The sequence below is a fragment of the Rhamphochromis longiceps genome, linkage group LG3, assembly GCF_057381845.1.
Source record: "Rhamphochromis longiceps isolate RC_006_pf linkage group LG3, R_longiceps_female_GT1.1, whole genome shotgun sequence".
In the NCBI taxonomy this organism is placed as follows: Eukaryota; Metazoa; Chordata; class Actinopteri; order Cichliformes; family Cichlidae; genus Rhamphochromis; species Rhamphochromis longiceps.
In genome coordinates, this window is record NC_140559.1 from 25,268,417 (window position 1) to 25,340,505 (window position 72,089).

The window sequence follows — 72,089 nt, forward strand, 5'->3', positions numbered from 1 at the left end:
AGTTGTTACTTCTGTCTCTTGGACTGTAAACTCAGAATTCCCAGTAAAGGTGCCATTGGACAGAATTGGATAAACAGGAGTCAGCAGCTGCAGCCAGCCCTCACAAGCAAATCTGTCCATTTCACTTCAGTCACCTCTTCCTCGATGAACAGAACAAAAAGGCAAGTGTGGGTGTATCCCTCTACAGGTGGCAAACTTTAAGCGACTGTTCGAAGGCACCCGCATCACTGAATCTTCTGCTCTGACAAAAATAGATCCACTGAAGCACAGAAAAGGCTAATAAGGTGTCAGCAGCACATCACGATGAGAAGACACATCAGTGAAGACTATCTCTCAATTACTGCTGGTATCTGTTCCAAGCCGAGGCACAAACACACACAAAGTTGGAGAGCACACAAATACAATGAAACACAGACTCACAACAGAAACACAAACATCTCCCAAAGCCCCTCACTGCAACAAAACAGCTTCTCATTCAATCCACGGATAAGTATAAGCTCTTTATCTGCCTCATTTTCTTACACACACACACACACACACACACACACACACACACACACACACACACACACACACACACACACACACACACACACACACACACACACACATGTGCACACACACACGTGCACACGAAAACAGACCCACACAGACAAAACGCACAAGACACAGCTCAAGGTTTGACACAAACAGCCGGAGGAGCTGTGCGGGGGCTGCTGAATGAATACCAAAAGAGCTCAGAGCCTGACTCTTAACTTTACTTGACAACTCACAAGTACAAAATAATGACCAGACCTCCTGCTGGAGCTGCACGGGAAGCTGTCAAAATAAAGATGCAAAATGAGGGCTAGATGTGTGAAGTGATTTTTTCCACAAGACAAGAGGGAGTGTCTGGGTAATAAGAGAGTTAATCTCCCATCGAATTTAAGGTGCCACGATGCGCCACAGCAGTCAGCTCGCTCACGTGGAAAAAGAAAACCGTGTTAACTCCTCAGTTGCCCATGAAAATTATTATTATTGTTACTTTATTATTGCCTCATGTTTTAGATAGTCTGGGGATCTTATGGGAACCTTACATTGCCATAACTGAGTAATCAAAGGTGGTCTAAAAAGAAAAAATATATCTCTCCTACAAAATTCTTAAATACTGGAAAGTTAGTTTAGAGCTCAGTTATTTTCTTCCTATGTGATTTTTTTAAATGTTTACATGAAGCAGGGTAAAAGATTAAAAAACCCTAACACATCATGCCACAATTTAAAGAAACAAAATCATTGACATATATCAGTTGGGAATTCTTTAGGATTCCAGTGAACCACAGAGACAGCCATAATTTACAAATGGAGAAAACGTTGATCAGTAGTGAACCTTTCCAGGAGTTGCTGACCTACCAAATCACTCCAAGAGTGCATCAATGACTTTAACAGGAACTCAGAACAACATCTAAAGAGCCGCAGGCCTCATTTGGTCAGTGTTCAGATTCAACAATAGGAAAGAGACGGGACAAAAATGGCATCCGTGGGCCAAAACATTTGTTACAGCTCATTGCACACATTTCCAATAACATCCTTAATGATCCCCATGACTTTATAACACGGTATTTTGGAAAAAGAACATCAACAGCCAAACATGGTGGTGGTAGAGTGATGGTCTGGGAATACTTTGCAGCTTCAAGACCTGGGCGACTTTACGTTGGTGATGAATTCATGAATTTTGCATCTTCACCAGAAAATCCTGAAGGAGGATGCCCAGCCATACCCTTCGGTTCATGCTCTGAAGCTCAAGCACACCTGGGTTATGCAGCAGGACAATCACCCAAAATACCTAACAAAACAAAAACAGAATGAAGGTTTAGAAAATTTCTAGTTGAAGTTAGGACTTAAATTAGACTGAGATGGTGACCAATGGTCAAGATTTAAGGCCTGGAGAAGTTTGAAACCTTTTATCATCCACACAGAAAAATGGCTGAAAATAAAAACAGGTGTTACTTTAGCCAGCTCCTAATTTTATAAATCCTGCACTTACCTTTGTAGTCTCGAATATCATTGAAATGCAGACAGATGCTGCTCATACTGCGTTTCTTCACCTTATCCTGACACACTTGCATTTAAATCCGGCTCCCCTTCCCTCTGTGTACCTGGCCTGTAACACTACACTTGTTGTCTTGGAACGTCTGCACCCTTTCTTCTTTTACGTAATGGTATGTTCCCAGTCTGTCTTTGCATTTGATTGGCTGCATGGTGTGCCCATGAAAATAAAGTTCCACCCCTGCCTGCGTAGATTCTCAGCAGGGATGAAGATTCAGCTCTCATATACTGATGGGCCATTAAAATACTGACATATGAAATCTCTGATATAATTGTGTTGTGAGCCAGATGGCTCACAACACAATTGGGGTACAGTGCAACGTGATGAAAAACTCAGTGCAGAAAATGTCATGATGCCTACAGCTGTTCTGTGCAGAGAAGCAGAAACACTGAATGGTGGACTGACGTGAGACATCACTGCTGTGTTTCAAAGTGAAAGGCATGATTTTACAGGCAGCGCATTATGAAATCGTTGATGTAATCTTCCAAACGTGACTGCAGATTAACCAAAGAAAGGGATATTAACTCCAGAAGATTCAGTGTTCAAGTAACACCTGTTTCTTATAGTCACTTTGCATTAATTGTTGCCTCTTTGTGGTCGTTTTGTTTTTGTTTTTCATCGTTTTGTAATCACTATGACTTTGTGCCTATTTTGTGTGTTGGTCATCACTGTGATTCTTGTTAGGATTTGTGAGCTTCTTTGGCATCATGTCGTTTTGGATCAGTTTCCCTCTGTTATATTATATCTAATTTGAGCACCCATCCATCTATCTTCTTTAGCTTATCTGGGGCCGGGTCGCGGGGGCAGCAGCCAAAACAATTTTGAACATTTTAGACTTATTTTTGGTTGGTTTTTTTTGTCTTCTTCTGGTTATGCTACAGTTTTTTGTGGCTGTGTTTAAATTTGGTTGCTTTTTGTGCTTTTGTTGGTTATTTTTGTAATTTATAGTTTTTTTGTGTGGCAATTTTATGTCATTGTAGCTGCTATATATAGTTTTTGTAATAATTCTGCATTGCATTGCAGTCATTTTATGGCCAATTTGTGAAGCTTTTGGTTGTCATGTCCACTATTATTTAATGGATTTTTGGGGTTATTTTGTTATTTTCTCCCGTTGTGGGCATTTTGCACCTCATTTAACTTGTTTTATATCTTTTTCTGGTCAATTTATTTCTCTTTGTCATCAATTTCAGTCACATTTTCATCATTTTGCGGCCAGTTTGCACCACTAGATGATTGTGCAATCAGTTAGGGTGATTGCATATTTTGGGTGATAATAATTTTTTTGGCAGATGTTTTTTTTTGTTTACACCTTGAGTGTATGTATGTCTTCTAATCATATTTAGATTTTTTAAAATTAATTATGCTATCTGTTGGCTGATTGGAATAATAATGGGTTTACATATTATTTTATATAACCTTATTTCCATTTTACTCCTTGTTTTGGCCATTTTGTGTTTTATTTTGATCAGTGTGTTTCTTGTTGGGACATACTGTATTGAATTCCCACCTTTTGGATGCCTATGTGACTACATTTTGTCAGTTTTCTTTTTTCAATTTGTCTCTCAGTGGTTTCGGGGGGTTATTCTGTATCATTGTGGGCATTTTGCACCTCATTTTTGTGCAATTTGCTTATCTTTTTTGCCATCTAATATTACACTTTAGTGGCTTTGTATCCCACTGCTGGTGGTTTTGCGCTTTATTTATTTATTGTTATGGCATTTCATTTGTTCACTATGGTGGATCACATATGTTGAATTGCTTGTCTTTTTGTCAGTTTTGTTGCTTTGTGTGCTTTGCCAGTCTTTTGCGTTACATGATAGCCAGTTTGTGACACAGTTTGATTCTGGATCCTTTTTAGGTCGTATCCTATTCCTTTGTGGGCATATTTTTCGGGTTTGCTTGCAGCATAGATCAATCATGGATCTTTGTTTGCTCTGCTTGCATCTCTTCATGGAAAGCCACTGTGTTCTTTATAAATCATAGTTTAGCTGTTTTGAATCTAATTTTACTAATTCTGTGTACACAACTGAATTTTGGCTGTTTTGTCTTTGTTTGGTTGCTTTGTGTGTTTTTGATTTTTTTCTGCCTCACATTTTGTGTCACTGCAGTCGTTGTCCTTTTCACTGTGGCCAGTTTTTGCCACTTGTTGGTTATTTATGTCATCATGTGTAGCTCTTTATCATTTTATGACGGTTCTTTTTTCAATTGAATTTTTGTCACGGTTCACTGGGGGTTGCTTTGTGACTCTCTGTAATGTTTTGCAGGTAAAGACCACAGCCTACTGTGTTTCCTCATTATGATTCATGCTTTTGAGCCTACCACATTCAGAACTGCAACAGCACATTTGCAGTGGAAACACCATCTACAGACACAGAGTGCAGTTCAAAATCCTGAATGGAAACAGGAAACTTCAAGGATATTTCCTTCCTTGATGTAAGGGTATTATTTGGTCCTTTCATGGACTAAACAATATCACATTAATATTCACAGATGGACCGTGGAAATGTCTGGTTTAAGCTCCCATTTGCAAGACTAACTGTCCCAGAGTTTTAGAGAAATAAATAATGAATTTGAATAATAATGAGGAACTTTCCCTCTGGGAGAATCGTTGAATGAGTCCTTGACACATTCTTGACACACAAGGATTAAGACAATATTAAAAAATAACAGCAGAAGTCGTTTATAAGACCATCTTCATGTGGTGGATATTGGGATGTAATTAGAAGTTTTCTCTGGAACGCTGATCCCTCAGAGGCGCAGCTGTAATCGTAACTTATCTAATGACACGTTGTACTCATACATTCAGGCACAGGCAATTTGTGCAGTGGAGCTGAAGAAAAAGCAGGTTTGATTGCTTCGAATGACAGCTCAAACCTTACTGCTTCAGTCTGAGTCACCCCAGATGAGACGCCACAGCGGCGCCGTGACTCAGCGGACTGATCCCTCAGCCGCGATAATCAGCTCAATTGTGACATTTCTCAGATGTCAGACGCTCATCTTTTAATTGTTTTTCCTCACAAAAAAAATATGATGCTGGAACAGAAAGCAAGAGCACATAATTTAAGTGTGGATTTCTGCATTTGAATTAATTTAAACTTTACTTTTTGAATACAATAAGGAGTTTTTGCATTTTACTGTTTTTAAAGCACAGTTTCTTTATGAGGCAAGACTGTAGCTCCTACATGAAACCACTCACAGCAAGGATTGTTCAGGTTTTTTCAGTTAACATGATTTCTGAAAAGAGACATTGCTGCTGAGTATATTTTTTGACCAGGATGGCAGGAAGGCACTGCACTAGCAGGATGAACTGTACAATCCAAACAGATGACAAAACAAAATAAATTGAAATAACTGAGGCCCAAAGAAACAGAAAGGAAAAGGCAGGACACAAGGTTTGAAAAACAGGCAGGATAATGAGGGTGAACAACAAATAACTACAAAGGGGAACACGGGAACATTTATACACTCTGAGGTAACTGGAGACATGTGGGAAATAAGATGTTGGTGAGAGTGATCAAGACAATCGGACAAGGAGGAAACAAAACTTGAAGTATTAAACAAGGGAAACGATTAAAAACAACCATAAGTGAAACAATGTCTATGCTCCAAAAGTTAGGATGGTGGCTTACTGAGTATCTGCATGGCGGCCATAATAAAAACAGAATATTTGAGCCTCCTGTGTACAGATGCCACTACACCTTATGTTAACTTTTTATTTTTACCATGTCCAGATGCTAATATCAGATTTTGACTTACAAATTCATCTAAGATGTTTTCCTTGTATTGCTTGTGTACATTTTTTAAACTGTGAAGGGTCATGAAGTAACTTTCTATTTGATTTTCTGCCCCAGTCCCTCCTCTAACTCTTCCTGCTGCAGCCTAAACTGACGGTGAAATAACTGCACATTATTCAGTCTGAGCAGCTGCCTCTTCAGCACTCTGCCATCTCCAGAGACATCACTTTGCGAAGCCAAACGATACAAGCCATAAAACCAAAGGGACGGGGAGGCCAGGCGACGCTGTCAGTAAATGTTCTGCACGATTTCCCTCCGGGCGTCCTGCAACTGCATAGCGGTGAATCAGTGAAATGACCAGTTTCTATGGTAATTCTTCGACATTTGTCTCTGATGGAATGGGGCTGTGGTGTTTTCTGTCACAGAGGTCCATTTACACAGGTGCCTGATTGCACTTCACATGGGCCTGAGCCATTTTATACAGAGAACATAGGATTGTTTCTCAGCTGGGAAGTTTTCCAAACTTTCTTGGACTGAAATCAACAGCGTAAGCAGTCAGACCTGTTGCCACGCTTATACTTGCTTGTCCTGTTTATTTCTTCAGTTTGACTTCTGAAGTCAGGTCCAATATCAAGCACTAAATGCATAACCTGACCATATTCTGTACCATTGTTTATTGTTTTTCTTAGTTCCCCCCCCCCCCGGCATAGATGGCCCTTTTTATGTGATGGCATGCCACATCTGGCCCGATTGTGGTTTGGGTTATGTGGCCCAGGCTCATAGAAAACAGGTCTGGACCAGATCCAGCATCAAGCTGGCACTTCTGACTGACTGGTGTCATAGTAGGGTGAATATCAACCAGATGTGGGCCAGGTCTGGCATTGAGGCAACATTTATGTTCCTATTTTCGTACTTTAGTTAGAAGATCCAAATATCATGTTGCAATACTATACTGCTATGGTAGCCAACATTTCAAATGCAGGTTTGCCAGGTTTTTGAGTGTACATTTTATCCAAAACCTAGTGAAAGTTTACTCATGTTTACTACCGGATGGCTGTAGCTCAGGAGGTAGAGCAGGTCACCTACTGATTGCAAGGTTAGTGGTTCGATCCCTGGCTCCTCCAGTCTGCATGTTGTGAATGTGTATGAATGTAGTTAGGAAGCACTCAGTTTAGAGAAAGTGTGTGATGTGGCCGTCATTCTTTGTGGTATCTGCGCAATACCAATTTTGCTATGTGGGTAGCTTGGGAGTGATGTCACTCCCAAGTTCTCAATCCCAACTTCCATTGGATATTACTAAACATGCAGCATTAATTGCAAAGAGGCCGCCATGCAAAAAACCTCCTTGTGATCACTCTGGCCAGATTGCCGTGGTTTCCACGTGGAAGAAACAACTTGTCCCTCAATAGTCACTAACTAGCTGAGTGGTAGTAAATCGTGAAAAAAGCTTGATGCAAACTGGTAAAGGGAGCCATTCACCTTAAAGTAAAAGTTGTGTTTCACTGTTGCAGCCAACACATTTTAAAAGGCAGAGCTTTTACTTTGAAGGTGAACAGTATCCTTTTCCAGTTTATATTGCACTTTTTACACCTCAGCTGTAAAAGACTGATGGGGTACTGTCGTCACCCCATTTAGTGCCTTCATTGCAATCTACACGCAACTGTAGTAACTGGTAATCTGCTAGTGATTTTTGGTATATACCTCTTTCTGACAAATTTCACCTTGCAACCTCCAGTAACGACTTTGTAACTGGTCGGGGGACACATGTATTCCCTTTGTAACTGGTGTTTAGCAAACACACTTGTTGCTCCAGTCAGGAGGTTTCTACATCAAAGTACTGCAGAATCTGCTGGCTTGTGTATGTGGTATTCACATCAATGTGTATCTAATTTATGTATTTTTTTTAGCTTGTGTTTATTTACTTTTTTGTTTTTCTATTTTATTCCTCCATAAAATCTTTATTTATATATTTCTGAAAACATATTTAGAGGGATTTTGAGGTTTTGCAAGGTTAGGTGTAATCGATTGCCTGCAGATTGATATACCTCCAAGATCAAGTCCTGTTTTGTAGTGATGACCTTTAAAGACATTTCTCCGTCCTTCAGAACTTTTTCTGTCGCTCGCCGCATTCGGTCCGCGTTTTCTGACTCAGCCTGAGATCCTATCGTCAGTTTCTCATGGCTGATCGGATCAAAATTGCTCAGACAGCTGCTGCTGCTATGCGTGTATCCAGATAACACATGCTGATACAAATTACTTCTTAATAGCTCCCACAAATGGTCTGTGTAATGTGTATCCCAGGAACATGGTCATTATCTGATTAAATCTAACAGATCATCGGGCTACATTAAATAGAGCTGAGTTAAAAAAAATGAAACTGGAAGTGGATGAGAAATTTCTTCAAGGTCATCCAGTCTGATTAGAAAAAAAACTTAGTTTAAATTACACAAGAATTACCTGCTGAATCCAGTGTGTCCTGTGCTGTTGTGCTGAAGACCCAGAAACATTTATCTGACATTATCTTCTTGGCATTTCTTATTAGGAACCGATACAACACAAAGCCTGGCAGGACAGTAATGATGGATGACACATGACAAAGTGTGTGTCAAAGGTCACAGGTCAAGTCTGTGACGTCAGGGCAGCGTTCACCTCACCCCCACCCCCAAGAAAAGATGAATACACATCTGTATGTTTCCTTCTTCATTTATCTCCTTGGCATGACCTTTGTTGAGTCAGACTTTCTATGACTGCTTGCAGAGATCACATCGAGAAAAAATGCCACTGTGTGATGTAAAGATACAAGACTGTGCCGTTTGTTTGGTGTATGACTTTCTGTAGGTATTCATCACATCTGCCCCTGAAGATCGTTTGGTCAATAACTAGATCCATATCCCTTTCATTTTGTGAAAAATCTGCACCATGGATCTTTTATTTAAGCTTCTGCGAGCCGGGTATTAAAGAAAAATAACAACATTGGTTCAAAGCAAAAGAAGAAAAACATCTCTTTCTCATTCCCAGTGCAACACACAGGTTTATTTCACCAGCAGCACTCAACAAATGTGTTCTTAAGCTTGGATGCTGTGACGTATCAGGTGAGACGCCCAAGTTACCAAGATACCAACACATTTGCTACAGTATGTTAAGGCGTAATGGTGGAAAGACTGAAGTGTTTTTATACCCATTCTCAGTCCCAGAACATAACATAAAATGTGTCCTTTGACATTGATGCCATTGAACATCAGACATAACCAGAATGAGCTCCATCACACTCCTAAATTGCTTTGTAAGGGCCCCTTGGAGCCTTGTGGTTATTTTGTGTCGTGAGGTGGCATATTTGAATGTTTTCTGTGTGTCAGCTTTTATCTGCTGCTCCATAAACAGTGTTCGTCTTTAACTTTGATCAATGTGAAGATACATGATAAATACTCGGCTCTTAACTGGCTCTTCTCGTGTCAACAAGAAAGACATTAATATTGATGCTGATGAAGATGTGTGTGCGTGTGTTCGATCGCCTTGTCCTTGATGTTCCCTCTTCAAACACTAATACATTTTGTGTGCGTGATAGTGGGTTAATCTCTTGTGTGTTTGAGTCATGTGTGTGTGTGAGTGTGTGAACAGCCCATCAACCAAAGGTCGTCTGAAAGTGAATGCTGATTAGTGACAGACCGTTGCTGAGGACATGGCAACCACAAGTTTGCGATGTGGGTGGACTGTAAAACACACACACGGACACACACAGGGCTGTGACCAGGTCAGTGTCCTGTTTTTGTCTTGTTACATGTAAATTAGTCAAAGGGCTTCTATATGTGAACGATTCAGCTATAGGAGGAAAATTATTACAAATAGTCTAATTAAAATTGGCTACAACCATAAGGTCTCACTTTTGTCTACTCTTCTCGTCCCAACTGCAACAAAAGTAGAATTAAATTTGTCACTGATGATGTTTTTAGTAAGATTTTGAGGTTTTAGTGTCTAAATCAAAGTGACAAACCCAATGTTTTGCATTTTTATACGAATGCAACAGACTGGCAACTAGTCTAGGGTGTAACTTGCCTCCTGCCCTATGATAGATGGGATAGGCTTCCCTAGCCCCCTCCCCCACGACTCTGATAAGGATAAGCGAAAGAGAACGGATGTGCACATGGATACTACACTATTCATTTCCACAGCACCACATCTTCCCATCCCCCTCATCTCAATAGAAACCAATAAGCTCATTCCAAATACCTCCTCTTCTTTTGCTTGTCTTGTTTTGATCCCTGTAGTTTATATTGTGGAATGACGTAGGTTCATTTGTGATCTTCAAAAGAAAGCTGAGGGTTACATATAAGAATATTGTTGCCTGTCTGTCTGTTGGTGTTATTTCCCTTTTGCTTGTAAGGTAGGGAACCTTTAATGATAAAGGCATAAATATAAGCATTGCTTCAGTCTGAGCTTCTCTGCTACCCCAGACAGGCAATAGAAAATGGATAAGACTAATGACTGGAGGGATGAGTCCCTGTTAAAAGGTCCCTATTATAAATTCTAGTGTTTAAAAACAGCATAAAACCCTGTTGCATCTTGCTTCTCCTCTCTTGGACATTTTTTAGGTCCTTATTGTAAATCAACTAAAGCGACAACAGAGTGTAAAAAAATCAGTAGCTACGACTTTATGCTCAAAATGTATTGTGTTGCAGAGTTATCAACTCAAGCTGAAGCAGGGTCAAGCTTTGTGTAATACCTCTTTAAACCACATGGTGGCAGTGAGTAAATATATCCTTATGTCAAAATCAGAAAACTGAGAAAATTTAAACACATCAAGTGGTATTTTTGGTAAAATTTAAAGAGGGTAATTGCTAATACATTCGACTGAAGGTTGCTCACTGAAGCAGACAGACTGTGAAAACAAAAGATGACATGAAGTTAAAAGGACAGTTGTGACCTTGCAGGACACGGTAGGTGGATTGTCATCATTTTGTGCTGCACGGTTTTCAAAGGAGAATCAACAGCAGGCTGATTGATTTTTACAAGCAGCAACTAGCGATCAGTAACAACAAAACAATAATGAATCAATCCAGAATGAAACCCTTCCACAGCTATCAACAAATATTGACTGTGTGATTGATTTAAAAAACAAAATCAGCAAACAGTATGTGTTCTGGGTTATGTTCTCTGCATTAAAGCTGGCCAGTCATGTGTAAGCTTTGTTAAATTTTATGTGTGCATCTTACTGTAAGTATTAGAAATAACTAAGTAAAAAAATCTAACTGGAATCCTTAACTTTCCTGAACCAAATAAAACTAAGTGAATAGCGTTACCTTAGAGACAGAGATTTAGATCTGTCTCCTTGACCTCCTTGCTGCTGTTGGTAACAAAAATGGTACATTACAAATTTTGGTACATTTCTCTCCTCAGAAATACAATCTTGTCATCTACATCAGCTGCATAAAGATAGCAAAGAGCCCATCATGTTGCTTGAAGTTAAGAAGTCATGTGTTAAATAATGGAAATCACTTTTAATCAATAGTAGGAAAGGAAACGTTATCATCATGAGCAAATGAACCTCCTCTGAGGGCCTGGCTCAAAAATTCATTGATGTGCTTTGACCTTAACTATAAATTACATTTCATTGTGTTAACAAGCAACCAGAGTGCTGTTTCTGACGATTCTGACATTTTGTAAAACTAATATCATTTTGTGAAAAGAGCCAGTCCCCATCACCTTAAACTGAGCAATTCAGTTGTTTCACACGCCAACATAAGAAGTGAACACCACCATGGAGGATTCCACAGTGGAAGTGATCAATGCACACCGCACATCAATGGTTGATTGCTAGTGGACATTTTAGGCTAGGGAACTGGAGCCTAAAATGTCCACTAGCAATCAACCATCAATCAATCAACACTGCCCTCTGGTCTGACTGGCAGCCTCTTTGAGAAAGGTTTGAACTGCATTGCTTGCTTTGCATTGCCAGTGGTTTCTGCAGTAGCTAAATCTCATTGACTTTCTAAGCTATCTGATTGCTTCTATTTATTTCCTGTTGGAGTTGGAACCTCTGAATCTCTCCTGAGTGACCATTCTCACACTATTTCAGAGTTTGAGCCAATAAAATCTCAGGAAACTCATTTCTACTTTTTGTATCTGTCAATACAGAATCAAAAATACACGTTTCCTACACCCCTTCAATACACAACTTAAAGGCCCATAAATTTATGATTATTATTTACAATTTGAGGTCCAAGTATCTCTAACCCCAAACCTTAAGGACCACAGAACGTGGGACTGTACAAACCTAAACCAGAACCCCATCACCCTAACACTGTGTCCCAAATCTTTCATCATTTACCTTATCACTAAACCCAGCGGTTAACCTTAATTGCTCCACGGACCGGTTTAATGTCAGACAATAATTTCATGGACCGGCCTTTAAGGTGTCGTGGATAAATACAACAAAATAAAATGATACGACCAAGACAAAAACTGGTATTTTGTAAATATAATAAAAAACGCAAATTCACTGTGTGATTGTGTAACTTTATTAGCAGCGTCCTCCTGAAATGCACCAACAACATTGAGAGTAACATCCTCCTCTCTGCCCCTTAATGCTCTCTGGTCGCTAGTGTAACCCAGTGTTAAAAACGGGATTAAAAGTATAAATATTCATACTCTCACGATGGGAATAAATATTGATAAAAACAAAATTAATTATAATAAATACTGATAAAAAGCATGTAAACATAAGTTTAATATGTACATATGTATATGTGGTATATAGATGGTGTGGGGGCAGGACTTAGTCCTTTAGAGTGTGTTTGTCAGATCCACTGAGCGACCAATCATTGGCCGGTCTGACCCTCCCCCCAGTCTGTGCGCTGCTGAGACACCTGTGCGTGCCTTCGTGTGCCAGTAAGATACGCCAGAGACACAGACGGTGAAAGATCAGTTTACCCGTGCGGCGAAGAAGCTAGCTGGATAGTGAAAGTCCTTTTTTCGGCGAGAATAATAAGAGTGATACTGTATTCCAGAGGCCGTGAGCCAACGTGAGCACTGTGAAGCCCCGTGTAGCATTTGTTGCTTTGCATGGTAAGTCCCAGGCAGTACACGTGCGCTAGCATAGCATGCTACTTGCCGCTAGCTCCGATGCTAACTTCTGTTAGCCATTTTGCAATGAAAGTGCCTTTTCTGAGGCTAAAGCAATTAGCACTGAGTCTGCTGCACTGCATACGAGATGTTCTTTAAAGGTTTATGTCACATTACTGTGGTATTGATGTATAATGTATGGTTTTGTGCGACGTTATGTTAGCACATGTTCACTTTTCTCATGGTGCTAATTATAGTTCTGCACAATTAAGTATTAGCAACGTGAAATTAAGTGCCTTCACCTGCACTGTACTTAGCTGAAACTTGATAAGTCTCAAGCCAATGTGTATTTTTAATGCACTGCTGAGCTATTTTGTATTGTTTTAAATGTGTGTTTCCTATGCACTTTTTCCCTTTTGAAATGAGAATAATTTGTTGTACAACATAGAAATTTAGAAGCACTACAAGCAACCAGTAGTAATAAGTTACAGGCATGATAGCTTAAATGTTGAACTACTGTGTTCTGGCCTGGTCCCCAGGTCAGGTTTTTTCCTTTGCTTATTTGGATTGGATTGGTTTTGAGGACCTGAGAAGAATCGAGGATCCCTTTTCCAGTACTGGATGGCGAGCCCAGCCCAAAGAGCCGGATGAACTGGTAGATTGTAACCCGACTGGTTACAAACACACTGAATGACTACTGAACATTGAAAGACTGAAATTGACTTTAAAAAAGACACAAAAGACAATATATCCTTAGGTCGACCATTTGTGGGGTTTATTTTATTTTGTTTTCAAGAAGCGCGCTCTACTTTTGTTAAATGTGCACAACTTTAATAATTGCTAATAAATGCAATTGTGTTTTCTACACCTACTGTGTACAAGTCCTCTGTTGTCATACACCCTTGGCTCCTACGAATCTAGAACCTGTCTGATCTGGTCCATATTTCCCTTCTGTCCGCGTACTGTGGTTAAAGGTAACTATACTGCCCGCACTACATGCAAAGAAGGCAAGAAGTAGCACTAACAGGTCTAGTATTGCACCACCAGTGTTACATAAGTAAAAGTGGCGAGCCAGCCAGGAGCCTAGAGTGTTGTGTGACAACATTGGAATCCTCTTTGACCTTTGATCAAATGCTCACATACTGTGAAAATGGATTTTGTCGAGAAGTATGCCGTTAAAGTACCAAATGCCATTATTGTTAGCGGTGTTACAGATAGAGAGAAAGACAAAGAGGTATTTGAGTTTCTGGAGCAGCATGGTACTATTCGTAGAGTACTCGCTGTCGATGATGACTCTTCTGCATTCCACAAAAGCCAGATTGTAGAGTTCGAGTCCGGTGCAGCCGTTGAAATATTAGCACCTAAGCTGCCTTACCTCTTACAGTCCACTGACAATCCAGATGTCAGTTACCGCATTCGAGCCTTAACTGACGTCTATACTAAGACCGTAGGGGGCAGTGTTACTGAGGCTTACATTAGCAACCTGAAGGGTTTAGCCAAGTTAAGTGGGAAGGATTTCGAAGAAGTGTTGCGGGAGGCCCTATCCACAATAGGGAACACCATTGAAGCTGCTGAGACAGCTGAGAGAAACCCTGAAAATGATGCTGCTGATCAGACTTGCCCTGTGGTAGGATCCACACAACTTGGAGCCTCACCTTCAGTCTTAACTGAACTGCCTCACCCTCCTGAACCCATTCAGGGCACATTCCAACGCCCCATGAGACCAAACTTGACACCTCAAATGTTGAGTCCAACTGACCTCAACCCACCAGAGGTTCAGAAAGTAGTAGTCGAGCATGTTGTCAAGAGTGTTGAAAAGACATCACATGCTCACTCTACATTAAGACTCAGAGCTTTCTCTGGCAAGATGCCCAGACCTTACAGCGAAGCTGACTATGAAACATGGCGTTCTCATGTTGACTTGTTGATGGAAGATGCTTCTTTGTCTGAGTTGGGAAAAACTCGTAAGATTCTTGAAAGTCTCCTTGCTCCCGCTTCTGATGTCATCCGCCCTCTTGGGCCAGAAGCCACTCCTGCAGACTATCTTAAACTTCTGGATTCAGCTTTTGGCACCGTCGAAGATGGTGAGGAACTGTTTGTACGCTTCATGAACACCCTCCAAGATCATGGTGAAAAGCCCTCTGCTTATCTGCTTCGTTTGCAGGTGGCAGTCAATCACACCGTGCGCAGAGGTGGGCTTGAACCACATGAAGTAAATAAGCAGCTTCTTAAACAGTTTTACAGAGGCTGCTGGGATGATAACTTGCTAACGGAGTTGCAATTGGAGCTAAAGCATAAGGAGCCGCCCACTTATGCAGAGCTATTGCTTCTCCTGCGTACTGCAGAAAACCGACAAGAAGTTAAAAACACGCGAATGAAGAAACACTTTAGCGCCACGAAACCAAAAGCAGTGTCTCATGAACAGACGGTCACTGAAACAAATGCAGATGTTCGCCAAGCACAGTCAGATAGTCTAGAAGAGCTGAAAAAACAAGTTGCCGATCTAAAAAGCCAATTAGCTGCCGTTGTGAAGCCCAGGAAACAAGCAACACTGAAGACAGTTCGAACAAGGAAACCTGAAAATAAAAAACCTGACCATGCCAAACCTGAAGACTCACCTCCACCCAGCCGCCGCAGTACTAGGCCCAAGCCCTGGTATTGCTTCCGCTGTGGGGAAGATGGACATATAGTAGCCACTTGTGAGTCAGAGCCCAATCCTGCCCTTGTAGTTGCAAAACGAAAGGAATTAAGAGTGAGAAGGCAGATATGGGACAGGCAGAATGACCAGCTTTCTTTAAACTAAATTCTGCCTCCGTTGCGGGACAAATGGAGGCTGATGCTTTGTTAACCCGTCCCACCCAGGTTAAACAAAAAGCTTCACCTAAAAAGCGTGCCAGCCTAAAGTCACACACAAGATCAGATTCCTTCGACTTTCCTAAAGGTCTAATTGGTACGAAGAGTACTGCACAAGTGAAAGTTAATGGTCACACAGTGAGTTGTTTGCTAGATACTGGTTCCCAGGTGACTACAGTCCCCGAGTCCTACTATCGTCAGCATTTGTCCTCTCATGAGATTAAGCCATTGTTTGAACTTTTAGAAGTTGAGGGTGCCAACGGTCAGTCTGTGCCTTACTTAGGCTACATTGAACTGCATGTCACTTTCCCAAAGGACTTCCTTGGCATTGAAGCTGAAGTGCCGACACTTGCCTTAGTTGTCCCCGATGTGCGCACAGCTTCTCAGTCCTTAGTGCTAATTGGGACAAACACATTAGATGTACTTTATGAGCTGTACTCTAACACATGCCATGAACTGCAGCTGAACCTGCCATATGGCTATAGGGCAGTTCTAAAAGTTCTTGAGTCACGACACAAACAGTCCAAAGACAGTAGTCTTGGTTTAGTGACGATGCACAACAAAGAGCCACAGTTGATTCCAGCAGGCCAAACTGTTGTTCTAGATGGTGCTGTAGCTGTGTCAGCCGGTAACGGTGAAAAGTCTGTCTTGTTAGAGTATCCACGAATGTCAGCCTTACCTGGTGACATCCTTGTGAAACCTTGTCTCATAGACCTACCTGAACGAGCACCTTACCTTGTACCAGTTATACTCACCAATGAATCCGAACATGATGTGACAATCCCTCTAAATTGTGTCATCGGAGAAGTCAGTGCATATCAAAGAGTTCTATCTCACGAACACTCAGTGAGAACTCCAAGATCCCGAACTGAGCAGAAGTCAAATGTAACATATAACTTTGACTCTTCCCCTATTAGCGCTGAATGGAAGGAGCGCATAACCGAAAAACTAAGCCAAATGCCCGAAGTGTTTGCACAGAATGATCTTGACTTTGGAAAGACGGATCAAGTGAAACACACAATCAGATTGTCAGATGAAACACCGTTCAAGCATAGAGCGCGCCCCATACATCCGAACGACCTGGAGGCAGTCCGTAAGCACCTCAAAGAACTGCAAGAAGCTGGCGTGATCAGGGAATCTACCTCCCCTTTCTCTTCACCCATTGTAGTCGTGCGGAAGAAAAATGGTGAAGTCCGCCTCTGTATCGACTACAGAAAGCTTAACGCGCAGACTATAAAAGATGCTTACGCTCTCCCCAATTTGGAGGAAACGTTTTCCACCTTGATCGGGTCGCAATGGTTCTCTGTCCTGGATTTAAAATCTGGGTACTACCAAATTGAGATGGAGGAGCTGGACAAACCAAAGACGGCGTTCGTATGTCCCATCGGCTTTTGGGAATTTAATAGAATGCCCCAAGGCATTACAAATGCCCCCAGCACATTCCAGCGGCTCATGGAGAAATGTATGGGCGACATGAACCTGCGCGAAGTGATCGTGTTTCTCGATGACATCATTGTATTCTCCAAGACACTTGAAGAACATGAGGCTCGCTTAATGAAAGTTCTTGATCGCCTGAAAGAATATGGGCTCAAACTCTCACCCGAAAAATGCAAATTTTTCCAAACTTCTGTCAGATATCTTGGGCATATTGTGTCCAGCAAGGGAGTGGAGACTGACCCTGAAAAGGTGGAAGCCTTAAGTACCTGGCCTGTGCCCCGTGATCTTAAACAGCTCCGCTCATTCTTAGGCTTTTCAGGGTACTACAGGCGGTTCATTAAGAACTTTTCGAGTATCGTTAAGCCCCTCACTGACTTAACATCAGGCTACCCTCCTTTGCGCAAAAGCACAAAGCCTAAAGCTAAGTCTGTCCAGTACCATGACCCCAAGACACCTTTCGGCGAGCGATGGACTCCCTCTTGTGATTTTGCTTTCAAAACCATCATTGAAAAGCTCAGTACTGCGCCTGTATTGGGTTTTGCTGACCCTAAACTGCCATATACGCTCCATACGGACGCCAGCACTACAGGGCTTGGCGCCGCGCTCTATCAAGAGCAGAATGGCCAGACTAGGGTGATAGCTTATGCAAGCCGTGGGTTGTCTAGGAGTGAATCTCGTTATCCCGCCCATAAGTTAGAGTTCTTAGCTTTGAAGTGGGCAGTAACGGAAAAGTTTGCAGATTACTTATATGGAAATCAGTTTACTGTCGTAACAGACAATAATCCTCTGACGTACATATTAACTACTGCTAAGATGGATGCCATGAGTTACAGATGGCTAGCTGCCCTGTCAACGTTTAGCTTTAAGCTCCAGTACAGAGCAGGCAAGCTTAACTCAGATGCAGATGGCCTTTCTAGACGGCCACATGGCGAGTTGCTTAACGACGCAGTGTCCCAAAAAGAGCTCGACCGCATACAGCAGTTCACACAGACTCACCTGTCCCTACCTGACAGCAGTTTAAGTCCTGAAGTAGTGTCTGCTATTTGTGAGAAACACCTTGTATGCAGCTCTCAAAATGACACCATCCCTTTGGTTCACTCGCTAGCCATTTCTGCAGCTGCCATTCCAGGTGACTTTGTCAATGAAAATGACTGTGGTGGTCTTCCTGTTATGCCCCATATGTCCCCTGAACAGATCACAAACGAACAAAGAACAGACCCTTGTCTGAGGGAAGTTATTGCACAAATTGAAACTGGAGAAAAGGTCCCACCAACTGTGCGAGCTGAACTTCCTGACATCAACCTTCTACTCCGAGAGCTCAATCGATTGGAGATGCACAATAACATCCTGTATCGAACTCGCCAAGATGGAGGAGATGTTACCTACCAGCTTGTCTTACCTGAACAGCTCCGTGACTCAGTCTTCCAAAGCCTCCACTGTGACATGGGCCACTTAGGCACTGAACGTACCTTAGATCTTGCCCGAACAAGGTTCTATTGGCCTCGCATGGCAGCATATATAGAACATAAGATCAAAACATGCAACCGCTGTGTAAGACGTAAAACTCCTCCAGAAAAAGCAGCTCCACTTGTGAATATCAAATCCACCAGACCCCTCGAATTAGTCTGCATGGACTTCCTGTCCATTGAGCCTGATCGAAGTAATGTAAAGGATGTGCTTGTATTAACCGATCATTTCACGAAATATTCATTAGCCATCCCTACCAGCAATCAGAAAGCTCAGACCGTTGCAAAAGCCCTTTGGGACAACTTCATAGTCCACTACGGGATACCCGAACGATTGCATAGCGATCAAGGTCCCGACTTTGAGTCCCACATTATCCAAGAGCTTTGCAAGATCATGGGCATTCGCAAAATCCGGACAACACCCTATCACCCCAGAGGAAACCCGGTAGAACGTTTCAATAGGACGTTACTAAGTATGCTAGGTACTCTTGAGGAAAAGGACAAAACTCAGTGGCACAACTATGTCAAACCACTCGTTCATGCGTACAATTGTACGAAAAATGATACAACCGGTTTTGCCCCATATGAGTTAATGTTTGGCCGTCAGCCAAGATTGCCAGTCGATCTAGCATTTGGGCTGCCCTTTAACAACAAAAGTTTCAAGTCGCATTCTCAGTACATAACAAAACTAAAGGCAACTCTACAAGAGACCTACAAACTAGCAACAGACCATGCTAACAAAATGGCAGAAAGAAACAAAACAAGATTTGATATGCGAGTGAAACCCTCAAAACTAGAGCCAGGTGACAGAGTTTTGGTGCGTGCAGTCCGTCTCAGAGGCAAGCACAAGCTAGCCGACAAGTGGGAGACTGATATTCACGTTGTGGTGAACCAAGCAGGTGACTTGCCCGTCTACAGTATAAAACCCCTAACAAAAGAGGGCCCAGTCCGCACAGTCCACCGCGATCTCTTGCTCCCTTGTGGTTTTCTTGCCCCTGTTGAAGAGAAACCTGTCCAACCAACTCATGTACGCAAACCAAAAACAAGGCAATCACCTAAACAACATGAGGAATGTGATCATTCAGAACTGGAAGATGAGGATATCTGTTGGTTCAGAGAGGAACCTCTTCAAGAGCCCGTAAAGGTCACTCGAGTCTATGAGATTCCCCAGCCAAAGACACACCCTAATGATGACGATCATACTGAAACTCATTTGCCTGGAGGAGACAACTTACATGAACATGACAACCTGCCTGGAGGAGACAACTTACATGAACATGACAACTTGATTGGAGCTGACAATTTAACCGGATGTGACAACTTACCTGAATGTGGAAATCCACTTGGATATGGAAGCCTAGAGGAGAGTGAAACCATGGTGGAACACTCAACCACTGACAATGAAAGCGAGAGTGATGCCAACTTACCCGATGGATCTACCTGTGATGGGCCAGTGGAAGAAGACAACTCAAATGATAATCAAGCAAACTCAAGTCAGTCAAATACTGAGAGTGAAGCCACAGCGACTGTAAGGCGCTCAGAGAGAACAAGAACCCAACCAGAACGACTGCAATATAGTCGGTTGGGAAATCCTCTCGTTTCCATTGCCCAGTCCCTGTTTCAAGGTCTAAGCCTGGCTTTTACCAGTGCCTTGACAGAACAAGATTCTGTGGTCATCCCCATGAAGGCTGGTTCCCCTGTCATTACCGTTTAGCTATCCCATGCAAAGGGACTTGCATGATTCTAAGAGGGGATAGTGTAACCCAGTGTTAAAAACGGGATTAAAAGTATAAATATTCATACTCTCACGATGGGAATAAATATTGATAAAAACAAAATTAATTATAATAAATACTGATAAAAAGCATGTAAACATAAGTTTAATATGTACATATGTATATGTGGTATATAGATGGTGTGGGGGCAGGACTTAGTCCTTTAGAGTGTGTTTGTCAGATCCACTGAGCGACCAATCATTGGCCGGTCTGACCCTCCCCCCAGTCTGTGCGCTGCTGAGACACCTGTGCGTGCCTTCGTGTGCCAGTAAGATACGCCAGAGACACAGACGGTGAAAGATCAGTTTACCCGTGCGGCGAAGAAGCTAGCTGGATAGTGAAAGTCCTTTTTTCGGCGAGAATAATAAGAGTGATACTGTATTCCAGAGGCCGTGAGCCAACGTGAGCACTGTGAAGCCCCGTGTAGCATTTGTTGCTTTGCATGGTAAGTCCCAGGCAGTACACGTGCGCTAGCATAGCATGCTACTTGCCGCTAGCTCCGATGCTAACTTCTGTTAGCCATTTTGCAATGAAAGTGCCTTTTCTGAGGCTAAAGCAATTAGCACTGAGTCTGCTGCACTGCATACGAGATGTTCTTTAAAGGTTTATGTCACATTACTGTGGTATTGATGTATAATGTATGGTTTTGTGCGACGTTATGTTAGCACATGTTCACTTTTCTCATGGTGCTAATTATAGTTCTGCACAATTAAGTATTAGCAACGTGAAATTAAGTGCCTTCACCTGCACTGTACTTAGCTGAAACTTGATAAGTCTCAAGCCAATGTGTATTTTTAATGCACTGCTGAGCTATTTTGTATTGTTTTAAATGTGTGTTTCCTATGCACTTTTTCCCTTTTGAAATGAGAATAATTTGTTGTACAACATAGAAATTTAGAAGCACTACAAGCAACCAGTAGTAATAAGTTACAGGCATGATAGCTTAAATGTTGAACTACTGTGTTCTGGCCTGGTCCCCAGGTCAGGTTTTTTCCTTTGCTTATTTGGATTGGATTGGTTTTGAGGACCTGAGAAGAATCGAGGATCCCTTTTCCAGTACTGGATGGCGAGCCCAGCCCAAAGAGCCGGATGAACTGGTAGATTGTAACCCGACTGGTTACAAACACACTGAATGACTACTGAACATTGAAAGACTGAAATTGACTTTAAAAAAGACACAAAAGACAATATATCCTTAGGTCGACCATTTGTGGGGTTTATTTTATTTTGTTTTCAAGAAGCGCGCTCTACTTTTGTTAAATGTGCACAACTTTAATAATTGCTAATAAATGCAATTGTGTTTTCTACACCTACTGTGTACAAGTCCTCTGTTGTCATACACCCTTGGCTCCTACGAATCTAGAACCTGTCTGATCTGGTCCATATTTCCCTTCTGTCCGCGTACTGTGGTTAAAGGTAACTATACTGCCCGCACTACATGCAAAGAAGGCAAGAAGTAGCACTAACAGGTCTAGTATTGCACCACCAGTGTTACACTATGGTAACACATAAATATTTCTTTCAAAATAAGACACACAGCTACAACACAGGAAAAGACCCAGGGAAACAGAGTTAACAATAAAAACCCTGAAAACCATAAATTGCACACCCGAGCTTCAACTCTCGCAGCCCGGTACCAAACAACTCACGGACCGGTCCATGGCCCGGGGGTTGGGGACCGCTGACTTAACCCATCTTTCATTAGGTAATATATTTTTATTATTTAATATTGGTACTTTGACTTGTTTGTTACTGGAGACACAGTTGCTCTGTGACCACTCAGTTTCCTTTGGGATTCAAAAAGTTATCTGATTCTGACTCTGCTGATGGAAGAAGACAAAGATGCAGGGAGTTGTGTTACAGTTGTAGTTGTCAGTGCAGATGAATTACCCAGTTCTGATCATTGCAACCTCTCTCTCTATGTTTTATTATTTCTTTCCCATTTCTCTCTCTCTCCTCTCATCCCCTTTGGTGCAGCAACAAACAGTGTAGAGATCTTAGAAAGAGACATGAACTGACCCGTGTGTTGACTTTGGACCTCTGCTCTAAACTGAATTCGTCAATGGACCATTTCAGGGAAGGTCACTTAGATAACTCCACAATCATAAAACTCACCCTGCGCACTCTGAATTTCTGGCTTTTGATAACTTTTCTCCCCAGATTTGGCAGTCAGGAAACAAAACAAAGAAACTACTAAAAGATGTAAAAAGGGTCAGAGTTACTTCTTGGTTCTTAACATTCACTGATGATGACTTAGACCTGTAGTCTTAAAGCAGTCCCTCACTGTGACTCTTTGAATTTAAGGCACTAATGAATCTTTAAACTCACAATTTATGTTGGAAATTAATAGTGCTGTACTCTTTGTATTTATTGCATTTAAATGTGCAAATGTTAACCTTTAATCTGGACTTTCACATTATGACCATGTACTTGATGAGTGCTCATTTCATAATGGCCTGACTCACCTCTCGTTAAGGCTCTTTTTGAGAGAGGACGATGATGATGATGATGGACTAAAGACCTTCTCTCTATCCCGGAGGTTTGTGTACTGCTGATGGGAAGCAGTACGGATTTATTGGCTTTTAACCTCCAAATTGCCTCCTTTGTTTTCTCAGCAGTAATAGCTGATGGAAGGATTTCACTGACGCCAGGTCTGATGAAATCAAATACTTCTTTTCGCCCACAAGCAGCAGGGGCCTATATGACTCACCAAAATGCACCTGAAAAATAGTCTATAGCTTCCTTTGCTAGTCTGACTGACCATTTCTAACATTAGGCTGCGGGTTGTGTTGTCGTAATAGTACAGTCACATCACTTCATTAAGCTCAAAGGCTTTATTTTCTCATTTTCTCACATCTTATTTCTTCACCTCCTTTCTTTTAAACTGTTGACTCTTTGGCTCATGTTGTGTGAAGCACGAGTCTGTGTATTGTGAATTATTTTCATATTGAATTGAGAATTTTTTCTCCATGTCAAAAACAGGAAATGAGAACAGGGACTGATCTGTTGGACTGTTCTGCTTCATCCCATTGAGAGGAACTAGTTTTCACCTGGCATTAGCATGCAACTTGGGCAATCCAGTCAACATCCACAGAGGTATAATAGTATGTCAACTGGTGTCAATCAAGCCTAGGTATATAAAGATAGATGTAGCTACTGTGATGTCACCAGCTGGTTTGTGAGCATTTTTGTCTTAGAAGTAAAAGAAAAAGAGGATTTAATTGGTGTCCCTGAATTCGCTTGTGGATGGGAACGATAGAAAAAATAAAAATGAAAAGGTAAACAGACTGGTCCTTATATTGTCATTTTCCACACTATCCGAGCACTCAAAGCACTTTCTTACTATAAGCCTTATTCCAACAGGTACAGTGACGACCATTACGAGTACAGACATGTTGTTCTGCCTCGGGAGATGACTAAATATATCCCAAAATCCCACCTGATGTCTGAAGACGAGTGGAGACAGCTGGGAGTGCAACAGTCCCAGGGATGGATCCACTATATGATACATGAACCAGAGCCACACATCCTTCTGTTCAGAAGACCTCTACCTCCGAAGCAATGACACAAGACCCCACCCTCGCACTACTGGAAGAGTCCTCCTGTGATCTTTTATTTAAGATTATTAAGTGTATACTGTCTGGCTGCTCACTGCAGCATGTGAATTTCTCAGCTTTTTGATGTAATCCCTCTGATTTGTTTGCCTTTTTTTGTTTTTTTGCGGAGAAAGGAGGAAGAAATCTTCTTTGACTTCAAACCGAATTTATAAATTAATTAGAGATGGTCAAATCTGGTGTCAGTCTCTCTGTGTGTTCAGTTACATTTGTTTAATTGTCATGCTCTGACCTTTACAGTAATAAACAACCTGCTAACCAAAAAAAAAAAAAAAAAAAAAAAAAAACTATAAGCCTTATTCACCCATTCAATAAAGTGCTTTATGTCCGATTGTGGTTTGGGTTATGGGGCCCAGGCTCATAGAAAACAGGTCTGGCCCGGATTCGGCATTAAGCTGGCACTTCTGACTGGGTGTCATGGCAGGCTGTATGTCAACCAGATGTGGGCCTATTCTGGCAATGATGGCACCATTTATGTTCCTATTTTCCTATTTTAGTTAGAAGACCCAAATGCCATGTTGCAATACTATACTGCTATGGTAGCTAACATTTCAAATGCAGGGTGGGGCCAGGTTTCACAATGAACTCACCCGAAACCCTGGCTGATTGTGACCTACACCTGTTTTCACACCTTGGCTCATGTGATTAGGTAGAGGATCATCAGGGGGTCCTTTTGTCCCTCTTTGGGGAGGCACTCCCACTAGGTTTAAATCTGGGACTCTCCACCATTTGACCTTAGAACTGAAGAAGCTTCTCGGATGAGAGGTGAAACGTCTTCAAGCAACTTAAAGAAGTCCAGACGCTTTTCTTTCCAAGCTCCTTTGACTACGATGACCTGGAAGACTGAGAACTTTCACAGATATGCCACCCATCCATCCTTTTAGTGAGACCTACATAGAAACAACCCTTGCATTAAAATCGACATGAGTAGTGTTACAACTTATTAAACTGTTTTTGGGAACCTGCACTTATAAACTACACAGAGGCAATGCACATGCACACATGTGCTAATTAGTGTTAAGAGGCTAATAAAGTAATAGAACTTTGACTTAAACAATACGGCACAGTAAGCCATGTGATTTTTTTAAAATCAAATAATTGAATCAAAAATATTACAAAATGCTCCAACAATATGAACTCGGTCCAGAGGTCCAGTTAGGGACTCTAATTAACTGAGGTGAGGCCTAGCAGATAGGTGTCATCATCATCCATCTTTCAATCAGAGCTGTCTCTGCCCCACCTCAAACTAGTTGTGGTAAATGATTGCCCTGCCCTTCGCTTGGTTTTATTGGAGGTCACTTCCTTTTAAAAAGGAATTCTTCCTCCCCACAGTTGTCAGGTGTGCTCTATTATTCTAGGGTCTTTTCCTTACAACCTAAAGCACCTTAAAGTTGCTTTAAGTCAAAACATCACAAAAATTAACTGAATGTGCTTTGAAGAAACAGAGTTTTAGGTTGTCAAAGTGTGAGAATGTTGACACTATGGACTGTAAAATAATACACCCGACAGACACTGAATTCAGTGTGTCGCATGTGAGCAAGGATGTAATTTTGCATCCTTCACCTGTCAGTTTAAGAACATTTTCAAATCTGATTGATGGGGTTGAGGTGATAAAGCAGTTTTCTAAGAAAAAACAGACCAGAACGGCCTTCAAATTCAGTCAAAACTTGAGGCAAAACTTTCGCCGGACTTTGGCACCTCCTCTGTGTCACTATCTAAGAGGTGAACGAATATGAAGCAGGACAAGGCTGACAAAAAGATGTTCACGCTTACTGAATTCTGCCTCTTTAAATAAAGGTTTGATATGAAAATCCACCCTGCTCTGGGCAGATGGACACTGTGTAGCTCTGATATCAGGCTCAGGCAGCAGGATTAATTTTCAGACTGTCCTTTAAGACATATGGACATGTTGTGAGTACAAATCATCAGAGGAAGATACAGTTTGTGGAAGAAGAGAGAAAAGGTGCTGATAGAGACAAGGGAAAACCCAGTCTTCTAGATTTTTCTATTTAGCTAAGTTGTTCCTCTATTTAAATGTAGATGTGTCAATCACATTCATATAATGGGATAGCCCCCACATCAGGTGCATGCCCCTAAATTAACCAGGTTCACGTTACTAAAGGATTTTGGGCAGTTTACCATTGTAACTTGGATCAGCGAGTGACTGTTCCATTCTGTGCCCATTTCCAGTCCGTCAGCCTATTTAAACCTGCCTTTTAAAAGGCCTTCTAAAGATTTTACGTCAGCACCCCCAAACCTGGAAGATGTTCAGTTGTTGAATCCTGTACACTGCTTCTGTTTTGAACAGGAGGTAACATCACAGTATCAGCACAACAGAGAATTCTTCAGCCTTCTGCTCTGAGAACTGTTATTAATGGTGTAATATAATGTTTGACTTTGTAAATACACATTGACCTCTGTAATTGAATCAACACACTGTCTTTTGTGTTGTGTGCTGTTGTTTTGTTTACTGTGAGCTTGTCTTCATTTGTTGGGTGGCTATTTAAAGAAAGAAAAACCTGAATATTTCTCTGTGCTTTGCATGTGTCTATTGTTGCAAACCTGCTGACAGCAATTTGTTTTATGTTGTGTAATTGTTAGAAGGATTATGAAAGGGCACACTTTTATTTCACTAAACAAAGCATTAAAAATGATACCAAAGTGCAAATGCCAAAAACTGCAGTTCATCTAAAATCAAATTGAGGCTGGCTCCAAAAGTGAGTCAGTTCCCATAGGATCCAATGTTAAAATGTCCAGCTCTTAGTATAAATAAATATGTTTTAACCTCAAGATCCTAAAAAAGAAGAGGAAGTAACTAAAGGTACAAGCAAGACTTTGAATATGGAAGAATTTTGTACAGACTTCAGGGAGAAGCTGAGATAGGCTCTTGGTGGTAGGGATATTAACAGGGGACTGAGAAAGTACAGTTTGAAGTGGTGAGGGATATTACCAAGAAGGTGGTTGATGTTTCCTATACACGGAAGAACATCTATGGTATGACAGATGAGTATGACAGTATGACAGGTGGCGGTAAGGATGGTTGCAGATGACATTGTTATCTATTGTGAGAATTAGAGAGCAGTTGGATGAGAGCCTGGTGAGGTAGATGTATGCTCTGGAGAGAAGAGAAATAAAATTCAGAGGAAGTAAGACAGAATACATGTGTGTGAATGTGAAGGAGACAGGGGGGAAGATGAAGATGCAAGGAGCAGAGGTAGTGGAGACAGATGAGTTGAAGTATCTGGGGTAAACAATCCGAAGCAACAAAGAGTGCACAACATAGGTGAAGAAGGGTGAAGTTGTTGGAGATGGCTTACAAAATGGTTGTGACACCTGCTATCATGTCTGGTTTGGAGGCAATAGTATTGACAAAGATAGAGACGAACAAGCTGAATGTTACAGAGCTGAAGATGTTAAGATTTCACCTGGAGTGACCAGAATGGATGAGATTAAAATTGAGCATATCAGAGGGACAGCAGTTTTTGGGATGGGACAGGATCTTTGGACCTGACCAGTCCCATTTGAGGAAGACTTTGGTTGCATGCATAATATATCATGTCATAAATAGTGGCTTTTTACTTGTCAAGTTAAACATCTGAACAGAAGTAAAATATTCTTTCAGTTTTATATTCTCCTTTTGTTTTTCCCAGTTCTTCTTTTAATCCTCGTTAAGACGTCTTCCACCAGTGTTTTGATCCTCCTTTTATAATTTGTCGTACTGACTTTCATTTGTTTAGTCAAAGTAAAAATGGTGAGTTCTAAAACTACTCAGAATTTGTATGAACTCTGGTCCTGGGACCATGCCAGCATCAGCAGTGTTTTAGCAGAGCAGCTGAAGGATAAAACCAGACCTCCTACTGCTAAACTTAGACCAGAAATAATACTTGAATAATCCAAACTCTTCAGCCTTGGACCTCCTTTTGGGTTCCCAGGCCTTGCAAAAATCCCTTAAGGTTTGTGAATCTGAAAAAAAGAAGAAGAAACAAATGGCCTCAGAAGGTGTTTATTTTTGGATGTAAGGTCTTAGAGGAGTTTAACTATTCCTCAGGAACTTTAATAATTCTCAGGCTCTTTGGTATTTGTGATACATTTCTTCCATTTCCCTCGAGGTGAGGATTATAAAGAGAAAAAAGAGCTGTTGTCACTGAAAAGATGTCCTCATGTCTTTATTACATAATTTATTATACATATTTGTTAAGCTTCTTTATGAGCTGCATGGTGTGTTTTAGCCACATCAGTATCACTGCAAATGAGCTGTATTTGTACAGCCTTTACTGGGGAAACCTTAAGTCCTGACAGTTATTTGGATGTTGTTTGGGTCTATGTGGTTACATGTACCACTAACCTCAATATTGCTGCCAACCACACGTCTCCTGCAGGCAACAACCCAATAGCAGGAGGAGAGTGCATTTCTCAGGAAGAGTTTAAGACACTAACTGGAGGCTCCACCTCATAAACAACAAGAATCCAAGGACAGTGTCAAAATAATGGTGCTGGAGACCATAGGAGTCCCTCATTGATGAATTGTTCTTGTAATCAATGTTCTCTTCTAGCAGAATGATCTGTCTGCCACACTGCAAACATTAGGCCATTTCAGAAGCTATCAGGCAGTTTTTGAGCACCTAAACCTCTTTGTGGAACCTCCCCTGTAGGAGTGTCACACTGTCTTCGAGGAAGTCCTGGCCTACTGTTGAAGATGACTGGCTGCCAGCAGATGCAGCACACCTAGGCCTTCAAGGGTAAAGACATTATGTAGCATTCAAACGTGGCCTATCTTGAGATTCTTGCTCACAAGAAGCTGTAAGCAAGATGAATTCTCATGGACTTAAGGGGTCATAATGAACCTAAGAAGGTGGTGAGTATAAAGTGTGAGGATTTGAATATGACGAAATTTTAAGCATTCCGATTAACCCGGGAGCAATTTATACACAAAAAGAAGGGGGAAAAGCACAATAGTAGCTTTTAAAAACGTTGCTGAAGGTGAAAATGTCTGCTGCTGGAAATGAAAACCTGAACTTGTCACCTCAGACTATTACAATGCTGCTATGAAGACCAGTTATCTTCAGCTGCAGCTGTGAGCAGAACAGAAATTACATCCTGCTGCAGCCGAGGGTTTATTGACAGATATAGCAGAATATATTACACACACATTACATAACACATATTCCATGTATCCTCTGTGAATGTGGGGGTCTGAATTCATAGCAGTAGGGTTGTACAGCGCTGTTGTTATTAGATGATTTGCATGCATCTAATGTTGTGGACTTGTGGTATTAATGTTGTGGAGCCGGGAATCTGTCACATTATAGGGACCACTTTTGTGGGTGACAAAGAATAGTGAAATCATCGTGTTTATTATTCAATTTTAGTGTGAAGACATGGAGAAAGTTTGTACACCAATGTAAGTATTATTTACTCTTATACTGTCAGTCTAATATACATGATACTATTGAGAGATTTTATGTTTACAGAGAAATTTGTGAGAATATTAGTGTTATAGTGAGTTATTTTGCTTTTATAAACAATGAACTGTTGCTTATAAATCAGTTTTCTACTCTGTTTTAGCAATCAACACACATTCTTTCCATGTCTAAACACTGTAAACCTAGCCTTCACATACTCACACTTTGATGGATGCGTTCAGGAAAATGCGGCGGTTCAGTATTTTGCCCAAGGATATTGGAACATATAGCCTAGAGGAGTCAAACATCAGACTACCAACCTCAAAATTAGATCTTATCATTTCCAACCTACTTTACTTTACTTCCTGAGCCACAGGTGACTATAACTGCCTTAATTCTACATGACATAGATTCAGCAAAGTTGTAGTAACATTTCTCAGACATCGTGGCCCATATTGGCATGATAGTATTACGCAGTTGCTGTAGATTTGTCAGATTCACATCTATAATATGACCACATTACAAAGGAGCTCTATTAGATTGAAATTTGGTGTCGGTGGAGGCAGTTTGGCTAACCTGAACTCATGTTCAAGAAACCAGTTTGAGGTGATCTCAGCTTTGTGACGTGTATTATCCATCTTCTGATGCCTTCTGATGGCTGCTTCCAACCATTTTGGCCATAAAAACATGGACATGGTCAGCAAAAGGGCTGCAGTTGTAAACGATGCTCAGTTGGTTCAAAGGGGCCCAAAGTGTTCCAAGAAAAATATCCCCCACAGGATTACATCAACAGCTGCCACAACTGTTCATACAAAGCAGGATGGATTCATACTTTCCAAATTCTGATCCTAGATCTGAATGCCATAGCAGAAATTGACACTCATCACACTAATGTTTTTCTTCTGCTGTCCAATTTAGGCCTACTTAGCCTTAGTTGTCCTGCTCATAGCTGACAGGAATGGGACCTGGTGTGGTCTGCTGCTGTAGAGCCCTTGTTGTTCCTCATGCATCTTGGAAACAGGTGAAGTTGTGCCAGAAACCTTTATTCTTTGTCCATCTGGCACCAACAACCATGCACAGTCAAACTGAAGTATGACTGTGCATGTTCTTGACTAATGTCTACATGCCTGAATGAACTGAATTTCTGCAATGTGATTGGCTGATTAAATATTTGTGTTAATGACCTTTGCTAGTTAAACTAATTCAACTGCTCATTAATGGGAATCCTTTATCATTGAATCTAATACATTCTGAAAAAGAAATTCTCAAAGTCCCCTTAAGGCCTGGGTTGACAATGCTGGTTTTGGTGAAAAGGATTCAGAACAGTGTTTCAGAGTTTGTTGTGCATGGGCTTGTCTTCAAACGTTTTGGCTGAACCTCCTTATAGTGAGAAAATGGCTGTTGGAACTGGACCATGATGCAACGGAAGAGGATTCAAGAGTTGCCTCAAGTTGCTTTATATTGTAAGGTTAAGACCGTACAATAATACAAGATGAATCATGTTGTTTCCAGCAGCAGGTTTTGTCCTTGCAAACTGTGAACATTGTTTGTGAATGAAGAGTTCAAGCTTGTGACTCAACCTCCGTATTACCTAAGTCTCAATTTAACCGAGTATTTAGGAAAGAAAGAATCTGATCCATGTAGAGCCTACAACGTAACTCCCAGGGCTCAAAGGATCTGCTGCTAACACCTTCACAACACCCTTTCTTCTGCTGTCCACAGATTGACAGTTCATAGCGCTTCCTTACAAAGATGTCTGTGAACTTTGGGCTTCTGTCTGAAAACTTCTTTGAAAGTTAATTTCCTTGCTACTGACCATTTGGTACATCTTAATTAATCATTGTCATTATCTCGCCGCCATATGTCCTAATTGTCTGCTCCACTTCTTGCATCAGAGACTATCACTCTCCACACCTCTCTGCACTTTTTACGGGTGTCAGAACATGAGGCGATCGATAGATAGGGGTGATCTGTGGGTTAATCGATAGTTCATCATACTATGGAGAGGAGATGTGGAGAAAGGCTGTCCATTAATCATGTGGTCTTTAACATGTTTCAGAGAACTGACGATGAACGGAGAAGTCAGAAAGTCACATTGTAGACATGAAACACAGAGAAAGAAAAGCCATTCCAGCACAGGTCATGTGGTTCCTGATGTCCTTTGTAATCAGTGATTACTGGGTATTTTAATTCTACGTAACATCATACTCTGTTACAGTATTTTTAACATTTGCTTGGTTTGAAATCTCAACTGCAAATGTCAGACTTCAGTGTCAGATCCTTTGAGATCAAACAATGAGCACCTCTTTTTCAGTAAGCCTTGATTAATATTTCTGTCTAATTTTACACAGCTGTGGGATTGCTTTCTTACATTGCCAACAATGTTAATCAAATATAATCAAACCACACATTCACGGCCCTAACAAAGTCACAATTTCTCTGTCTTTTGGGTAATATTAATGAAATAATGAATTTCTTCCTTTTTTAAGCATTTGAATTCAGAGTGCAGACAAATAAATATGGAAAACAAAAGGAAACAAAACTTAAAAAACTAAAAAAATTTTTAAAGAAAGCTTTCACTTATTAAATTATTCGTAGCGTTTAACATTTAAAGGTGCAGTTAAAGTCCTGAATATTAGCCTCATGGCACAATGTGACGTATTCTATGATTATTGGTGTCGTTACTGTCAGTACAACTTTGAAAGGAATATATTAGAGTAGGAAGATTATTTCAAGTTTGTGCACACACATTGTCAGAAGAACTTTCCTGAATGTAACAGTTTTAGTACATAACCTTGATCAAGTAGTTACTTTATTGCCTTAACCTAACAGAACATTTTGCTTCTACCTGTTATGATTGCTATTGTTACTGCTGTTGTTGTCTTCACCATGTTGAACTGAGAATATGATCCCTGGTATGAGTTGTAAAGTGATTCCAGTGGTGTGTAAAATGTCCCCCACTGCCTAATATTGGTTCCTGTGACTGAGAATGACTTTGTAAGTGAGCAGCCTGCACTATTCTCACTGTGTTTTGTTTATCGCTTTAATTTCATGAGTGTTATAGTGTTGCTACAGAAGAAATTCAGTTGTGGCATTTGCTGTACTGGAGGTCACATACCAATTTTTGTTGTTACTCGCTCAGGGTTGGGAGTGCAGTTAGTGTCAACATTATGCTGTCGTATCTCTGGACAAGCTGCTGTGTTTGTGCCTCTCCACCTATACGTGAAAATCTGCAGCTGAATGCACACAGACTGCAAACAGAAAGAGAATCAGACGAAACCAAACAGCTGGAGGTGATGGAAACATCCTAGAATGAAATGACTGCTGGAGAAAATAAATCTATGCAAATTAATTGGTAATGCTCAGTTAAAATGAATAAATCAATTAATATTCCTATTATTTATTCAGTTAAATGGATCACATCTCCTCTTACTTTTTCCTTTTTTTGACCAGTGAATTTGAATTAATGTAAATATATTGAAGGTAAAAGAACTGAGCAATGGAAAAACAGGCTTAGATGCCAGCAGTGTTTTTAAGAAATTAATACAGATGCGTTTTATTCATTTATTCCACATTCAAAAGAAATAAAAAAAAACAAACATACATTTTACATCTATATTTAAATCACATAGTCCCGGGGCAATTTTTTAAAGCATTGAGTGCTTCTTCACAGACAGTGCAGAGCTGATAATGCCATCTGTAGTAATGTGGAAAAAAATAAAGATGAAAAGATGACTGTGTTGTGGAAGGTTGTGGGAAGGTCAGACTGAGAGAACTCTCATTGTTTTATGTTTACACACACACACACACACACACACACACACACACACACACACACACACACACACACACACACACACACACGCTGCTGTTTTGTCTGTGTGATGCATTTAAATCACAGACTGTATGTAAAGGATAGACTAGCATGCAATGCGTTGGTTACACAAGCTTCAGCATTAGCAGTTTGTTTCATAGCAAGAAGTCACCATGTTTTCATAAGAGGACAGAGTGCTAAGTTATCAGCCTACTGTAGCTAGCTTGGTTAGCAAGCTGCATCCATTTGCTGTATAGCTTCGGCACTCAGATACAGAAAATGCTGTTTCAAAGTACTGCATATATTGTTATCTTCTATCTATTAATTGATAATAAAGTGATCTAAACCACCTGATGGTGATCATGGGTGTGAATGACACACACACACACACACACACACACACACACACACACACACACACACACACACACACACGGTTAGATGTTCAGAAACAAACCAGCAACTACCAAGACTCAAGAGTGCCATGAACCAGAAGCTGCTGGAAAACGAGTGTCACTGTCCACAGTGAAGACAGTTTTACATTGCTATGGACTGAGAAGAAAGAAGCCCCTGTTCTGAAATCAACCCATTCAAGCTTGACTGAAATTTGAAATTCTAATGGTCTGATTAGATGGAAATTTAGCTCTTTGGGCATTGGGGCAAGTGACATGTTTGGAGGAGTAAAGTTGAATGTTCCAAACCTAAAAACACTGTACCAACTGTAAAGCATGGTGATGGTAGCATCATGCTCTGGGGCTGTTTTGGTGCCAGTGGTACACTGCATTAAAACAAAATGGAATAATAAAGAAAGAGGACCTCCAAATTGTTCAACTTCACTCTAAATCAGCAGCCAGATGGTTGAAACTTGGATACAACTTGTCCATTGATACCAAATCAAAAATGATTTTGGAATGGATAAAGCATGCTAAGATTAACTAACAGTAACATTAAACTTCTGGAATGACCCTCCCAAAGCCCAAAGCACAACCTTCCTGAAAATTTGTGGACTGCGCTTAAAAGCTAGGTCTATGTCACGAAATCAACCAGCTTCAATGAACTCTACCAATTCCGTCAGGAGTAGTCAAATAATAGAAGTCAAAAAACCTTGCTCATGACTACCAAAAACAAAGTGTAACTTGCTAAGGGACATTTAACCAAATGTAAGTGGGGTGTATGTGTATATTTGATCCTGCATGAATACTTTAGACCCTGTTCCCATGAGTGAAAATCCAAAATGCAACAAATTACAAAGTACACTTAAGCCCCACGCCCCCGGTATCAGGGGCAAAAAGGAGGAGATCACGTTTAATCGGTTATAACATGGGTTGAGAAATATAAGTCCAGACATGTGTGATATCCACAGAAACCTCTGAATCTCAGCTAAAATCTCATATAAACCATTTCTACAACCACCAAACACACCGAAAAAAAGCCATGATTAAACGAGCAGTTATGTAAATGCGCAGAAGTCCGCTAAACAAACAAAACCGAACCAGAAATTCTTCAGACTTCATATAACCGGCTAAAGACAGGCTGGTTAGCTTCCAGAGCTATTACTGACTCCACACACCAAGTTTCACCACACTCTGACCAAAATTCAGTGAATGAGCCGCAAAAGAAGACCACAAAAACACACAGCGGCGCAAATGCGCTAAGACAGAAATTGGCTTCCCGATTCCTTCCGTTATTTTCGCCGGTAGCCGGTAGCCACGTGATTATCAGTAGTTACCATGCCTACCTAGCCATATCAGAGCCGTTTTCCATCAACATGCTCCATTTTAGACCCGCCTACAGACACGTGACTGGACAGACGCCACATGCAGTAAATATGGGCCCACGTGGGTTTTTGGCATTACAACGTCTGATTGGTTGAAATGACGTGAACGTTGCATTGTTACTGTGAATCTATTGGCTCAAACGATTAAAAAGAGGTGTCAATCACGCAAATTGACCAAAAAAAAACAAAGTTACAGCCCCTTGGAGTTTAAAGGGCCAGAGGCCAATCAAACGCTCCATGCGCACGGCAGAAAAGGGCCATTACCATGTAAATGTGTGGTTAATTCTTCAAAAATATACTTTAAAAAAATGCATTTTTAGGCCTGTTAATAAAATTTATTAATTTCTCCTCTTTAATACCTAAAAAATTCAACTGGCATGGTGTCCAATTGTGTGCCAAAATTGGACATATTTGTACAACGTCTGGATATTCATGTATTGACAGGGCTGTAATTTTTCACTGTTTCACTTTAGAAACATAAATCCTTGCACAGATGATGTTTATATGTTAGTTACTGAATTTCTGGAATGAAATGTGATCTGAGGCATATTTTTAAAAGGGTTATATGCTAAAAATTAAAAATAAAATTAGGCGAGGATAAAATCTACTTACTTTTTCTGTGTTCCAATCTCAGTAACTTTGACACAGTAATATCTGCTTCAATATTTACATCTCTGATGAAATTTCCCAAGTTTTAGCTTTATTTTGATACCAAGATTGTAAGGACAGAGTTTGTAATTGCAGAGAAATAATCAATTAAATTTGGGCATTACATTTTCAAGCAGGAAGCTCAGAAATCAGAAAGGCTCAAAGAAGAAGATGTTGTTCTGATGTCTGTTCACTACAGTGAACTGACCAGATTAGTTGCTGTTAAATAAAAAACGGCAACAAAGACAGTTGGGTCTCATTCCTTCATTGCAATAATCTGATCTGAACTCCAACTGTATCCTCCTGTATTCTATGTGGAAGCAACATCAACATTCATTCAGGTTTTTTAATCTCCTACCGGTTTTGAGCAGGGAAAGGAGATTAGGGCTTCATCAGGAATGAAACACTGCAAATCTATTCACCAAAAGCTGGAGCACGAAGGACTTGGGTGGTCAACTACAATTAACCACACAGCAAGCTGTATCTTTGTTAGATAACTGCATGAAGTGCAACCAATTAAAGCATCTGCATATCCACTCCTCAGCCCTGATAAAATCTAAAAGAATAACCCTGTACAGCTGTTATGAAGAAGGAAACTATCCATAAAGACCGCAACCATTTCGTTTGATAGCAGGACGTTTATTACTGCTGTAAACACTGACATTTTAATGATGTGAGTTTATGGGAAATGACTCGTTTTGGAGCCCCAAGTGGACATTAGAGGAACTGCAGTTGTTGGCGTTTAAGCATTGGCTTTGCTTCTAAGCCTCCAAGGCTGATGCTCGGTTTAAGTATCTGCTACCTCTTTAAAATGAAGAGTACACTGTTGAAAAATAAGACTCACTGATAGATCTGGAATCTGAGCAGATGTGATTTGTTAGAAAGCAACAACTTTTTTCTTTCCTGCAAATTAAGATATTTCTCAAATGTAATAAAATGTTAGGATCCTGCCCTCCTCTTTAAATAGCTGTAAAGTGTGTCATAGTGAGGTTAGGATCACTAAGGGGCCTTACAAAATATAAAAAGGCACCAGCAGAAGTGTGTGAGAGCCAATTTTCGTGTCTCTGGGCTTAGATGGAGCTTGTGTCTGAATAAATGTCTGCTCCAAATTTTCAGAGCTAATAAATGCTGCAGCGCTGCAGACATTTCTGTGCACGACTGAGGACACATCTGTCTGTGCTTTATCTTTTTTTCCATCTGTCAATTTGAAACTGTTGTTTTCCTTCTTTGTTGGCTCTCATTTTTCCATTTGTTCCACTGCGCTGTCACATATCACATACTTGTTTTCTTTTCCTCTTACATTTCTGTCTGCTCTTTCTTCATTTGTCTCTCTGTGTTGGCCCTGTTTCACCTGTTCGGCTGTCTGTGACGCGTCTCCTCACAGTGGGCAAGCGAAACAACCACTTTCTTCACAAATGTCCTGCAGGAGTCAAACAGTGAAGCTGCATAAGAATAGCCCTGCTGCTGTGTCCTCATTTAATGTTCATCTTTCAAGCATAGTTTGACATTTCCCGGTTCCCTTCACCATCCCCTTGTTTCCTTCTCACATTTTCTTAGCTAAATGTATGTTTTCTTATTTTTCTTGTTTCCTCTTCTTCCTCATTTTTTGCTTCTCTAACCCCTTGTTTACTTATTTGCTTACTTCTGGGGCCTGTTCTTCGTACCTTGCTAAGTAAGTTAGCTGGATTAGATTGTTGACGATTTCGCGTGATCCCGGATCGTTCGGTTCCCCGAAGCTCATCCGGGACTTGTCATAGCAACAGAGCCGTAAGCGTAAACCTGCTCGGGAGCAGGTTTACTTTATGTAAACAGGATTAGATCGCGGCCACGCAGGTATGTCCGCTTCATTTATACGAAAGCAACAGCGATATTCCACCACTGTTTCACCATAAATAAATAACATCAATGTAACTAAAGATAATGCAGCACTTGATCCTTTTATTGATGTCACACAGATACATACAGGTCATTTCCTAAAAAAGGGAAATGAACTATTAACATTCTATTACATGTATGTGATTATTACAGATGTAATTCATATTTCAGAGTAGTAATTGCAAATTACTTCGTGTAATCAAGATGAGAGACCACGGCTATAAAAGTGAAGGTGGATTTGGGAAGCCTGTCGCAGCCATGTCCTGTCCGTATACGCGAGCAGCCCATTGCGGAAGGTGCAAGATTGATAAGGAGAGTCCTCAGAATTCAGCGTATATTGTGGGACAGACAGGATCCTTTAGCTCAGCGCGACAGTGTGCTCATTGAGAGATATCGATATTCCCGTGAGGGTATTATTCACTTAACCAACTTGTTGACGAGGGGGTGCAGGACCACCACCTGTCTTTTTTTCCTCTGCCCTTTTCTTGGTTGCTGTTATGAACAAACTAACAGAGTATTACAGGCCAGTATTACCTTGCCAAGAGACGAAAAGCAATCTAAGAGATAAATATTACCATTCTGTAGAATACTCCTGTATTCCACTTTTACTTGTTCCCATGTTCTTGTGGGTCCTGTTGTGGCTCTAATGTGAAAGGGGATATAATATAACATATTATAATATAATATAATGCCATATGATATTGGACAATATAGTGTCATATGATAGATCTACCCTACCGCCTACTGGTGTTGGCCAGAGGGGCCGATGGCGCGATATGGCAGCCTGGCTACAACCGTAGCTGCCTCCACCAGTGTGTGAATGTGGGAGTGAATGAATAGTGGTATCGTAAAGCGCTTTGGGTGCCTTGGAAAGCGCTATATAAACCCAATCCATTATTATTAGTATTATTAAATTACCTACAAGTTTGATTTGTCAGCAACTTTCTGCCAGCCCTCTCTCCTTGCTTCTGCAGCCTTTGCAGTGTTCTCTTGCGTTTTAATTAAACTCTGAAACTCCTGAAATCCCTCACTCATGAGTTCTTGCTCTGCTGCCGGAAAATACCGAGCACGCCCCTTCGACATTTTCGCCGACCAATCAGCGGGTTGCCGATCAATGTTTCTACTATCGATGCGTAGCCCCTTTTACGACACCCAGTGATGTCACATTACTGCGTCCAGCTGTACTAATCGTCAACAGCAGGCGTGTTCGGGGAACCGGATTAGCGAGCTCACGGTTAGCGCGATGGTTTGGTCTTGGATGTGTCATTTGATCTTGGATGTAGTAAGCGACGTACGAAGAACAGGCCCCTTATCTTCTCTATTGCCTTGTTTTCTTAACCACCATTCACTGTTCTACGTCCTTTTTATCTTCTCTATCTCCTATTTTGCATCTTTACGTACCCTTTTGTTTCCCTAACTCCTTATTTGAATCTTTACCTCCTTGTTTCATTTCCTGCCTCTTTGTTTCCTTCCTCACTTCATTGTTTCCTTTTCTATACATTGCTTCTCTACCCCCTTTTTCTCCTTCAGTATTACCTTTCTGCCTCCTTTTTTAAAACTTTCTTTCTCCGTGTCCTTGTTGGTGTATCATCTTGTAACTAAATGTTATTTTCGTTTAATCTCAGTTAAACTACTTTTAATCTTTAAGATTTCCTTTCTTGCTGCTTTTATGAGTTTGATGTTTTAGTTCTGTCGGCTTTTCACTGCATCATCCTGACGTCTGTATCTGCTGTTCACTGTTTACTGACATCTGTTGTTGCTTTGTTGGCTGACACTCTCTTTTATTTCCAGCTGTTAATTTCCTCTATTTGAAGTGTTGCAAAAGCTTCCAAGATGTTAGAGCTTTTAATATATGCAAAGATTCATAAGACTCATCAAACAACCTGAATATATTTGGATGCTGTATAATAACATTTTTACTGCAAATTAAGAAGTCTGATTGTAAGTTTAGGCTCTAAAAATACTTTGTCAGGTTTAGGACCAGAAAAATACTTAGCATGGATTAAAATACACTATGCAAGTTGGAAGTGACAGCACCTGTTATGTGTGCCATGTGTGATCCCAGCTGATTTTCAATAACACTTACGGATTATTTTACACCACAGGAATGAGAATGTTTGCAGTGGATTCCTGCTTCACAGGAGTTCAGCTGTAATATCTGCAGCTCCTGAATGTCAGGTTTAGTGCAGAATAGCATTTCCTTTGACACTGGAAAGCTTTGATGGCAACAATAGATGAAGGTGTTTGTGACAGACACAAAGCTACAAACAGCAGACGCTTGTGCCTTTGTGAAAAAGATAACTTGAAGTGCATATAGAGAACTTTTTTTTTTATCCCTCAACCACACCGGTGTTTCTTTTGCCAGAGTTTCCACAGTTCAGTTGTTCACAAAAAATGTTTTTCTTTCTGTTACAGTCAAGTTTTTTCCTAGAACATTTCTTAACGAGTCTCCAATAACTTGTTAAGAAAGTAGCTATTTAATGATGAATATGACGCCTGTGTTGATATGACTGCTTAGGTTAAAACAGCACATAATACGGAGACACCATGAAAAGTAAAGTAAACATCTTCAAATGTCTTTTCTAAAACCTCTGGAAGAACTCAAGAACAGTAGACATCAGACTAAAAGTACTGTTAAATATTTTATTTCAGATGTGTTCTTGCCTTTGCTCCATAGCCAAGAGCACATTTGAAATAAAATAGAAGAGAAATCAACCTGGAAAATAGTGTTTTACTAAATGACTATTTAATATTTAGTATTTGCCTTACCTGATGGTCTTACCACCTGCACTCATGTATATATCATGTATATATCTATCCACTTAGCACTTTTAATTCTTATTCTTATTTTTATATTTTTATGACAGTATGTTTGCACTGAAGCACCGCAGCAATTTCCTAATGTTGTAAACCTGCTCAACATTTGGCAATAAAACCCTTTCTGATTCTGATTCTGATTAAATTACTTTGGAAAGTGTATATAAGGGGCGATCGTGGCTCAAGAGTTGGGAGTTCACCTTGTAATCGGAAGGTTTCCAGTTCGAGCCCCGGCAGTCTCGGTCGTTGTGTCCTTGGGCAAGACACTTCACCCGTTGCCTACTGGTGGTGGTCAGAGGGCCCGGTGGCGCCAGTGTCTGGCAGCCTCGCCTCTGTCAGTGCGCCCCAGGGTGGCTGTGGCTACAATGTAGCTTGCCGTGAATATGTGTGGGTGGATGACTGGATATGTAAAGCGCTTTGGGGTCCTTAGGGACTAGTAAAGTGCTATATAAATACAGGCCATTTACCATATGAGTGCTAATTATTACTGTCTTTAAATCTATGGATGACAGGAACCCAACATATGAAATCCTTAACATTATCGGAGTAATTTCACTGCCCTATGCACAGCCAAGAAAACTGTCCTCATGAACTGGAAAAATAAAAACAATCTTAATTCTAACATATATAGAATTTATCTATTAGATTACATTAGTCTTGATACAGCCTCTGCCACCACATCAGATCAATTGCTCTGGGCTCCTTTGATCAGCTCCATCACCTAGTGGGGATGGGGGGGTCATTGTTTGGTCCCGTCTTCACTGTTGTGATTGGTGTGGGGGTAGGGACAGGCTTAGGGCGTCGGGGGGTTCCCCGGAGGCATCTTCCTTGGGGGGCTCAACCCGGGGTAGCGGTCATGTCCGGTTGGGGGCTCTTTTGGCTCTCGGGTGACTGTTCTCTGCGGCCTGCTGGAGCGGGGGGGCTAGGAGGAGTTGGCCGTCCGACTGCGGTCTGGAGTGTGGGGCCTCCCTGCTGCTGCGGAGTCGGGGCGGTCTGCCTCTCCCCACCGCAGGGAAAAGGGTAACACCACCTGGGTCTGGGTGCAGTTCCCCCCTCCAGGGGCAAGGGTACCAATCATTTTATTTTTTTGACATTTTACATTTTTATGCTGATTTTCTTTCTTGCTAATTCAGATTAAATGCTTCTGACAGCTTTATTAGTTAAAGGTGTGCAGTAATGGCACTCACCTCTATTTATCATTATGTTTTCACAGATGCTAGACCCGGTTCGTAGAGTACGCTTGGGGAGTGTGATCGTGTGTACAGCGTCTCTTTATGTCTGTCTCCACGTTGGTTGAGTGTGGAGTAAGTGCATATGAGAGCATGAGGGTGGGAATGGATGTTTGTGTCTGTGTGTGCCTGTATGTTTGTGTCTATATGTCAGGTTGGGTATCAGACGCCACCTCTCTGGGGACATCTCAGGCCCTCCAAGGTTTGGAGGCCTATCTCCACCCACCACCACTTCCCCTGCCAGTGGCGGACTCCCTCAGACATCGGTGCGTTGGTGGTTCTTTGTGTCTGAGGGTGGGCGTCCGGGTACACACCGGCTCACTCCTTGGCGGCCGCTTATCGGGGCCTGGAGCCTGGGGTTCGCTCGGGCCACTTCGGAGGTGGGGTGCCCCCGGCCTCTCGGCCTGGGGCTCGGTCACTCAGGCACAGCTGGCTGCCGGCGGAGCTCACGGGCGCGTCACTGCAACTCCTCCTGGCTTCTGCTCCGCGGCTGCTGAGTGAGCCCTCATCTGGGACTCTCCTCGGCTCTAACTGGGACAGTGGCGTGGCTGCCCCTCTGTTGGTCTTCCTTGGTCTCTTGTGTTCTGGGGGCCTCTGGATGTCTGGAGTTTTGATCTCCTCCATACCTGCTTCATACCCTGGAGGACGGGGCTGTGGCCCCCCCACACACTCCCTAGCAGATCGTTACATGGAGAAACCTTTGGAATGCAAGCATGCTGATCCACACAGGTATGCACACAGGTGTACACACGGGTATTCACAGACGCGGACTACAGCTTTCTTGGCTGCTGCCTCAAAGCACATTGTGCGCTGTCTATCTTGCATGCTGCACAATATCGTTTATTATTTAGTATCTACTGATATATACTGCTAGCTAGTTTATTGTGATGGTGCCTTTTTTTTTTTTACTATGTTGCTCTTTGTTGTTTGCTTTCTCTTCTGTTTTATTTCTCCATACAGGTGACCCAGGTGTTTTGTTTTGTCTTTTGTTTATTTTTTTTTCCTTTCTTCCTCCCCTTCTCACCGTCTCTTCTCCCCTTTGGTTTTCTTTCTCTCCCTCTCTTTCTTTCATTCTTTCTCCCTGTCCTATCCGCCAGTCATGTCTGTCCCGTTTGTAGCAACTGAAAATAAAATAAATTCATAATTATAATAAAGGTCAATCAAATGGACCAATATGGCAAGGCCATGATGATCCACTTGGTGAAATAAATCTGCTTGGCATCTTTCTTGGCCTTAAGACAACAATTCTGATGGCTAAAGATCCAAACGGGACACAACCCCCCCCCCCCCCAAAAAAAAACAAGAAAAACAAAACATTATCGGAGTTCAAGAAAATAACAAAAACAAGAACTTCCAAAGATTGAACAGAAAGAAGGAAAGAAGACTACTGTATTTTCTGCGCTATACGGCGCACTTAAAATCTGTCAAAAATCTTCTCAAAAATTGACAGTGCGCCTTATACTCTGGTCACCTTGTGTATGAAGTCTGGTTGTGCTTACTGACCTAGCTTCCACCTAAATGTAAAATATCATGTTCTGACTGAGAGATTTCTGAGAAAATTAAAATTTACAGCTCTGCTGTCACTTCCAACAGAAATGAAGACAGAAAACTAAACAGCAGTGACGTTTGTAGGGTTACTGAAGTTGGGCTAGCTGGTATATAATGATGTGCTACGTGGTCACTAGCAGCACAGCTACAGGTATGTTAGCATAACAACATAAACACAGTGAAGCTGGAGGATGAACGCTAACTTTTTTTCCACTCGATAAAAGTTAACGTGAAAGTTCCTGATGGTTAGGAACAAATGCAATCGCATGTCAGGATGCTATACACGGACCAAACTTCAGTCAGGAGAACAACTGAGAGAATTCATCCACAATACGAGGTTAGTTATTAATATACTGCAACAACATGGGAATAGAGCAGCTGCCAGAGAATTCAACATTAATGAATCAATGGTACAGAAGTGGAGGAAGCAAGAACAGTTCACTGAGTAAAGTTTGATTTATCTGACTGTTTTGTTTCGCTTATAATTCGGTGAGCCTTATGGTCCAAAAAATACGATACCATAATAACAAACAAAGAGTGTGAGCTGACCATAAAATAAGTCACTCAATTCAGGACTCCCAACTCCACTAATTAAGGAGAGAAACGCAGCACTCCATTATAACTGACTGCAATCACTCTCAGACAAACTGGTGAAGGTTTGCTGTGTGACTAATAAAAGCAGACAGATTACCAACATGTTGAAATCCATCCAAGTCGGTTTACGCAGATCAGTGCATTAGTTCGTTTGGAATTATTCTCTTTAGAATTGGTGGCAAGATTCAGTTGGAGAGCATCTGGTTGTATCCCGGTCATATTGCAAAGGCTTTTTCATCTCTGTTCGCAAGTTTCTGGATTTCTTTTTTTTTTAAATAAAACAGACTGAACTTGATTTTTCCATGTTTGGCAATGTTCACATTCTGTTTTAACTTGTTGCTTTTTTGAAGAAGTGCTGCAGACTAATGAAGACGACTAGTGACAAATATTACAAATATTGCAGTTGTTTGAAATGAAAGTTGTCTGAAAACTACTGAAGGATTCATTGTGAATGAGTTTATTATCTAAATAAAGTCACAGATTTAGATGGGGCGTGAAAATATTTCTTCCTGCCATGTGGGGAATGATGTAAAACGTTTGAGAACCACTGGCTTATTATGATCTACCAAACTTAACATTTGTTACCTATTCTACAGTAAATCTGTATTGCCTAATATTGCTTTTCCTTTTATTAGAAAAAACAACAAAACATTGAAAAAATGCTGGCATTTTATATTGAGCAGGTTGGAGTTCATAGTAAGGCCCTGTGAGTAAGTCTGGATAAGGTAGATGTATGTGTATAAATTCTCTTTGGGAGTCATCAATCTATCTCTGCTACAAAACAAGCTCAAAAATGAAGAGTTGTCAAATATTTAGTTTAGAATTTTATAGCCTGAGGCTTAACTTGGAGATAACAACAAAGACATCTGTATTCCAACCCCTGACAAGTCATTTATGAATTGGTGTTGGTGGTGAAATCATGAGTCCGTTGAACCTGCATTTTATTTTCATCGAGGAAGGGCTCTGATGACTTCCTCTTGTGGGAATCATCCAAGAGTTTAACAAATTAAAAGAATGTTTGCAGTTTCATGGTTTCAAAGAAGAGATTTCATGTTGTTTGCTGTTTCAGGATAAGGCTATTTAACAAGCATTTGTTCTGCTCTACGTACTTTGAGCAAGACACTGAGTCATTCTGTCTGCTAGCTCAGAAATTAGCTTTCATTTTATGGCCGTCTTTGCTGTTTTAATCAGGTTTTATGGATAGTTTGCTCCTCTGTTTCATATTTTTATTGAGTCATGAAATAAGTTTTTTTTCCGTGCCTTGTGGCAAACACAAAAGCCAGTTTTATTTGGAATCATAATAAGCCACTCATGTGAACAGGAGCCATTTTATTCAGCTTCAGGCTGTGAAACTCAAGCAGATTTTAAAGACAGGGAAGAGACTCGTGGAGCAAATATGAAGTTGAAAATAGTGTTAGAGCCTCACATGGATTCGGTTTTGGTAGATTTTGGCAGAGATAATATTTCTCTAACGCCTTTGCTGTGTTTGCCATCCAAGAACTATGATAAGATGAACTTAAAATTGCAGTGATATGGTTTTGTGAGGTCTTTATGATTAGCCAAGAGCTTGTATATAAGGATTTTAAATTTGATTCTAGAGTTACAAAGAGAAGCCAATGAGGGAGAAATATATACTCTCTTTATAACCCCTGTTACATCTCTTGTTGTAGCAATGTGGATGAACTGAAGGCTCTTCAGAGAACTTTTAGAAATCCATGATAATATTCAGTGGCGGTCCTAGCCTTTTTGGCGCCCTGGGTGAACACTCCCTCTGGCGGGCGCCCACCACCCCCCACCCACACACACAAAACATATTAAAGATTTTACATTAATATAAAACTGTTGTCAGAACCATACTGAATTTCGCCAGAGAAACACACACACACATATGAAGAGAGGGAGAGTACGCATTGTATGCAAACAGCTACCAAACAGCCATTATAATTTATCATACATTGAGAACAGGAAGAATCAACAACTGACAATGACTAATTAATATTAAAATCTGTAACATAATGTATTGTTTGGAGTTTAGTCTGTTATTGTTACTATTTTTTACCATTTCTTCTTGGAGTAACTGTAATCCACATTATTTCCTTAGTAATAAAGTATTCTGATTCTGATCGTTTCAGGATGACCTGCCATTATCCAATGACACATCTGCTTACCTGTATCTTTTGCTCGTCTCTCCTCCTCTTCTTTTCTATTTTTTCTAAACTGAGCACCTGATGGCTTTGAACTTTTCTTGTCCATCTTCCATTGGTTTTAATTTTGGACTGCAGTATGAACACCCATCCCCCAACCCGAGGATCACCACAACATAACCTAATAGACCTACACCTTAGTTCACAGATTTGCTTTGTCTAGGGTTTATTTTTGGGATTTCACACAACCCAGGATTCAAATCATGAATACATAATGGGCTTGGATTTACAACATTATGAATGAAATGTGCTCTATTTGGAAGCAGCCGTCCCCCTCCCCTTTCGACGGTTTGTGTGTGAGACTTTAAATCATCAAACTGTAAATTATAAATTTTAAATTGTTACTGATCCCTTTACCCCTGGTCCTAAAGTATATATTTATTTTCTTACTCTTCTTATATTTATTGTTTGTTTATTTGCACTGCTGTAACTGGAGCCTCGTCGTCTCGTCTCTCTATATACTGGACTGTATGTAGCGGAGATGACAATAAAGTTTACTTTGACTTCAGCAGCGAGCAGGCGCACCTCGCAAACAGAGGGCATCCTTACTCCCAGCAAATGGGTGATAGAAAACCGATCGGTGCCTATGCCATTCCCAATATTCGCCGGCTGATGTCGGGGCAGCATGAGTACGAGCAATTTTTTTTTGCCGATGCCCGTGATGCCGCCCCGGGCAACCGCCTGTATAAAAAACACCTACTGATAATATTGAATTCTGACAGTAGACGTTCTAATACATGAACTAGTTTTTTAGAATCACTCTGAGATGTGATGTTTCTAGTGTTGGAAATATTATGCAAATGTATGAAGGCACCCCTAATTGTTCTTTGATGTGCTCACTGAAGGACATATGTTGGCTTGAAGTGACTCCAAGATTCATCACAGTGTTACCGGAGACAAGATTAGAGTACAATAACCTCAGTTTTTTTCTCAATTTAGAAGCAGGAAATTAGAGGTCATCCAGGTCTTTATGCCTTTAAGACATTCCTGCAATTTAACCAGTGGGTGTGTGATGGTTATCTGGTTTCATTGACAGACAGAGGTATTCCATGGGGGGCTGTTCCAGGATAGAAATGAAAATGCATACTATGACTTCAAATGCGGCTTAAGGAAGCATGTATAATATAAAAAGAATTGGTCCTAGCAGAGAACCTTGTGGAACTCCATATTTGATCTTGGTCTGTGAAGAAGACTCCCCATTTACACGAACAAATTGGAGTCTATTTAGCATAAGTGACTTAAAAATTTAACCAATGGGGAAGAGCCAAAAAACTGAAATTCTACAGACAGTTTCCCCCTTCATAACAATAGATGAGTGCTAGGCTTCATTTCATCAGATTGGACTCACTGAGCTGGACCTCTCAACCTTATTTGTTCTTTTGTTGTCACATGTAGGATTTTTAATGGTAAAAAATGGCTTGAGGTTTGAAAATGTGCAGTCAAACCCAAAAGGTGACACCATCTTTTATATACTACCTGTGGTTGTTCCACAAAATAGCTCAGTTAGTGTACACAGCCACCATTAATGGGTTTTTGTGATGAACATTTAGCAGGCTGTTATGTCTCTTTCACAGTCATTGCTCAGGCTTGTTTGAAAGTCTTTCTGAACTTCACATTAAATGCCAGCGGCAGAGCTCAGAGTAAGTCTGTTTACTCTTACTGTCTGACATGAAACTGTGCTTGTTTGTACTGTTTGTGGTTTGAGTGACTGTTCGCTGAGTGTCCAGCTCATTACTGATGCTCAGAGGCTTTAATTTACCCCATTTCAGTCTGACTAACCTCCCCCCGTCTGCACACCCAGTCCGGAGCATCTGTCTGAGTGCCATCATTAGCTCCGTCTCCATTTACTCTGTGGTGGTTCTCAACCTGACGATTCAAAAAATAAGAAAAACTTAAAAACCACATACAGAGCAGTGATTTCTTTTTTTCATCACCCCACGCTACCACCTTTTATTGTTTTTTCTTTTTCCCTTCATGGGAACATTCAGATGGGAAATAACATTTTGCTCCGCACCAAAATGGAAAGGTGACACCTGGGGTTACATAATGATTGGTGACAGGAAATTGAAGTCAGACTGGTGTAGACGATTTTTATTTTATTTTTTATTTTTTAAATTATTAAGATAAACACAGCTGGCATTTTTAAACTCTTATTTACTGGAAAAACAGAAAGTATATTTCATTAAAAGTTAGTTCCTGTTTTTGTGATCGATAATTAGCTCCAGAAAACAAGCCTTCAGTTATAAAGTCTGACAAATATCCTGCATTAGAGTATATTTATTCATCCATCCATTTTCTTAACCACTGAACCAATTCAGGGTGCTCCCCCACAGTGGGGCTGGAGCCTATCTCAGGTCATCAGACCATCACAGGACTAACAACAAGAGACAATCAGTCTCAGTCAGAGTCAAAACTACAGCCAGTTTTGAAAGACCAAGCATGTCTTTGGACCTCATACTCACAAAAAAGGGAATCATTCTCACAACACATAACCTATCTATATATCTGCGTTTGTATATATATATATATATATATATATATATATATATATAGCAGCACAGGAACAAGCTCTGAGCACAAGATCCATAGAGGCAGGAGTCTATCACACCAGGCAAGACCCCAGGTGCAGTCTGTGGTGAAGGTGGTGGTAAAGATACACTTTTCATTTTTCTGTGTGACTTTGTCTTACACATCATTGTGGAGGAATTCTAACCAACTCTTCTTTGGAGGTTTTAAACCCAGAACTTTCCAAAGAGATTATATATCTCATGTGGCCTGCGAGTGTTTCTTGATTGCCCAGGAGAACAGAAAAATATTTTTTGGGAAAAAGGTCATTTTGACTGCACTGTTACAACCAAAGTGACCCACCTTTACATGAGTGGGAAAAAAGGATGATTTTATTCAATCAGGTTAAAAGATTAGGATAAAAAAATGAGGAAGGACTTAATATTTACCAACTTTTTCATATAAAGTTCTATTGTAAGATGCGTTCCAAACAAATTAGTCGAAAAATGTTTTGTTGAAGGTAAAAATAATGAGCCTCACGAAAAAGGATCAATAACATTATATTTGTGTTGGGATGAGGGTTTTTTCTGGAGAAAAATCAGTGCCACTATAGATATGTGAGTTTTAAGAATCAAAGCAGAAGATCTAAAATGTAGATAATTGTCAAAAACCAACAGATGATATCACACTGGATACATCCATGTTTGCTATATAGTCACTGTTTTTGACTCATTTTGCTTGGAGCCTAGAGCCTTGCATATATGGTGTGTGTGCATATGCTTGAGTCTTACTGCCATCTCTTAAAAAAAAAGTGTGTTTGTGTGTAGCTGATTTCCATTAAAAGTGCTTCTTCTTCTCTTAAGGGAAAGTCCATCTTTCAGAAACAAAAGGTCACACACCTTAAAAACCTTGGCAATAAAAACAAACACATGCACACACACACACACCTCCACACACAGAGTGGGTGAGCTGTGACATTAAGACAGCAGTGAAAGCTGCCTTTGCCCTCATGAATGCTAACCACTCTTAATCCTCCTCCTCAAGAATCCAGCTGTGCCTGAGTTTCACGATGAAACAAACATTTTTGGATTTAATTTTCCACAGTGTCTATTTTTGAGAGAAAGGAAATTAAGGCCGTTATACAGATTTGCAAGCTGAATTAAATTTCAAGTGTTTATATTGCAGGTAAACAAACGTTTTAATTATAAGTATTTATAGTTTTTTTTGTTTGATTGTTTTTTTGTAGGCTATAATTTCATGTTTAAATATAAAAACTAACATAGTGTGATCCTGCTTGGTTTAGAGGACTTTCTGTACTAATGAAAATTAGTGTCTTGGTGTCAGTATGTTGACATGCCACCAAACTCTGGAGATTCAGGCAGGTTTAACAGAAAATGCTGAACTGTTTTGAGAGATGACACGATTGTGATGACACAACTTGCACACTGAATCCAGTCCTCACCCAGTGCTTCAGTCAACTGACAGAATCCAATTCTGGATACACACAGTTGAAAGAGGAATTCTGGCTAACCCTTAGAGATTGGATAGGGAGTTAAGCCGTTCAGGATGCTCCTTCACATTGGAAGAAGTCAGATAAAGTATTTAGCGCATGTCAAACTAAAAGGAGATCTTGGGGTAGATTTTGGGAAATGCTGAAGAGATGTCTTTCACCTTGCTTGGGAAGGTCTTAGTATGCACCAGAAGAGCTGGAGGTGGTGTTCAGGCAAAGGAAGGGCTGGGGACTTCTGCTTAGATTGCTCATTGACACTAAGAGAAATACGGTGCAGTGGCTAAATAACTGCCCCTAAACCTAAAAACTTGGTTGTGCTGCCCCTGGGAGAAAGAACTGCAATCAAGCATTTGTGATAATTGGCAGTAAATGTTTCACATCACTGTGGAAGAATTTTGGTCGATATTGGAGGTTTTTCAAGTATGAATTGTCTGAACGGTTAAAAAAAATGCTTTGACATGACCTTAAGCAAAGGTGGACTTGCTGGTGTCCCGCTAGATAACCCAAGTATGCTTGAGCTTCAGGGCATGAATTGAGTACAATGATGTCCTTGACGTAGCCGTATTCTCCTTCAGGATTTTCTGACAGAGAGCAGAATGAAGTCATTCAGGTCATGAAGCAGCAAAACAGCCCCAGACCATCACAGTATCACCAACATGTTTGCCTGTTGGTATGATTTTCATGAAATGCTGTGTTAGTTTCATGTCTGATGTAACGGGACTCAAACCTTCCCAAGTGTTCTTTACAGACTGATAGATATCAGTTATTTTGTTTCTCAGGTGTCTTTTTAGATTGAAACATGATGTGTTGCTTTTTGAAATCTTTTAGCCTGCTCAAGTTTTTCAGACAGGTTCTATATTTCTTCTTTCAACAGGTCCAACGATAATGAGGCCTGGGTGTGGCTAGTGACATCAAACTCACAACACTGTATCTTTAGACAAACACTCCTTTTGGCATCAAGAAATTCACATGCAGACTTATATTCTAAATTCTTGAAGTGTCTTTGCCATGTTATGCCTCTGAGATGCCCATAAAAGACAGTGTTAGTTCTGACTGGTGGAGATAACTACAGGCAGGCATGTTGACAGCAAACAAAAATATAACCAGCAGAATAAAAGAATTAGTAAGGACTTCAGGTATGGGCAGAAATCTGTGCCATCAGAAACTGAATTTGAATACCATATTTCCCGGACTACAAAGCGCACCTGAATATTAGCCGCACAAGCTAAAATCAGGGGAAAAATCCTGTTTTGTACATACATTAGCCGCACCTGACTAAAAGCCGCAGGTGTTTCAATGTTGACTTATCATATGTAAGAGAATATGCACAAAGGGAATTGTCAGGAAAGAGATGGCTGTTTGGAGACACATCCCTTTTATTTAAATTTTGAAAAACAAGTTATGGGTACATATTTGCATAACTTTTTAGGTATATGTACAAGTAGCGGTAATTACAAGTAGGAAACATGTGCTGTGCTTCATAAATGAGTAACAAATGTAGTACATAACAATAACCTACAGCACGCCAGAAAAATAGATTGGACTACCTTTTAGGCTCAGGTGCAGTGACACGGCTTTAACAAGAAGAAAAGTCAGTCATTCACCACCATCTTTCTCTTCTTCCTGCACACTAAAACCACCAAAGTCCTCTTCTCCAGTGTCGGATACGAACAGGCTCAGGATGGCTACGTCATCCACTCTCAGCTCCTTTCCTTTGTTGTCAGTGTCAGAGTCGAACACCCTCAGAAGGGCCGTGGCGGTGTCCTCCTCTCCATCATGCAGCAGTCCAGCCCTTCAAAATCCGTTGGTGATCATGGATGTTTTCACACTTTTCCACGCTGTCAGATTCCACCGGTGGAGTTGAGCATAACTTGCTTTTCGCACGTTTATCGCCGCACATCATCCACGACTCATATTTGCACATATTCAACTCTGTATATTTTATATATTTTATTATTATTATTATTATTATTATTATTTTATTTTATTTTTTTACTATTTAATTTGTAAAAATGTGTATACACACACACACACACACACACACACACACACACACACACACACACACACACACACACACACACACACACACACACACGTAGGAAAATATTTAGTATACACATCCAGAAATGCATACACTATTATATATTGTACATATATTTATTAGTTTCAGGTTGGCCATTCTTGTATTTTGCTCGTTTGTGTTGTTGTGTTTGCACATCTCTGTTGCTTGTGGGGCTCGCACACAAGAATTTCACTCGCATGTGCTGTGCCAGTGTGCCTGCACATGTGATGTGACAATAAAAAGTGATTTGATTTGATTTGATTTGATTTGACTCCCGCTGAACGCATAGCGCTACTTTGAAGTTTGTTTTTCGCGCTACTTGTACGGCACTATGTTGCCTGGCGGATGGACATGTGACCAACATACCACTCTTGAACCCGATACTGTGTGTCTGATCACATGCCCTTCCGCCAGGCAACGTAGTGCCGTACAACACCGGAACAAACAAAACAAATCGTCTTACGATATGACAAAAATCATGGACAATCCATAGAAAAGCCGCACCTGACTAAAAGCCGCAGGGTTCAAAGCTGGTGCAAAAAGTAGCGGCTTATAGCCCGACAATTACGGTAAGTTCAATTTGAATTTGAATTGCTCAGATTGAATCTGAATTGTAACTTGAATAAATGCTTTTGAAAACTGAATTTGAATTAGTCTAATTTGAAATTGAATTTATGGTTTGAAAATGATCATCACTAAATTGAAATTGAAATTTATATTTTGAAAATGAATTGATTTGCTTTGAAACTGCATTTTATCCTTTAAAAATTCAGCTCTCGAATAATTTCAGTTTCACTTCTCACCATTCAGTTTCAGTTCTACAATTCAATTTCAGTTCCAAAATTCAGTTTTTTGGAACTTACATCCGGTTCCGGTTCAAGCGCAGATTAATAGAACTAGGTTTTACTAGCGGACCGAAAGTGTTACTGACGGGAATCTACAGCGTCTTGAGCTGAATTAAGACTTCAGAAGTCATTCGTCATGTCGAATGACCAGCGGATGAACTCTCAGGTTGGTAATAAATGTATTACATGTATAAGAACAAGCGTCATGTTAACAAAAGATAGCCGTACAGTAACTGTTATGCTTATTGTAGCTGTTAGCTAAAAACGCTAATTTAGCGTAGTTTGCCCTGAATTCAGCTTTGACAAACAAATATGATCGACTGTTTCTAGTAGAATTCCAAAGTTGTCATCTTGGACCCTCTCAGAGTACCCCCTCTGTATGCTTGCAGAGACCCCTACAGTAGGGAAACATGCAAAACGGTGTCCAAACCTTTGTATTTTAGCTTTATTTATGCCTTACACAGCATCCCAACTCTTTCGCTAAAGTGAATAGTTAGTCTAATTCATTAGTGCAGCATTACTGGATCACCTCTGTTTGAAGTGATATAATGTGATATACAACTATCACTGTGTTTAACTACTATAATAATTCTTAGGGTACTGAGTGCATGCTTAATTAGATTTTTTTTTTAAAGCATACTGCTCCATTACTATGTTTGACAGGCTGAAGTTGTCGGGTCACCTCCTAAATCGACCATCTTTTACAGGTGTTTTGTGCCAGAAATGGAGTGTCCACTGAAGACTGAAGATACTGAATCTCTACGCCTTGCCATTGATCCCTCTTGTGCCTTCATCTAGACAAGAGACATTAACTTAACCACTCTCATATGCTCTGAACCTACATCACCTTCCCTGACAGTCGTAGCTTGGCTCATCTGAGGGTGAAATTATAAGAATGTGTTATTTTGCAAAGTGCTCTCTAGGGTTCCTAAATAAAATATGGCATTGAGGTCATTTCTTTTGAATTAATCCCTTCTTCTGAAATATAAGAACCTCTCCTGGTTTTAATGGCACTTTGGATTTCTTTACTTTCTGTTCCACTTCCAAACCCAAATAGATGCTGACAAGCTGACACAGTAACATGGAAGAGGGAAAGACGTTGGAAAGGACTACTACAAATAAACCTAATACCTAACAATGAAAAGTGTAAAATAAGAACAATAATAATAATAATAAAGACAACAGATGAAGTAACAAGTTTTTAGTTTTTTGTTTATTCCAAATGATCATCCAGATGTCTGTGACATGTGATGACAAACACCATAATGGAAGGCCTTAGTCATCACATGCTTAAACTCATCATATATTTTTGCATATGCTGAACAGGCAGTCAGACATGCTGTAACTGTGGGGTAGAAAACAGCATGAACACCATACGGCAGGGGTCTCAAACTCCAGTCCTCGAGGGCATGGAAAAGTTGCATGACACTTTGACCCTTGAGGACTGGAGTTTGAGACCCCTGTCATACGGAATATGACAGGTGTGGTTGAACTGTATAGAATAGCCTTTATTGTCATTGTACAGAGTACAAAAAAATTGGAGTGCCGCTCTCTTGGTGCAAGTTTCAATAATAAATATAAATGTAAAATATAAAAAGTACAAGAAAAAAACAAAAAAAACAATCGTAAGTACTCAAACAATAGTATGTACAATATATATATTGGTTTAAAATGGAGCACTGTAACAAAAAATAATTTCCCCCAGGGATCAATAAAGTATTCTGATTCTGATTCTGATTCTGATATACAGGATAGCAGCATTAATATAATGACAGTATGAATAGCAGCATAATATAATGACAGTGACGGTATGGAATAGGTTCAATTGTTTTTGTGCTTATTTACTACGGTGATAGCTCTGGGAAAGAAGCTATCCCTGAATCTGTTTGTCCTGGTTTTATGTGACCTGTACCGTCGGCCTGACGGTAATAGTTCAAACAGTTGGTTGCTGGGGTGAGAGTGGTCCTTGATGATATTGCCAGCTCTGCTGAGGTACCGAGAGTTTGCAGTGACCTCCAGGCTGGGCAGAGAGCAGCCAGTGATCTTCTGGGCTGTGTTGATGACCCTCTGCAGTACTTTCCTGTCCGCAGCTGAGCACCCTGCATACCATGTTGTTATGCCGTACGTTAGGATGCTCTCTATGGTGGCTCTGTAAAATGTCACCAGCAGCCTCTCCTCCACGTTGTTCCTCATGAGCACTCTCAGAAAGTAGAGACGCTGCTGGGCCTTTTTAACCACCGCCGTGGTATTTGCAGTCCAGGAGAGGTCATCAGAGATGTGCACGCCCAGAAACCTCATGGAGTGTACCCTCTCCACACAGCTCCCGTGAATGTAAAGTGGGGCCGGGTCTGCTCTGCCCTTCCTGAAGTCCAAGATAAGTTCTTTAGTTTTCGTGGTGTTCAGTTGGAGGTTGTTAACTGAACACCACTCAGTCAGTCTGTTGACCTCATCTCTGTAGTCCGACTCATCCCCCCTTGAGATGAGTCCAACCACTGTGGTGTCATCCGCGAACTTTATGATGGTGTTTGAGAGATGGGTAGGGGAGCAGTCGGATGTGTAGAGCGTAAACAGCAGGGGACTCAAAACACATCCTTGTGGAGACCCGGTGCTGAGTGTGATGGTGCTGGACAGGTGGGGGCCGAGTCTGACAGACTGGTCTATTTGTCAGGAAGTCCTTGATCCAGAGGCAGATGCATGAAGACTCTGAAGTTTCTCTTCTCTTCTGGCAGGACAGGAATGTAGCCTTGTCCTGTGAGCCACTGTAAGGATGTACTTAGAGTAGAACTGGACTGTCTCAGGCTCTTCACCCTTTTCAAAGACAAAGCAGTCATTTAGATAAAATATTAGATATTGTTTACCTGTAAATGCACAAAGTAAATTTAGAAATGTTATTATTGTCAAGAGTGAACAAGCACTGATAGTGTAATCTACAGCTGTGGCCAAACGTTTAGAGAATGAGAAGTGTTGTTTGCTTATTTACAAAGTTTGCTGTTTCAGTGATAGTTGTATATCATATTATATCACTTCAAACAGAGGTGATCCAGTAATGCTGCACTAATGAATTAGACTAACTATTCACTTTAGCTAAAGTTATTAAGTTAGCGAAAGAGTTGGATGCTGTGTAAGACATAAATAAAGCTAAAATACAAAGGTTTGGGCACCGTTTTGCATGTTTCCCTACTGTAGGGGTCTCTGCAAGCATACAGAGGGGGTACTCTGAGAGGGTACAAGATGACAACTTTGGAATTCTACTAGAAACAGTCGATCATATTTGTTGTCAAAGCCGAATTCAGGGCAAACTACGCTAAATTAGCGTTTTTAGCTAACAGCTACAATAAGCATAACAGTTACTGTACGGCTATCATTTGTTAACACGACGCTTGTTCTTATACATGTAATACATTTATTACCAACCTGAGAGTTTATCCGCTGGTCATTCGACATGACGAATGACTTCTGAAGTCTTAATTCAGCTCAAGACGCTGTAGATTCCCGTCGGTAACACTTTCGGTCCGCTAGTAAAACCTAGTTCTATTAATCTGCTCTTGAACCGGAACCGGATGTAAGTTCCAAAAAACTGAATTGTAGAACTGAAACTGAATGGTGAGAAGTGAAACTGAAATTATTCGAGAGCTGAATTTTTAAAGGATAAAATGCAGTTTCAAAGCAAATCAATTCATTTTCAAAATATAAATTTCAATTTCAATTTAGTGATGATCATTTTCAAACCATAAATTCAATTTCAAATTAGACTAATTCAAATTCAGTTTTCAAAAGCATTTATTCAAGTTACAATTCAGATTCAATCTGAGCAATTCAAATTCAAATTGAACTTATTCAAATTCAGTTTCTGATGGCACAGATTTCTGCCCATATTCAGGGCTGGGATGACGCAGAGTAAACCCTTTAGAAGCTGACTCTGTGCCAGGCAGGAGGAAAAGAGGAAGACTACAAAGAAGATTTGCTGATGTAATGAAGAGATTTGGTGTGACAGAGAAGGATACTAAGGACAGGGTGTGATGGAGGAAGATCATCGACTGTGGCGACCCCTAAAGGGACCAGCTGAAAGAGGAAGACATTGTTTGGGGTGAAACACTGGTTACCCAATATTGGACTATATTACTACCGATAGTTTGGTTCTTTTAAATAGTCTTTCACATTATACTAAATTAACAAACATAATCTAGATGCTGGTTGAAAGTGCAGACCAGATGCTGTGCACAGATAGATCTGGAATTGTCCACATCAGAACATCTTCTAAAAAAGCAAGTATTAACAGCTGGCTCTTGATCTTAAGCAACACGATTCTTCCTCAAAGAGACACAAAGGAAATACATTTCTGATGCCTCTCTGCAGGTACTGAAGCACTTTGATTGTTACACAGACATGAAGGGGAGTCAGGGGGGGAGACTTCAGTGTGTCTGACTGTGTGGAAAGGTTTCTTTAGCAGATGTGTATGGTACCTCCTCTCCTTCGTCCTCAAGTAACCCTAATACTCAAGAAAGATAAATCCTAATTTGTTCTCTGGTTTCTTCTTTTTATCTCCCCTTTTATTTTATTTTCTTCTTCTTTAGCTCAAGCATTCGGCTCTACGGAGCTTACTAAATCTATTTCCACATCTATTTTGATGGGGAATAGGTTTTCTGTTAACATTCAAACTTCCCATTATATCAGTAAATGTACTGCCTGCAGGTCTGAGTGGTATGTTTGTCACCAAGTGTAGCAGAAGATCACATCCAATCCACTATTGTTATTGTTAATAATAATGTCAAGGCAATACAAGGTTTCACTTGACGCACTGTTTAGTGCTACAGCACTTTATGAAAAGCAGAACAATAAGCACGTATTGTTTCCAAACAGAGAGGAGAATGCATTCAGCTGGATTTAATATAGGCACTGACCTTCTGGAAATTGTTTGTTGCTGTTTTATTTAGATCCAATCCTTTTTTGTTTAAGTCAAAAGAGGATATCATTGACATTCAGTGGGCTTGTGTTTTGAAGCAGGAACTTTTTATACAAGCAAAACCATTTTAGTGCCTCATTTTTTCTTTAATGGTTTATGTTAGGTATTTTAGTACCATGGTAGCATTTACTGGATATTGTTTTATAGTGACATTATGCAGGAAAACTCTGTCATTCAATAAGGCCCCTTTGTTTTAGTTATTTTTCTCTTTGACCCAAGAATTGATGTGTGAGAATCACAGGCTGGTACAAGGTTGAAATACCACAGAGATCACTCCCTCAGCTACATTAGTTTCTAAATCTCTTAGGAGACGCCTGTTGAAGGCCAAATGGTTTGTTTCAGATTTCACTAATGTAAGAACTCTTTGTTTTGTGCCTTGAAAATATGTCGCTGAGATAATCATAATTGTAGCTGAACTGATAAACTACACAAAGGATGCTTCTTCACCCAAGGGCAGGAAGACGCTGCCTTATCTTGGTCTGTACTGGTTTAAACTGATAAATCTGCTGTCTCATGAATTTTACCCTCTATATAAACTGTTGTACTTGTGAATAAAGTTGAGTCACTTTGGGAAGACAATCTGAAGCAGTCTCTGTTTTCTTGTTCTCCCAAGCTGCTCCCGAGCTCGTACTAACACGCTGAATGGCATGCTTGAATATTACTTGAGAATATATTTGACTGTGTTACAGACTAAGGGACATTCTCTGCTGATAGGTGAAGGTACATTCTCTGCTGATAGACGTCCACGCCTCGAAGGAAGTCGATCCACGGATTAGGCCCTGGAAACCGTTTCCTTCAGTTTACTTTTGTTGGGCTTTAGCCTTGATTTTTTGCTTATGTCCATCAAATCCTCCATCATTTACTACAATTATACCTAACTTAGTCACCAACTATCACATCCAGACTTGAGTGAACATTAAGGTGTAAAAATTATGAATTAAAAATGAAAAAAAGCTCAGTACAGAATATAAATGAACACTAATCTGCAGTAAAAAAAACAAAACTGTGCCGGTGAGAAACTGTAGAAATTAATCCCTGATGAAATGAATCTGATTGGAAGGCGGGTTAAAGATTGTGTTAGCCAGAAGGATGCTGCAAAAGAGGCAATGTGTCTGTTGAGGAAAATTTTCATATGCTCTAATGTAGTTCAAGCCACACTTGACATGAGTTGATGAACCCAGTTAACGCTGAGAGGCAAAACGTCTTTATTTTCTCAATTACTGTATGTTTCATAATGAAGGTCGTTCTGCAACATCTCATTTACTCTTGCACACCCTGGAGATAGATGGAGAAATGCTGCTGCCCCAAATAAGGATTGCTGCTGAAAATGCGCAATTTCCTCCTCTGCTTTGTTAAAATGTCAGCGACTATTTGCTTTTCTCCTTTTTAAACAAAAAGGGAATTTCATAATAGTTTTCAAAGATTTATATCTTTATATCTTTAGTATCAATAACTGTTTGGGGCCTTTAAGCACCACAGAAAGCCAGAGAGGTCTTGGATAATGATATCAAGTTGTGACATTTACCACCAAGGCTCATGGGAAATTATGTTTGCTGAAGGTCATAGTGTATATATAAATAAAAATGCAAGTGGTGTCAGACTTGGCTACATGTGAGTAAGTTATTGATTTCTGTTTTACAAACAGGTCTATAGTACAGTTAGTCATTGTTATCTATCCATTCTCTTCCACTTATCAGGGTTGGCTCGCCCTTTGGAGCCTATGCCAGCTATCAAAGGTATTCCGTAAGCCGAAGTACCAGAGAACAAGGCAGTCGAGTCGAACTCAGGTAAGAGTGCTAACCATAGCACCACTGTGCTACCCTAGCTGTTGTAACGTGGGCATAAATTGGAGAGCTTCAGCTTTAATTTGAGAGTTTATTTGATCAATTTATGGAGAATTAATTTGTAGGCTGTTAGCTCGGTTGTACTGTGGTCAACACCGTTTGTTCACAGCAAGGACATCCCATTTTTAACTGTCTTTGATTTTGCATGGGTCCTCTCTGGGTACTCTGGCATGCATTTGGTTAAGTAAGTGATTCAAAATTGGTTGTAGTTGTGAATGGTTTTCTGTTACTCTGTGTTAGCCCTGCAACAGTTTGCAAACCTGTCCAGTGTGTGTACCCTGGCTCTTAGCCTCTGACAGTTGGGATAGACTCTAAACCAGGGATGGGCAATCTCAGTCCACGAGGGCCGGTGTCCCTGCAGGTTTTAGATGTGTCCTCGAACCAACACAGCTGATTTACAGTTTTTTCTGAATGCTTAAACCCTAACTGTGATTCCTGTAGCACAATTTCTAAAACTATTCAGACTTATAGCAAAACCACTCACTGAGTTTGCAAAACTAAAAGCACAAAAACTGCTTTGCACTCAGTTTGCAATTTTGTAACACACACTTTGCAAAACTGTAGGCACAATTCACTGCACAACACCCAATTACCAAATTTCCAACACACTCCTAGCAAAAGTATACACATGTATGTCTATCATTAACACTAATTTGCCAACTGTCTGGCACACTTTCACATGTGAAAACTGTTTTAGATAATTAGTCCACTTTGCAATCAGCCTAAGCACTATAATACAGGTAAGCTGTCTATGTGGAGTACAATGGAAGGAGCAGTAAGAGTGAGAAGAGTGAGAATCAGAGGAGGCCGAGGGAGAGGACGTGGAGGTGAAGAAGTTGGAGGAAAAGGACGTGGAGGTGAAGAAGTTGGAGGAAGAGGACGTGGAGGTGAAGAAGTTGGAGGAAGAGGACGTGGAGGAGCAAGAAGAGGACGGGGAGGGGAAAGAGGAAGGGTAAGAAGAGTAAGAAACAGAATAACTGATGACACCAGAGCTACAATAGTGGACCATGTCATCAACCATGGGATGACCCTGAGGGAAGCTGGCCAACGTGTTCAGCCTAAACTGAGCCGCTACACTGTGGCAAGCATCATTAGGACATTTCGAAATGAGAATCGGTAAGTACTTTGTAGCACTGCCATACTCTAATGGGAAACACAACAGTACCATACATGCAAAAATACAGAAATTGTTACTTTACAGAATTGCTAGACGTCCAGATGTTGGGGGCAGAGGCAGAATGTTCACTCCAGAGCAAGAGACCCATATAGTGAACATGGTGATTGCCAATAATGCAATAAGACTGCGTGAAATACAGCAGCGCATAATGGATGATGACACCATCTTTCAAAATATACACAGTGCAAGCATTTCTACACTAAGTCGTGTACTTGCGCGCCACAGAATAAGAATGAAGCAAATTTACAGAGTTCCTTTCGACAGAAACACAGAACGTGTAAAGCAACTGCGATATGACTATGTGCAGGTAAGCTAGTGTCATTGGTTCTGAATTTGGAAGTGCATACTGTAGTGTTGTGCATGGGCCTGATGTGTTGCATTTGTTTTGTCTTGTCCAGAGAGTGATGGAACTAGAAGCAGATGCGATGGGACATGAGCTACTTTTTGTAGATGAGGCCGGTTTTAACCTCAGTAAAACCAGGAGACGTGGCAGGAACATTATTGGACACCGTGCCATCATCAATGTCCCAGGACAACGTGGTGGTAACATAACCATGTGTGCAGCTATAAGCCAAAATGGTGTTGTTCACCATCATGCAACCATAGGCCCATACAACACTGCACACATTATTGCATTCCTGGACACCTTGCATGACATGCTCACTGTTCAGAGACCAGAGCAGGCCCGATATGTCATCATATGGGACAATGTTAGTTTCCATAGGGCTGCTTTGGTCCGCAACTGGTTTACAGACCATCCATCCTTCATGGCACTCAACCTCCCTCCATACTCTCCATTCTTGAATCCCATCGAGGAGTTCTTCTCTGCCTGGCGCTGGAAAGTATATGACCGTCATCCTCATCAACAGGTAGCCCTTTTACAGGCAATGGAGGAGGCATGTGGAGATATTGACCAGGCATCATGTCAGGCCTGGATACGGCATTCAAGGAGATATTTTCCCCGGTGCCTTGGACTGGAGGATATCGCATGCGATGTGGACGAAATTTTGTGGCCGGACCCAGAAAGACGACATGATGTAGGCTGATTGTCTTTTTTTTTTCCTTTTATTTGTGGAATTCCTATTTTGTGTTCTGACTTTGTCTTGGTTTTGATGAGTGTGAATAAACACCAATACTTGACGTTTGGTTCCTTGTATGTTTACATGACACTATGACAAAGGTGTGACCTCAAATTGACATCTGTACACAGAGAAAGCAAAAGCCAGATGTGTTTTGTATTCATACCATCAGTGTGCAGTTGGCGCATTGTGTGCTTAGTAGATGATGGCTTGTGTGTACTGTTTGATACGAAAACACCATTTTTATAAAGGTGTGAAGAGTTAATCTAGCTGTGTTCACTTTTGCAAGAGAACTAAAATGTTTTGATAATTGGGTGACAGGTTTTTTTTATTTGTGTGTAGAGTTTTGCAAAATTAGCCAATAGTTACAAAAAATGTGCTTAAGCAATCAGAAAAAACTGTAAATGGCTAAATTAGCTCCTCAACATGTCCTGAAGTTCTTCAGAGGCCTGGTAACGAACTAATCATGTGATTCCGGTGTGTTGACCCAAGGTGAGATCTAAAACCTGCAGGATACCGGCCCTCGTGGACTGAGACTGCCCACCCCTGCTCTAAACCCACCACCCCTCAGCTGACGGGTTCCTTAGTCTAGAACCCAAAAATTAGTTTCAAGTTCTGTCTTTATTGGTGAAATGTAGCTCCATCAAGCTGAAGTTAGGAACTTTCTTTAGCTCTTAAAGGACTTTATGATCATGCACCACTAGAAAATATTCCCACTGTCTAAAGGTTTGCCTTCGCCAGTGCAGTGCAGCTGTATTGGGTTGTGGTCAGCGGGTTTTCATTTGCCATCACACACCACTGCAAAATATTCTTGTCACTTATTTTCTCTCAAAATTTCCTGGATTGTTTTCACTCAGTGTCCATTTTAACTGGTAAACACTGTCATTTCTACTTTATTTGGCTTAAAGCTAAAGGAGAATATGATTCAATACATTTAAGGATCATCTGAATCATCAGTAAGGCACCAGCGTACAACATTGTTTCCAATGTATTTTATGTCTTCATGGCTTTTTTCTTCCAGTTATCCTGGCATAAGGTGATGTCACTTATATCTGCCTATCTGGCGTTTCTGTTTTTCCGGCTAATGAATGTTCTTTTGCAACTTGTGCTAAACCCTCAGAATTTCACCTGAGGTCTTGTTTATATGACAGGATTGGATAATTGTATGCCTTCCTCCTGGGTATTGTTCAAAATATGTTGTCTTTTCTTTACCATGACAAGGATCCTGCAAGCATCCATCACTTGTGCCTTTTGTTTATTTTTCGCTGAAGTCTTTTTCTGCTGATGAGCTCACAAATGTTTTCTTTGTCTCAGTGTACCAAACTCTTATTTTTTTTTTCTGTGCTAACTTTCCCACTTCCTTTGTGATGGATGTGTTTGCTTTGGAAATCTAAGGATGGCTGGTTTGATTGTCATTTATAGCTTCCCATACTGCATGTTGTGGGTTGACAGAAGCTTCCAAATTTAAATGCCACGAATGGAACTTTTGTTTAACTAATTGATAAATAGATTATGAAGAACTGACCCACGTCTGTACATTAAACACCTGATGAGTGAATTAAACAGATACATTTGAGCTCTTAAAAAACAAAATGAAATTCTGCAATTTCCCAATGATAAAACCAAATATTTTATTCAACACCCCCAAATAAACCTGAATGTAATACATGTAACTATAGTTTGAAGGTTTAGATAGACAACTATACACATTATCCACACCATAAAGAACTACTGACCTCATTTTGGGTTGCCATTTTGAATAAATAATGAATCCATCAACCAAGAAAACAAAACCAAATCCCCAAAGCAGGAACCTCATTAGAAATCTTTCCAAACAATTCTTAGCAGAATGACAAACGTGCCACCACTGGACTACTAATGATTCCTTAATTAAGAGCCACCACACGAGCAGGTTCATCAGCTCCCTTTTTCACCTTATCTTGATGCCTGCGGTCCCAGGCTTTAATCTATCCAGCGGGCAAAGCAATGTAGAAGCTGTCTGCTTTCTACAAAGAGCCTGAGAATCTCTCACATTGCTGAATATGTATTCAAGGCACGATTGTGGAAAATGGAATTGAGAGACCTGAACGAGGTGAAGAATTCACACAATCAGCGAGGCACTGTTGGTTTATGTTACTTTGACACACCCACAAACTCACACATAGAAATGTTAGATGCCTGAGTCCATCCCGAAAAAGTAAGAAGTAATCATAATTTTTTATTATGCATGTGTTGTTGGCTTCAGAATATAAAACTATTAAAATGTTCAGAGGTTATGAAGATGGACAAGTTTAAATACCCAGGGTCAAAAGAGTGTAGGCAAGAGTGAAAGGGAATGTTTCCATGGTGTTAGTGAGACCTGCTATGCCATATGGCAGACCTGGGCATATTGCGGCCCGGGGGCCACATCTGGCCCTTTGTGTATCCTTTTGAGGTCCGCGTGAGGTCAATAATAAATTACCACTAGATAGATTATGTAAATATATGTAGTGCGTGCAATACAACAGTACTGCTTTTATTGTCTGATGCATTGCTAGCAAAACTGCAAACCCAACAAGGACTTTTCACCAAACTTCACACCACCAGAGAAGCAGCTGTTCGGACAAGTTATAAGATAAGATAAGATAAGATAAGATAAGATAACCTTTATTAGTCCCACACGTGGGAAATTTGTTTTGTCACAGCAGGAAGTGGACAGTGCAAAAGTTATGAGGCAAAAATTAGAATACAATAAGAATAAATACAGTACACAACTGTACAGAATAGAATAAAATACTATATACAGTATACAGTATGTACAGTATGTAATATCTCACAAAATCGCCAGGAAAAATAAGGCCTTTTCTGATGGAGAGTTTATTGGACTCAGTTGCACTGATATGCCCAGAGAAAAAGGACGCGTTTGAGAACGTCTCACTCTCCCGACGTACTGTGACGAGGCGGGTTGAGGACATCGCTGAGAACTTGGAGCTTCAGCTGAAGAACAGAGCTGCAGACTTTGAATGTTTTTCTCTGGCTTTGGATGAGAGCTGCGATGTGCATGATACCGCCCAGCTTCTCATCTTCTTATGTGGAATAACTGCAGACTTTCAAGTCACGGAGGAGCGGGCTGCCATGCAGTCAGCTAAAATAAGAATGATAGAACAGGTAATTGTTTTCTTAATTTATACATGCTTGTGTATCTGCTTGAAATAAATAGAAGCAGTAGCGTTAACAACATTAACTTCTATAATTATTGCATAGAAACCTGGCTAAATTGGTTCGCCAGCTGATCTTTATCTTGCTGTATGCTTTTGATCATTTGGAGTGTCTTTTCAGTCATGTTAAAATCCAAAACCCATTAATGTGTCAGAACTTAGAGCTGTGCCATGTGAAATTTCTTTTAATGCATGTAAATGTAATATGTTAATATATTTATATATTCCATATATCTATTTGACTATTGAACCTTTTTCTGCCCCCGCAGCCGCTTCACTCAGCCCTCATGTCGTTTCTAATCTGAATGAACCCAATTTCCCCTCCACAACTGAAACCATCTCAATTTAACTTTCCTTCCGTTTCTGCTCTGCTGGCTCTTTATTCTATCTGCTCCTGCCTTCCCTGGTTGTGAAACTTGATAATCACTTCTCTCTAAATCCTTTCTTCATCATTTACACTCACGTCCATTTCAGCTTTCTTCTGACCATGGTCACTGCTCTTCATGTCGTTATCTTGGTGAGATCTTTTTACTCTTTCTGATTAATTTCCACACCCTATCTCTCCCTTTCCCTTCTTATTGTGATCTTTCTTTTTTTTTTAGCTGCTTACTCAGAAGCTCACAGTTCTTATCTATTATCCTCATCCTTAGCTTTCATTTCTTTTCGTCTGTATCCAACTTTTAAATCCGTCACATCCTCCTTCTCACGCTTATTACATTTTTTTGATCTCTCTCCAATGTGGTAATGTTCACGATATATCAGTGATTTCTTACAATGCAAAAAAAAAAGAAAAAGAAATAATGAACAGAAACATAAACAAAACGTTGTGGTTACTGAATATGGCTTGTGCAAGTTTGTGTAAATTTATGTAAATCCCCCAACTTCCCGATGGAGAGCATAGATGCCATATGGAAATTTTCTATTCATACTCATCCTTCTGCACTTAGAGGGCAGATTATTGGATTCAACAAAAAGAAAATCCCCACAAAAATCTGCTCAAGCATATCTCGAAACAGTTATTTTACAGCCTGTCTAATCCTTTTTGCCAGCCTGTGGGCTGCTTGGACAATTTTTTAATACATTTTTATTGCCATTAAGGGAATTAATCATAGTGTAACTTAAGAAAGAGACCCTGAACTGACACTCTCTGTTGCAGGTAAACTAATGTCTAAGTCAATTCTTTTGTGAAAATCTAGGATGTGAGTCATACTGTATGCTCACTGTCGAGCGTCTCTTCTGCTCTCAGCATCAACAGTAAGCAACAGAAGCTAATGCTAGCTTGAAAGAAAAGCAAATACTGACATGTCTCTCGTATTCACTATTTTTATTGTAAAAATCATTAGCAAGCAAGGAGAATAAGTTCATCCAGCCAGCTGCTACATCACTGTAAAATCTTTTATTTTTTTTTGCCTGTCCCGTTTGGCTCTTTTGCCATCAGAATTATTGTCTAAAGGCGAAGAAAGATGCCCAACGGATTTACTTTACCAAATTGACCATCCCAGCCTTGCCATAATGGTCTATTTGATTCACCTTTTATTGTTTATTTTATTTTCACTTGCTGAATACGGGAAACACATGACTGGGGAAAAGAAAGGGGAGAAAGAGGGAAAGAAAAACAGCGGGGATAAAGGGCAAAAAACAAAAAACCAACAAAATAAGCAGACAAAAAATACATATATCAATCACCTGGATCACCTGTTGAGAAAAAAAAAGAGAAAACAAGCAGAAGAAAAAAAAGAACAACATAATAAACAACATCACAATGATATATGGGAATATAACAGTAAATACTAAATATTAAACATTATTATGCAGCACATAAGATCGACAGCGCACAGTGTGCTTTGAGGTAGGAGCCAAAAAGGGTGTAGTTTGTGGGTGTGATCACCCGTGTGTACACCTGTGAGCATGAACGCGCTTGTTTTTAAAAGGTTCGTTCATGTAATGATCTGCTAGAGGGTGTGGGGGAGCCACAGCCCCGTCCTCCAGGGCATGAAGCAGGTATGGAGGAGATCAAAACTCCAGACATCCAGAGGCCCCCAGAACACAAGAGACCAAGGAAGACCAACAGGGGGGCAGCCGCGCCACTGTCCCAGAAAGAGCTGAGGAGAGTCCCAGATGAGGGCTCACTCAGCAGCCGTGGAGTATCACTGTAAAAAGTCTAATATTGTGTTTAATTAAAAATATTAGGTAGGCTGAACTCAATTTTTATCAATTTGTTATTAGAACTCAATTTAAGTACGTTACCAGTACTTTTTATGCAAAAACTCTAATCAACTCAATTTATTTGAGTTGTCTTAACTTAGAAAAACTAAGCTGGAAATGTTGCTTCTCAGTGCGGAAGGATGAAAGATGTGTTTTGAAAATGCCCCATCACTACCGTCCTCCTCCCTCGCACGGATCAGTCCTCATGTTCATGGTGCCAGCATTTTTTTCTAGAATATGTTGAGCAAACCTGGAGAAGCTTCAGCTCAAGAGGTTATTGTTGTCATTGCTGTGGATCTTTACCTGATACACTGACTTGGTGAGTACATGTTTACTCTTATTCAAACTGATTTTGTGGCTTCTCTTAGTTTAGCACCAGGTTTATAATCTTGTTAGCTAGTTAGTGTTAGCCTAGCGTTGCTGCTGCCGCTGGGTTCATGTTACTTAAAAATTAACACCACAGCCTTAAAAAACTTATATAAAAATATGTCTGAAATTTTCTGTTGAATGTTTGAAAATAAAGTGAGATAAGAGCCCAGACAAAATTCTTCGGGAGGTGCAGCCGTTAGGGGTGGGGTGTGGGGGGTATTTTCAATCCATAGCCATAACTAACTAACTATATATATCATGTTTGACCTGAGTAGACCGCAGGGGGGTTGAAAACAATACCCCAGGAGTTAGCTGTGCTCGCCGTCTCCAGCAAGCCTTGACCTCCCGGTCAGCTATCACGCTGGTGGAGCTCTCCGGAAACGTCGAAGCAGTTTCGCAAATATGTGATATTTTGGTAAATTAAGTAGATATTTAAGCATTACACAGCTACAGTCTCGCCTAAAAATATCTTAAAAGTTTATTTTGTGACCCAGAAAGGGTAATCTGGGGAAAAGGAGGATCGCATTTCTCGCCGCAGTTGTCGGAGCCTGTGTATCTGTACTTGTGTGTTCTTGTGGTCTTGTGATACGTCGGAGACCAAGTGCTGCTCCAATTCAAAATACACATGAAGCTAAGAACGCCAAAAATTACGGGATGTGTTTTTGCTCCTCCCGTTTTATCAAGCATGTATCGGTGGTGACTTGTGTGGACTTCGAGGGACTTGGTACAGCTAAATATCCCAGAATGCATTTCGTCCAAAACTCAAACGCGGCAATGGTGGAGGAGCGCAGTTAAAAAACCTTTAAATATTACTTTTTCTGGGTCACAAAATAAACTTTTAAGATATTTTCAGGCGAGAATGTAGCTATGTAAAGTTCAAATATCTGCTCGATTTGTCAAGACATCACATATTTGCAAAAATGCACCGACGTTTTCAGAGATGTCTTTTTTTTTTAACACTTTGTGGCAGCTTTTGAACATCTGTAGCATCTATTAATGTCAAATCTAGCCTTTCTTTAACAACATAAGCAAACTGTTTTTATATTTAACCAACTTTTCTGTTTAATTACATTTTAAATGATGATAATAACAATAGCATTTGTTTTGTTAAAAACAATAGCTTTCACAACAAAAAAGTTTTGTTGTGAAAGCTATAATCCAGATTAGTGGCCTGTTAAATGGTTAAAGTCTAGGTTGGCTTTATAATTGAGAATAAATTAATATAGCTTGTCCTTCTATAGAATTAAGTTAAATTCCACAGTTGAATCATAAGAAACATGTTACATATAAACCCTGCCATATGTTAAATCTGGTCATTTTGCTTATTAGAAACTTTATATATTGGAAGTTAACTTTTAACAAGGATGTAATGATTACATTTAAATTAGGTGGTATTATTTTAAACACACATCTCTTTAGGCCTAAACTGACAGTGCCAATACCACACATTCAGACACAGTAGTAGATGGTGTTTTTAATACTATATGTGTTAGTCTAATTTGGTTGTATGGGGTCTACATTGCCTCTCCGTAAATCATGGTGGAGGGGTTTGTGTGTCCCAGGGATCCCAGGGGCTATGTTGTCTGGGGGCTTTTGCCCCCTGGTAGGGTCTCGCATGGCAAATTGGTCCTGGGTGAGGAACCAGAGAAAGAGCGATTCAGAAGACCGTTATGAGAAAAACAGAGGGAACAGTTTCTCCTGCCTGGGATAGGGTTACCGGGGCCCTGCCCTGGGGCCAGGCCCAGGGAGGGTGCCCGAGGGCAAGCACCTGGTGGCCGGGCACAGCCCGAAAAGGGGACATGGGCCCATCCTCCCGCAGGCCCACCACCCGCAGGAGGTGCCATAGGGGTCGGGTGCAGGAGCGGAGGCCTTGGCGGACTGATCCCCGGCTGCCAAGATTGGCAATTGGGACATGGAATGTCACCTGACTGGTGGGGAAGGAGCCTGAGTTAGTGAGTGAGGTTGAGAGGTACCGGATCTTCAACACACACCTCCGGCAGAGCTTCAACAGCATTCCGAGGGAGACTGGGGACATTGAGTCTGAATGGACCATGTTCAGCGTCTGCATTGCCGAAGCTGCTGCATTGAGCTGCGGCCGCAAGGTGGTTGGTGCCTGCCGTGGTGGTAATCCCTGAGCCAAATCAAGGTTCAAGGTTCTTTATTTGTCACATGCATAGTTATACAAGTATAACACACAGTGAAATGTAGCCTGACACGCTCCTCGACATGTGCAAAAATTGGGGGGGGGGGGGGGGGGGTGTAGAGGAAGAACATTTTATATATATATATATATATATATATATATATATATATATATATAGATATAGATATAGATATATATATATATAGTATATACACTGGGTGAATGTGCAGTAGTAGCAGCAAGCAGGTGAATTCTGTACATTAATATGAATAGACATCTGACTATTTTACAGGATAGACAATATAAACATATTTAAAATTAAAGGAATTTGAAATGTACATTGTGCCTTGGTTTAGAGTGTCTGGAAGAGAGTCCTGCCTCAGTCAATTATAGATGATGTGAGAGGGCGGGTGTGTGTGTTTAGGGCACGGATGGCTTGGGGATAGAAGCTCCTCTTGAGTCTCTCTGTCCTTGCCCGGAAGATGCGGAACCTTCTACCAGATTGCAGAAGTTGGAACAGTTTGTTGCCAGGATGGGACGGGTCCTTCAGTATCTGCGCTGCTCTAGTCCGGCATCTCCTGGTGTAGGTGTCCTGAAGCGGGGGGAGAGCAATCCTGCAGCAGCGTTCTGCTGTACGGATCACTCTCTGGAGAGCTTTTTGGTCCTTCACACAGCTGTTCCCAAACCACGATGTCATGTTCTGTGTGAGGATGCTCTCCACAGCGCCTGTATAGAAAATCCTGAGGATCTTTGGAGAGACCCTGAACTTCCTCAGTTGTCGTAGGTGATACAGGCGCTGCCTAGCCTTTTTGGTCTGGACCTGAATGTGGGCAGCCCATGTCAGGTCTGAGGAGATGTGGACACCAAGATACTTGAAGGACTGCACCCTCTCCACTGGAGCTCCATTGATGATAATAGGCTTGTAGTCTCTGTGCTGACCCCTTCTGAAGTCCACCACCAGCTCCTTGGTCTTGCTGACGTTCAGCTGGAGGTTGTTGTCCTGGCACCACGATGCCAGATTCTTCACTTCATCCATGTAGGCCGCCTCATCGTTGTTGGAGATGGCACCCAACACCACTGTGTCGTCAGCAAACTTCACAATGGTGTTGGAGCCATGGGTGGCCACACAGTCTGAAGTGTAGAGGGAGTAGAGCAGTGGCGAGAGGACACATCCCTGAGGTGCTCCTATGTTGATGGTGATGCTGTTGGAGAAGCACCTGCCCACCCTCACCACCTGAGTTCTGCCAGTGAGGAAGTCCAACACCCATGCACACAGACAGCTGTTAAGTCCCAGATCCCTCAGCTTTGTGAACAGTCTGCAGGGCACTATTGTGTTAAACGCTGAACTGTAATCAACAAACAGCATTCGCACATAGTTACCCTGTTTCTTGTCCACGTGGCTGAGAGTGGTGTGTAGGACGTGGGCGATGGCATCCTCTGTGGATCTGTTGGATCTGTAGGCAAACTGCAGCGGATCTGTGGTGTCTGGGATGGAGGAGGAGATGATGTTCTTCAGCAGCCTCTCAAACACCTTCATTACTACCGAGGTCAGTGCAACTGGCCGGTAATCGTTCAGGGATGAGGGTTTGCTGTTCTTGGGCACAGGGATGATGGTGGATCTTTTGAAGCATGTGGGGACCACAGACTTCGCCAGGGACTCGTTGAAGATGTAAGTGAACACACCTGCTAGCTGGTCAGCACAGTAGCGCAGCAGACGGCCGGTGATGCCGTCTGGCCCCGCCGCTTTCCTTGTGTTCACTCTCCTCAGTGCCGAGCGGCACTGAGGTGGACACCAGAGGTGAAGGGAGCCACCAGGCTGAAGAAGGAGTCCTATCGGGCTTGGTTAGCCTGTCGGACTCCGGAGGCAGCCGACAGGCCAAGCGGAATGCGGCTCGGGCAGTGGCTGAAGCAAAAACTCGGGTGTGGGAGGAGTTCGGAGAGGCCATGGAAAAAGACTTTCGGACTGCCTCGAAGAGATTCTGGCAAACCGTCAGGCGTCTCAGGAGGGGAAAGCGGTGCTCTACCTGCACTGTGTATAGTACTGGCGGAGCGCTGCTGACTTCGACTGAGAAAATTGTCAGGCGGTGGAAGGAATACTTCGAGGACCTCCTTAATCCCACTGACATGTCTTCCGAGGAGGAAGCAGAGTCTGGGGATGAGGGGAATGACCCGCCAATTTCTGGAGGCGAGGTCACTGAGGCAGTTAAACAACTCCTTGGTGGCAGAGCCCCTGGTGTTGATGAGGTCCGCCCCGA

At 40.9% G+C, this 72,089-nt stretch overlaps 2 protein-coding genes and 1 long non-coding RNA gene across 3 annotated transcripts; all 3 read left to right on the forward strand.

The window, feature by feature from the left end:
• Positions 1–12,424: 12,424 nt before the first annotated feature.
• LOC146673642 (uncharacterized) lies at positions 12,425–13,746 on the forward strand. The gene is made up of 2 exons (XR_014908741.1): positions 12,425–12,882; positions 13,419–13,746. It is a non-coding gene; the product is annotated as an uncharacterized LOC146673642 (long non-coding RNA).
• Positions 13,747–14,029: 283 nt separating this feature from the next.
• LOC146673643 (uncharacterized) lies at positions 14,030–21,719 on the forward strand. The gene is made up of 3 exons (XM_085400984.1): positions 14,030–15,631; positions 15,742–20,855; positions 21,392–21,719. The coding sequence occupies exons 1-2, from the start codon at positions 14,030–14,032 to the stop codon at positions 20,347–20,349; spliced, it is 6,210 nt and encodes a 2,069-aa protein (XP_085257110.1). The 3' UTR covers positions 20,350–20,855; positions 21,392–21,719.
• A 39,354-nt stretch (positions 21,720–61,073) lies between these two features.
• On the forward strand, positions 61,074–61,887 carry LOC146673644 (uncharacterized). The gene is made up of 2 exons (XM_085400985.1): positions 61,074–61,148; positions 61,240–61,887. The coding sequence occupies exons 1-2, from the start codon at positions 61,074–61,076 to the stop codon at positions 61,885–61,887; spliced, it is 723 nt and encodes a 240-aa protein (XP_085257111.1).
• Positions 61,888–72,089: the final 10,202 nt, after the last annotated feature.

Bases quoted from the DNA above. Each gene is read 5' to 3' on its own strand.
- LOC146673643 (XM_085400984.1), top strand. From the start codon at position 14,030: ATGGATTTTGTCGAGAAGTATGCCGTTAAAGTACCAAATGCCATTATT. The intron at 15,632-15,741 runs GTGAGAAGGCAG...CGTCCCACCCAG, and splicing joins CAAAACGAAAGGAATTAAGA to GTTAAACAAAAAGCTTCACC.
- LOC146673644 (XM_085400985.1), top strand. From the start codon at position 61,074: ATGAAGCAAATTTACAGAGTTCCTTTCGACAGAAACACAGAACGTGTA. The intron at 61,149-61,239 runs GTAAGCTAGTGT...TGTCTTGTCCAG, and splicing joins TGCGATATGACTATGTGCAG to AGAGTGATGGAACTAGAAGC.